This window comes from Artibeus jamaicensis, unplaced genomic scaffold, assembly GCF_021234435.1.
Source record: "Artibeus jamaicensis isolate MK-2021 breed Jamaican fruit bat unplaced genomic scaffold, CSHL_Jam_final scaffold_916, whole genome shotgun sequence".
In the NCBI taxonomy this organism is placed as follows: domain Eukaryota; kingdom Metazoa; phylum Chordata; class Mammalia; order Chiroptera; family Phyllostomidae; genus Artibeus; species Artibeus jamaicensis.
In genome coordinates this window covers 26,765,026-26,837,114 of record NW_026522059.1, presented here as the reverse complement: position 1 = coordinate 26,837,114, position 72,089 = coordinate 26,765,026, and positions in this window count along the sequence as shown.

Here is a 72,089-nt window from a genome sequence, read left to right as displayed (position 1 = left end):
TATAAAAGGATTCATAAAACCCGTACTTTTTAAAGCATCCATCTGGGGTCAAATCATGGTTTGCTTTGAATGAGTGGATATGGGGGAAATTACTGGGTTAAATGAGGTAGAAGAATTGTGCGCAGAGATTAGAGCTGCACCGAAAGCCCACTTGCGTTTGATGTGCAGGCATGAGGATTGGAGGAAATGGCACATAGGCTGCCTCCCTGACTGGAGAGAGTGTGAGGAGTCAGCCTTGGTGATCCACTACCTGAGGGCGAGTAGCAGCCATTCATGACTGGGGGTAGGCACGGTGACAGACAGCTCATACTGAGTGTCCTCTCCTCTTGGCAGGTCAACATCTCTGCTGCTTCCTGCCTCATCTGCCCTTCAGCCTATACCTATTCTTCTACTCAGAAGTCAGAAAGTGTGTTTTGCTGCCATGGAACCTACATTTGGGAAGATTAGTGGAAGAAACACTACTCAGGGAAGTCAGGGATCAGCAGTTAATAAGACGTCCTACCTTTTAGATCCAACAGTCCCATGGATCCAAGGTCCAGTCTACCCCAGCCCACCCAGTTTCATACCAATTTAATAGGAGGCCTTTCCCCTCTATGTTTTCCTGTATGACAGACCTTCCTATTATTTGGTAGATGGACGTGTTATTAGTTAGCGATGGATGCGTTACAACTTCCAGAGCCCACACCAATATCTTCACCTAGGTATCACCAATTTCAATGCTTACAGAAGGCAGGCAAGTGCTATAAGTGAGTACAGGTCCAGCAGGATCTAGGGGAACTACAGGAAAAAAAAAAGAAAATATGAGTCCAGTGTTGCCAGACTTCTCAATTTTTTTTAAAGAAAGTTTAGGAATCTGAATTTTTATGTGATCTCCTAATTTTCAAATGTTAGGTAATGAATTAAAAAATTAAATAACTCTCATAAGTCAAATTAAAACATACACACACACAGACACAATGTGGATCCTCCATGAAAGCCATTTTATTATGTCTGCGTTGACTCAGAAGGCATTAGACTGTATGGTAGAAGACATCTCGGCACACCAAACTGCTGTCAGTGGTTACATTTGGGAACAGAAGTGGGAGTATGTGGGGACTTTTACATTTTTCTCAGCATACTTTTGTTTTGTTTGAATTTTTGGTGATGAGAATACATTTATGTATTCCTTATGTAGATATTTTTTAAAAATCAACAGTCTGAAAAATACAAGAGACTGGATTTACAAGTTGGAAGACACTGACCTTCAAGAATGACTAAAGACTTATATTTAACATGGGAGATTGATTGCATAAAAAACAGAAACCAAAAGGAAAAAGGAAACTTGGAGGAAACAGGGGGAAAGTAAGAGAGCAGAAACAAATAAAAAACACTACTAGTTTGTAAAATAAAAACAGGATCCTAAAAAAATGAGAGAGCGAGAAAGAACTCTTAGAGATTAAAAGTGCAGTCGTGGAATAACTCAGCAAAAAGGTTAGAAGATCAAATTGATGAAATCTCATAGAAAATAGGATATAAAAGATGCGAATTTGGAAAGTAGGAGAGAAACACTATGAAGTTAAGAGGATTGATTCAGGAGTTTCACATTCAGCTTATAACATGTCCAGAAAGAATGAATGGCGGAAGCCGAGGAAAGAAAATTATCATAAAAATAATATGAGAAATCCCATGAAGTGACGAAACAAAATAAATAAGAATCATGAAATAGAACCTCATATCAAGACACATTATTATGAAATTTCAGTACCCCAGGAATCAGGAGAAGATTCCAGAGAGATTTCCTGAGTGAATAAGCCCCAAGAAAGGATCAGGGAGAGGATGACATCTGACTTTTCAACTGCAACACTAGATACTGCAAGGAAATGGAACATTTGGGAAAAATATATCCGGGCTTGTATATTTAGCCTAACTTACACCAAGTGTGAATGTGTAATGAAGACATTTTTAGACATGTGGGGTCTCAATTTTTTTCTATGTACTCTTTCTTAAAAATCTGCTAGGGGCTGTATTTTACTAAAATGAGTAAACAAATCTAGGATACTATAACGGCAAATTGAATACCAGGCCCTCAGAGGGATGATAGCAGGAAATTTTCTGTCACAGGATGACTCAGTTCTAACTGCCTCCCTGCATGACAGCACTTAGGATTCTGGAAAATTTTATTGGCGCAATTTAGTCACTTGCTAATCCCCTATCATAGGATTAGCTGGACACCAGAACCAAGTGGGAGAAGTGGGGAGTGAAAGTGATGCCACGCAAAGAAACCAAGCAAAGCCCCACCTATGTGGCTGTCCACAATACTTGTAAAAATAGTAACAGTAAAAATAGCTGCTGTTTGTGGAGGCTTGTATGGGCCAGGAACCATGTTCAGTGTTTTATCTCATCTCCCTGTCACCAGCTGGGTGAGGTTGATAGGTGAGGAAACTGTGGTTGAAAAGAGGCTGAGAGACTTCCAACACTGCTATGAAATGGTATAATCAGGATGCAAACTTGGATGTGTCCATCCCACCCAGCCTCTACTTTATTTGGAGGCATTATTGCCCTCCAGATAAGAATAAATGTTCTCCTTAGTGTAACTCGGCTTCTGTGCCCTGTGCCCTGTGCCCTTGTTACTTGCTCTCATAGGTAGCTTGTTACTTGCTCTCATAGGTAGCACCTTGTGTTTAAAGCATCTCATTCTTTTTGCCCCAGGGGCAAAGCGCTCTCATTCATCGTCTCTTCACAGCCATCTTTGGGCGAGGTCCTCTGAGCTGAGCTGAGTGGCTCTATCAGGGACCCATCTCTTGCTACAAGCACAGGCCTCCCTCAGACCCAGAACCAACGCTTGGGTCCTCTTGTGCCCCTCTTCTCTCTTTCTTTCGATGAGGCCCCTCTCCTTTGGACATGCTGCATGGGAGACTGAGGGGTAGCCTATGTCCCAGGGCTGTTTGCCACCACACTCTCTAGGTTAGTAACTGCCCCTTGGATAATGTTTACACATGTCTGTGAAAACATTCCTTGCCCTTCCACCTGCCCTGTGGCCCCTCAAGCCTGACTGGATGGCTATACTAGAACTGGGAGCCCCATTGAATCCTCTGGCACCTGCCCTGTACTGCTTCATCCCTAGTTCCTCCAGCCCCAGGCAGCCTATTAGTAAGAGTCTACCTGGCCAGCAGTGTACTGACTGCTCTTTGGCTACCCAAGCCAGGAATGTCTTATCCTTCCAGCTCCCTCCCTTTATGATTCAGAAATGTTCAAAATTCTACTGTTCCCTAGGCTGGGCAGCTCCTGTTGGGTGTGGTCTGGAGCTCGCCTACAGTTGTAGAAACACCATGATTGAATTTAAACACTAAAATTACATGTTCGGCATTGTAAGAGTGCTGCTCTTCCACATGTGATGTCTTCAGGACTGAGTGACTCACTTGTCCTCCTCGCTTGGACAGGCTGCGTTGGACACGCAGGCTGCCTGCTCTGTATCTCCGAGGGGCACAAAAGTTCTCCCTGAGCAGTCATGAAGGGCACTTGCAGCTGGGGTGGCCACAGCTTGTGAGGACATTTGTGTAGCGCGGGAAGCCCACAGTTTTCTAGGAGGAAACTTCCTCCTAGGCGAGTTAGGGGAGAGGACCACTGGCAGTGCTCATGGGCCACGGAGAAACTCTTCTCCCCACCTGCACCCATGAAGGAGCACAGAAACGGCAACCAGGGGTCACTGGGGGCTGGGCACTGTTGGTCACACGCTGGCCTCTCCGAACCATCACCTGCCCCACTCCACCTTTGTGGGGAGGGCAAGTCTGCTGATCCTATTTAAAATGTAACCTAAGTCCAGGATTCTGGGGCCCTCTTCCCCCATCCTGGCCCCTCTACTGCCTGTAGAGCACTTAAACTTGTGACCCACTATATAATATACTTACTATGCTTTTTGTTGTTTTCTGCCTGTCTGTACCAGATTTTAACTCCACAAGGGCAGGCAGGGCTTCTGGTCTGTTTCGTCCAGGATGTATTCCAGGCATCCCTAAGTGTGGGCCTATAGTAGGTGCTCAATAAATGTTTGTTAAGCGAATGATTCACCCCTAAATGCCTGTGATGGTTTTCAAACATACCCACTAATTCTGTGATACTGCTCCCTACAAAAGTGGAGCTAATTCCCTCCCCACTGAGTGACAGATGCCTTTCTGACACATAGAATGTGGCTTTGACAAAAATAACAGCTTTCACCTGGCTCCGTCATAGACCAGTCACTCTGGGGGAAGTCAGTGACTGGTTGTGAGGACATTCAAGTAGCCCAGCAGGCCCTGTGGGAAGAAAGTGAGGTCTCCGCCATCAACAGCACCAGCCCCGCTAGCCATGTGAGTGAGCAGGCCCTCTGAGTGATGGCAGTCCTACCTGACATTGTGACAGTGACGTCATGAGAGACACCAGTCCAAAGTTGCCCAGCTAAGGCATGTCTGAATTCCTGACGCATAGCTATTGTGAGCATAATAGATAGCAATGATTGTATAGTATCCCCTATGTTTTGTGGGTAATCTGCTATGCAGTGATAAAGAACTAATACAATTTCAAGGTCACCTAGCACATTTGTAATGTGACTTGCTTTATAAAGACTCAATACGCCCCCAACTTTGTAAGAAAGCAATGCTGTACACAGACAGGCACAGCTGCTGATATGTAAATAGAGGTTGTGTAGGTTTGGTGGCGAGAGAACAGGCGTGGGGACATGAAATATAAAAATTGTCAGATAGTCTTCATTCTGTCACTTATCATGGGAATATTATTTTGAGGCGTGAGTCCCTGGAAGAAGCATGTGTCAGCAGCAAAATGGCACAAAGACTTGAGCCCTGACCAGTAGCATGTGCTTGGTGAAACACTTGTCCGCTGATTCAAGGGCCCATTGTCGGTTTATTCACGGAGCTCGCACATAAGGAGGCACAGGGCCCGGGCCTGCTCAGCAGCTTGGAAGCTGGGCTGTGACAAAGGCTGCGGCTGTTGCTGTCTTCACTCGAATTCAGAGTGACCTTCAACCATATCCCCTGGGGGAGAAGCAGCCAGACTAGTACGCGTTGAGGATGTTACTCACCCCCCTCAGTGTGTAGAAGATAGGAAATAGCCACGTGGAGAGACGTGCGGTCTCCCAAATCTCCATCGTGCGCTCAGATGCAGCTGCCCTCGCTCTGCAGCACGTGTCTGTTTAGTGCCTTGAGTGGAGCCAGATGAGCAGCTCCAGGGCTCCTGCCCTTCTGCCCTCCGACTTGACCCGACAGAGGCGTTGGTCCTTGGAGCCCACTCCTGCTCCCGGAGTGCCTGCCCGTGCGCAGCTCACGGGGGTGCAGTCGCAGTCCGTCTGGGTGACCAAGCCCCCACTGCAGGAAACCGGGCCCTTACGAGAATGATTGGATTGGCTTTTGACAAAATGACCAAAGTTCCCCTCAGACTGAAATCCTCTCACCCAGGAGTTTCACTGGATTATTTGGAGAAAAACAGAGGGCTTTTGTCACTGGCCATTCAGGATGCTCTTTCTAATCTGTCATGTTTAACAGATGGAAGAAAAGTTGGACGAAAGGGGTAATTTATGAGTTTGGGGCAGGGAAGTCAGGGCTTTCTGGAGACCTCGCTTGCTTGTAGTAATAATAATAACAGTAGGCAATGTTCACTGAGCATTTACTATCTGCCCATGCTAAGCACTTCAGGTCTATTTATGTTTAAGATCCATGACTCTGCTATGAAGTAGGTACTATTTTTAGCCTCACTGAACTGTGAGGAAACTGAGGTTCAGTAATTTGCTCAGCGTTACCTAGCTGCAGCAGGGTCTCTCTCCAGGTTCTGCCTGCCCAGGAACTGGTGTCTCAGAGGTAGAGTGTGGACCCTTTCCTGCACACTGGTGGATTCTGGCTGGCTGTCTGTTTTCATGGTTGGTGAGTGTGGTGTGTCTCAGGCCTGCTACATCCAGACAATACCCAGCGTCAAGGAAGGAGGAGGTGGAAAAATCCTGAAGGAGCCCCAGCCCTGAGCCACCCGTCTGGGCCCCCATGGAAGTTCAAGTTCATACTCCTGGTTATAACAAAAAGGCCAGATCCTGCCCTTTGCTTTAAAAAGTAGAGAGGTGAATACTATGTTTTTGAGTTATTTTCCTCCAAATGATTAATATTTTGGGAAAAGTATTAATTCTCAAAGGAGAAAACTCCTTTTCCTGTAGTGTTCTGGAGCCTACGGAACACTGAATTACCAAAACTGTTGGCAAAAGAGGTCTCTTGTACTAACATGCTAACGTGCTGATGTAATTTGGGATGACGCAACTTTCCCATTTTGCAGGATCCCATAGATGGACCAAGAGAAGAGGCAAATATTCCAGTGTGCAATCTTCAGGTCCTCCCTGCTCTGCTCAGAACTCACACGGGTTGCTGCAGGCTCAGCCGTCTGGGTCATTTAAATAGACACGTCAATACTCCCATATCAGAGGAGTGAGCCAGGAGGGTCTCCCTCAGCACCACATCCACATACTAGTGATAACAATGATGTTTGTCCGAATAACAGTGACCATTTATTGACTGCTCGGGCCCAGGCCCTGTGTTAGGCACCTGCATCTATTTCCTTTAATCCTCTCGGTTCTCCCTCGGAGTTTTATTGTGCTCACTATGCAGATAAGAGGAACCAAAGGGCAGTGAACTCAAGTAACTTGTTTAAGATTACAGAGAGTAAGGAGTTTCAGGCACAGATTTGCAAACTTTTCCCAAAATCTATGTGCTTTGCAGACAGTCTCATTGCCTTAGGTCATGATGGGCACAGAAGATCCCAGATAACTGGGGGTCTTTATACTTCGAGAGAGAATTGAGAACAAGTTCCGTAAATATAATGTTATAAAGTTAGGTTGATCAAAGAAACACACACGTATGTGATCTGTTTACTCAGAAGGAGAGCTATCCTTGAAAAGAGTCATCTTGGAAGATTATAACTTCTTTCAAACATTACCTATAATGCTTGCGATTCCTTTTTGGATAAGTGAGTTCACAACTAGTTTACATGCACCCCCACTGAGAGAGTGGCTTGGCCCTGGTACTAAGGGTGTCAAAGGTGCCAGAGTTGTTGTTGCCTAACAGAAGGTGGAAGGAGGAAGAGAGTCCCTTCCTCTTCTTCCTGCCTTTGGTCTTTCAGCGGTGCCTCCCGATAGCAGATTCTCACTGGAAATCAGCTGGCGAGAGAATCTGGAAAACATAATTTTCAGATTCCAAGCCCACACAGCTTTACAAATCAAAGTATAGAATAAACTGAGAAACAATAAAAAATGACAAGCACACATTAGTCAATTCCTTTAATACTCCGCAGCACCATGAGTAAGTAGAAAAGCCAGCGTTTGAACAAGAGCCCTGCACCAGAGTCCTTACTCTTGCGGTCAGTTTAAACACTTTAACTTAGTTTACTTTTATACTCTGCCCTCGACGTTTTTCTCTTAGCATTTATTTAGCACCAGCTATGTGCTGAGTCCTATGCTAAATGCTTAGGCCATTCTTATCTTATTTAATTTTTTAAAAAAACATTTTACTTATTTATTTTTAGAGAGAGGGAAAGGGATAAGTAGAGAAATGTCACCGTGTGAAAGAAACATCAATCAGTTGCCCCTAGCATGTCCCCAGTGGGGACCTGCCCCACAACCCAGGCGTGTGCTCTGACCAGGAATCAAACTGGGGAGTTTTCAGTTTGTGAGACAATGCCCAAACCACTGAGCCACACCAGTCAGGGCCTCCTATTTAATTTTTGAAATGGTGCAGGTAGTGTGGGTGCAAAGTTGTACAGTAAACAATTGAATAAGAAAACTAAATAAGAATAAAAATTTTTCTTGAGTGGCAAATGTGTGTGTGTGTACACACACACACACTTGTTTATTTATTTATTTATTTATATTTATAAAGATTACATACATAATGGCAGGTTATGTATATAATTATATATTATTTATGGATATATATATTGATTATGCAGAACACTCAGGTGAAAAATACCATTATTAAAAGAAAATAAGAATGTTGTACTAATCATTCAGCATGTCATTCTAATCAAATTCAATGCACTTCAGAGCTTAATTGTTAAACGTATATGTATGCTCAGCAGTAAGCTACAAATAATAGAGGATACAATATAAATTCTGTTCTCAAAACTAGTTCTGAAATTAAGACAGTTACCCAGAACGGCACACATATAATGATAACAGAAAGGTTAAAAAATGTTATGGGCAGTTGCTGTGAGCTGGCGTTGCCAGGTAAAGTTTTGGAAAGAAGAAGACACCTGAAGGGACAGTGAAGGTGTGGAGGACTAGATGGAACTAGTCTAGGACTAGATTCTATGTTCGGGAAGAACATGAGTAAAGGCTCAGAGGTGGAGCATGAATCTGCATTTTGAATAACTGCCAAGAGACTGTCGGTACTGGTAAGAGAAGTAACATTAAGTCTGCTAGTGGGGCTGAGTCCAAGCTGTACTTCCCCATGTCCATTCTCTATAGCATTAGAAGTTTAGTGGGGCACTTGGCCAGCCTCCCTTGCAGCTAGACATGACAGTGTAACTAGATTCTGGCTAATGGGATATCAGCAAAAGAGATGTGTGAAATTTTCAGGTCATGTTTCTGAAATGAAGTGGGTTTGTCCACCACTGCTCCTCTTTCTCTTTTCCTGCAGGCTGGAGTGTGGATGTAGTGTTGAGCCACTTTGGACTATGTGAACAAAGTCAACATCCTAGGGTTACCAGATAAACAATCTGGGAGGAGCCTAGATTCCCAACACTGACAAACTGCCGACCCAGCCCGGAGTGCTTACCCTGAGTAATAAGTGAGAGGGAGGATTCCATCTGAGAGGCGCTGGGGAGTCATTTGCTCTCAGGCATCCACAGCACTGATTGGAGATTCTGGCATTTGTTCCATCTGAATTAGAAATGGTTCCTCCAAATGCAACCTTGCCTTAGCCTCCAATTTGTGTAATTGCTATGAGGAGTATCTTTCACAAAGACCTTTTAGAGAACAGGTACAGAGGGGGAGGAGCGATTTTCTTTCCATATGTCAGACAGCGACACTCACGGTTTTGGCCAACCCTCTTCTGAAGGAATATGAAGTTCACCGCAAACCCAGAGAGCTGGTGAGATCTTACAGTTGGTGTGGGGGAGGTATTAAAAAACACTAATATTTCTGGAATGGAGCTTTCATTGAATGTAAAAATGATACCATGATTTAGAACAAATTGCCTGTGAAACCAAATACATCTTCGTAGATGACCTGATCTGGCTTTTCAGTTGGCTCTTTTCAAAATAATCCCCATGAAAGAACGAGCCCTTGCATTGGCTTTGGACCTGCAGCCTCTTTCTCTCTGCGGGTACAAAAATACACAAAAATCCTACAACCAGAGTTGGAGAGAAGAAGGTAGAAGTTCTGGTTTTTAGATCCTGGATTCTTTTATGTTGGAGGGTTAAGTGTCATTTTTTTTTAGTGTAATTGAGGTGAAATTCACACAACAGAACAGAACCATTTTAAAGTGAGCAATTCAATGGCATTTAGTATATTCACTGTGGTGTGCAACTATCTACTTCCAAAACATTTTCATCCCCCCAAAGGAAAGCCCCTTACTCATTAAGCAGTTATTCCTCCTCCTCCCACCACTCCCCAGCTACTGACAACCACCAGTCTGCTTTTCGTCTCTATGCACTTACCTATTTGGGTATTTCATGTAAATGGAATCATACAGTATGTGACCTTGGTATCTGGCTTCTTTCACTTAGCTTAATGTTTTTGAGGTTCCTCCAGGTTGTAGCGTGTATCACTACTCCATTCTTTGTTATGGCTCAGTGACATTCCATTTTATGTAAGCACCACGATTGGTTATCCATTCATCTGTCGATGCATGTTGGGTCATTTCTACATTTTCTCTATTGTGAAGAGTGCTGCTATGAACATATGCATGTAAGTATTTGAGTACCAAGTGCCATTTTTAGGACAGGTACCAAGTCCTAAAACCTAGGACTCCGAGGAAAATGCATCTGAAATTCCCAGTTCTTACTCTTCTTCAGTGTGTGGGAGGGGCGGGCCATGACACACAAGTCCAGTTTTTATGGTCCCCTGGAGTTGTTGAACAAACAATGCTTCTGAGCATGAAAGAGAGTGGCAGACTCACGGACCTGACCCCCTCCCTGCTGCAGACCCCTATTTCCTTGAAAATCCAGGCAGGCCCACTGTTGAGTCAGTCCAAATCCCATTTCCTCTCTCTGTGGTAGACCATCCGCCAGGTTGTTCTCTTTAGTGCTCTTCTTCTCAATGGGCTCAAGGTCAAGTGTCCTCCCACATTCTGAAAGAGGCCTTCCTGGCTATATCGGACACACAAAGCTTCCCAGGTCAGGCCATTAGGGACCCCAGGCCTCTGGATGGGAGACAGAAGACAACTAGGAAAGGCAACTAGTTCTGTAAAAATAATACTAATAGCTGCTAATTATTGCATATTCACTGGGACCCAGATACTGTCTTATTTAATCCACTCAACAGCCCCATTTTATAGATAGAAAAACTGAGGCCAGAGAATTGTAAATACTTTCTTAAATTTACTCAGTTAGTAAATGGTAAGGTCTGGGATCATACTCAGGCAGGGGGACTATAACTCCCCCAAGGACTTACTGCTAGGTGGGCCAGGGGAGAAAGTTTTAGCTGGTAATATGCTGGGGACCAGGTGAGTGACATGAGCAGGGATCCAGGAGAAAGAGCGCAGTCTGGACCAAAGCAGCAGCAAGCTGGAGCAGAGGGGCAGGCAAGGCCCGAAAGGGCTCAGGAAGGGGTGGTTCCAGCACAGAGCACCACACGCGGCACAGCTCACCACGAGATGGTTTATTGTTCCTAAGGAACGGCCTGGGTCCAATAAAACCTGTGATAGTCAGCTGTGAAGCCAGGTCTTTCCCAAGGTGTGTCGATCATCCTTGCATAATCGGCACCTAACACAATGCCTGGCAGGTGACTGGCGCTCACTAAAAGCCTGCTGAGGGGGTGAATGAATGCACCTGTGTATATCATCACACTTGCTCTACAGCTAGGACATTGTGCTGGCCTTCCGCAGGCTGTGCCATCGTGCTTATTTTGTCGCCTGCATCCTCAGTGCCTTGACAACTTCTAAGGGCCACCAATAGGGTTTGTTACTTTCCTAGGCCTGCTGTAACAAGTTTACACAACCCTGATGGCTTAATACAACAGAAATTAATTCTCTCCCAGTTCCGGAGGCTGGAGGTTTGGAATCGGTGTCCTTGCCTCCTCTAGCTTCTGGTGGTTCTAGGTGCACCTTGGCCAGTGACCGGGGAGCTCCAGTCTCTGCCTCCATGGTCACACGGCCTTCTCCTCTGTCTCCAGTGTCCCTCTGTCTTTCTCTTACAAGGAAACTTCTTACTGGGTTTAGGGCCCACCTAGACCCTGAGAATGATGTCATCTTAAGACCTAAATTGAATTATATCCCTTTCCCACAGAAAGTCATATGCACAGGTTCTAGGGATTGAAGGTGTGGGCATTACTTGTGGGGGCACCATTTAATCTATGCCCAGGACCCGAAGCCCCAAAGAGAGACAAAGTGGAACCACTGGTTTCAGAAGGGGCTGCCTTTCTCTGTCACTGTCATCTCACAATGGGCTGCTGCCTGGTCCCCACACTGTCCCCTTCAACCACAGGTAAACTGTAACCCTGTGAGGGAGAGTCACAGGGCACCCCAGGAATCAAGAGATGGTTCCCCTGGGGGCTCACTGGGTCCTCACAAGGCTATTTTAGCTAAACAAGGCTGTGATGAGCTATGTTTGCTCATCTTGGGAGCTCATTAGAAATTCTTTAGAAAGCCTGAAGTTGGGACAGGTAGCAAGAGAGATTAGTTAGAAGGGCGGGGGAGTCATAGGGCTGGGCATGGTTTTCTCTACCCTGCCCTGTTTGGCCCCTCTGAAGCCACACTTCCCCTTCCCTTCTTGCTGCACTAGCCTGTTCTTTAGCAGAGTCTTCAGTACCTGGACGGCCGGCCCACTGGCTTCCGGGACCCAGGCTATGGTCTTGGGAATGTGTGATGGTTAATTTTATGTGTCAGCTTGGCTGGGGTGCCTGGATATTTGGTCAAACGTTATTCTGGATGTTTCTGTGAGGATGTTTTCAGACTTTGTGTAGAGCAGATTGCTCTGCATAATGTGGGCGGGCCTCCTCCAATCAGTTGAAGGTCTAAATAGAACAAAAGCCTGACCTGCCCTAGGGAACTGAATTCTGTAATAGATGGCCTTTGGATTTGAACTGCAACATTAGCTCGTTCTTAGGTCTCCAGCCTGCTGGCCCATTCTGCAGATTTTGGACTTGTCAAGCTTCCCATAATCACATAGTGATTATATGATTAACTCCAAACTCACAATTTAGTGAACCAATTCATTAAAATAAGTATCTATCTATCTATCTATCTATCTATCATTTATCTATTTTTCTACATACACACACATTGTATTCATTCTGTTTTTCTGGAGAATCCTGACTAGTACAGAATTCTCCACCTTCCCAACTAGACAATCGGTTTTTGCAAGGGTGGGTGCAGGGTCTTCTGTAAGCTCTGTGCTCAGCCTCATGCTGCTTCCCTCTCTCTATGGTCTCCATCTGGACCCCACAGTTTCTAGCTTAGAGAAAACCTGGCTTTTAACATGCATAAGAAATTCATACTGGGTCTGTAATATAGTTCTCTTTGTTTCAAACCGCAGATCACAATTTTAGCCCAGCCAGGAGCCACCCCTCCCCCCACCCACTAGCACAATAGGATTCCTGGAGGTGGAACATCTGAATATGAGAAATGGCAGCAACACAATAATGGTGTGGCCCAGTTGGGTGTCCAGAGGGGCCAGGCAGCTGAGTCCCTCTGAGGTGGGCACCAATGCAAGAGAATAGAGACCGCAGCTTGCATGATGACTAATCAGGTTTTTCCAATAAGCAAGTCAGGTCCATGTGGGTAAAGACCTACCAGGCAGGATCTGAAAGCAAACACCATGTAACCAGAAAGAAGCCGTGGAGGGGGTGGTGGTGGCGAAAAACCAGTAGGAGTGAGCCTGACAAATTTCACTGGGGAAAAGGTTTCAGCTGTCTTTTAGCCCTGTTTTTGCACTTGATAAAAGACACGTTAGGCTTCTCACAGGGAAGCACCATTTGGTGCACAAAACCCTATGCCCAGTACTTGGACAGTCCAGTACAGGAAGTGGGAGAAAGTGTCCTTCTGGCCTGCAGGCTGCCCAGGAGTTCTCTATGACCCCGGAGGGACACAGCAGCATCCTGGAGGGTTACAGGGAGAGAGACACATTCTATCCGAGGCTGATAAAGCACACTCAGACTTCAGAAATTTAGGGAAAAAATGTGAAAGATGTTGAAATTCAGTGGTTGTTTGGGTGAGCTCAACCATCTGCCTTTGTCTTTCATGAAGCTATTTACAGCCCCTTAGAGGTAGGTGTCTGCTTGTAGGAAACTCACTGTAATAATCCCTGGCCTGAGGAGTGCAGATGCGCCCACTGGAATGCAACTGATGATCACTCAGTGGTTATTGAACAGGCTCACATCCATTTGTCAATTCATTTTAGCATTCCTCACCCTGCTGCAAACCCTGGGACTTGGAGTTCTGTCTTACAATACCTGCTGGTTCTCTTGGTAATTAAGAGTTAAACAGAATCTTTGCCCTGTGATCATCTTGAGTCATGATTTTTATCTTTTTTATTTGAAAAGAAATATTATTCTTTAACAGAGTTCAACCTCTCTCAACCCTCTCCCAAATGAGATGCAATCACCTCATTAATTTCCTCTACAACAAATCAGTCCTTTGCCATGTATTAAGATTATACCATAGAGGTTTAAGAGATATACAGAATGGAACAAAAACTTACAAACAAGTAGAAACATTTTCAAAATTTCCTTCCCTCCATTTTTTTCTATTTACAGGTTTATTGAGATTATGCTAAATTTAAAAATCAAATTAAGAAGATCAGCATTCTCTCTTTTTTACCTATTTTTCTTTTATTTACTCATTGTTGTTCAGTTACAGTTGTGAGCATACTCTTCATACAAGAAAGGAAAATGACACTGAGTCACCTTTCAGAAAATACAGTATGTTTTTCCATTTGCTCATGTGTTCTGCTGTGTTCTGGAATGTGTTGTTTTATTGAGGTATAACTGACATACAACATGTTAGTTTCAGGCATTTAACATCCTGATCCAAATACTTGTATACATTGCAAAATGATTGCAAACTTTCAGTTAACATCTATCACTACACATAGTTACAAATTATTTTTTCCTGTGATGAGAACCTTTGAGATTTACTCTCTTAGCATCTATCAAATATGCATTACAATCTTATTAACTATAGTCACCAGGCTGTACTCCTCCCCACCTGTGTCAAGGTGCAATATTTAGAAGGGCCAGACATGTGCATATAGACTTGTCCTTTCCCCTTCTTTCTAGCTCAGAGGTTCTCAACTTTGAGGGACATAGGAAGTACTGCACAGAGTTTTGTGCCTGCGACTGTGAGTACCAGTCATCCAAGAGGTTTAAAAGCCTTACTGTATTTTAAGGAACACCAATGGTAACATTGACAGTATGAAGATATTTGTCTTTTTTGACTCTTATAACTCTGAAACTACCAGACCACCTCATTCTCCCTATAAAAGGTGACTGCACCATAATTGCATTCAAGGTCAAGGTACCTGGTCTTATGCTGTCAGTTGCTTTTACTTCATGTTGCATTTCCCTGGGAAGGCAGGTCTATGGCCCTAATTTAAAAAAAAATATATATATATATATATATATGGCCTTGGCTTGTGTAGCTCAGTGGATTGAGTGCAGGCTTGTGAACCAAAGGATTGCAGTTCGATTCCCAGTCAGGGCACATGCCTGAGTTGCAGGCCAGTTCCCAGCAGGAGACCCATAAGAGGCAACCATACATTGATATTTCTCTCCCTCTCTCCTTTCCTTCCCCTCTAAAGATAAATAAATAAAATCTTAAAAAATAAAACAAAAAAGTATATTTTTGAGGTGAAATTCACATAAAATTAACATAACATTATTCATTGTTGTTCAGTTACAGTTACATAACATAATTTTATGTTATTCACATAACATAAAATTAACCATTGTAAAACGTACAATCCAGTGCCATTGAACACATTTACACTTTTATGAAATTCCAAAACATTTCATCAACCCAAAAAGAACCCTGAATTCATTAAGCAGTCACTTTCCATTCCCCTCTCCTGGCAACCACCAATCTTTTTGCATTTATGCTTTTACTGTTCTGACTATTTCATATAAATGAAACCATAGCATATGACCCAGCAATCCCACTCCTAAGTATATACTGAAAAGAACTGGAGACAGGTCCACAAACAGATACGCGCACACAAATGTTCGTAGTGGCCGTTAACTGTTGTCTTCCCTGGGCACTCTCTGTCTGCTTCTTGGTGGTCCTGCAGGTAAGGTTTTCATCAGTTGATCTGGACGGGCAAAAGCCAAAACCAGGATGGGGATAGAGGAGAGACAGGAGCAGTGCCCAGTTACCCCCATTACCCTTGAGCATGACAACCCAGTGTGATGGGTGGGTGCTACCCACTGAGGGGTGCGGGACAATGATGAATCAAACGTGCCCAGAAAGGAGAGGCCCGGCAGGTGCCCCAGGCACCATCAGGTGATTCACCAAATTCCCAGGAAGCTGGGAGTGCCCGCCCTGGAAGCCGCAGAATTGGGACTAGTCTGAGACCCTCCTCCTCGTCCCTCTTCCTCAAAGATGAGCTGTTGCCTTGAATCTTGTCTAAGGGAGCTGGGTTTCCAGCCTCAGGGAGGGCTGTGCAGGGGAACCTGCCTCAGGGTAGGGCATGGTTCTTTCTTATGGTCCCCATAGCTGCTGCCAGGAGCTCAGCCCTGTTCTACCCCTGCTCTTGGCTCATTAATTTTAAGCATTTGAGTCTAGCCCTCTGTGGGCCCAGGGCTCGGTGGGCACTGCGTTCCAGTGTTTTCTCCCCTGCTCTCTCTTCCAGCAATTATTTATTATGAAGTGCACTCATTATCCTTACAATGGTTTGGAGAATAAACCTTAATTTGAGTTGTTATTTCCATGGCTTTGCCTACTAGCGCTTGTACCTGTACCAGCCCCGCTAGGCCACTAGGCCGAGAAGCCAACACGTCTTTAAATCACCAGAGGCTCTGGGCACCTCTTCATCTGGGTTCCTACTGGTCTGGCCAGAGGCAGTTTTCATGAGCACATTTTAATGGGTCACCAGGGTTTTCTGTGGGGACAGCTGTCTCTGTAACAGGCAAAATGGGATTCTCTTATGAGGAAAGCTGGCCTGCAGGAAAATGATCGGGCTTAAATCCCAAAATGCAGCAGGGGAACAGTTTGTGTCCTTTGTTGAAAGCAAATGCAAATGAGGCCACTGTCCTTTTCAGGTGAGGAACGGCAGTGGAAAGCTGGGAAGTAGACGGCCCCGGGTTCATGTCCCGACTCTGCCAGTGTCTTTTGGGCAAGTCCTCTAATGTCCCTGAATCTCGGTGTGGAGGAGGGTGACAGAACTAGAGCTATTGGATGGTTGAACAAAATAATTGACTGAAGTGCCTGACACACAGTAGGTGCTCAAAGATGGTAGCATTAGTATGCATTTTAGTACTCCAGTGTGAGCTAACCTAAAAGGATGAAACAATTTGGGGACATTTTAGTCTTAGAACCTATGACATATGCGATGTTAGATCTCATAGCACTCTCCAGCCCTCAACATCGCAGTGGTCTGGGATTCTCGCCTACAATACCGGCCCCTCCACTCATTCAGATATGTAGTTTATTTATTCATTATGAGGGTTTAGCCAAGTTAAAGCAACACTTTTAGGTCTGTAATTCCTGGGGTTGGGGCAGGGGCCAGAGGGGCCAGAGGGAGGGGAGGGCAAGATAGGAGGAGAGTGGGGAGAGATCAGTCTGTTTTATCCATGTTGCATTCAAAGGTTTTTGGCTCCATGTGAGTTATCCAGATGTGTTTCTGACTGTCAGTCACTCAACAAATGTTAGCTGAGCCCCAGTTCTGTGACTGGCTGATACTCTAGTCCTTTGCACACAGGTTCCTACCTCCTTTCTGCCTACTGTCTTTGGAAGGTCGCCCTAACAGAATACACTGTTTTCTCCGTAAGAAGAGGAAGGGGCATGTGAAACAGCTGGGGGATGGTGTGAGTGAAGGGGGCATCTGAGAGGAGGAAGACAGACATGTTCAGAAAAGAGATGGGGGAATAGAGAGGGTTGCTATTTATTTAGCAGAACTGCCTCCTGCCACAAGCACTCCTCTGTCCCTGCTGCCGCGCTGCTGAAAATCGCCCGGGTGGTAGCTCTGCCATCAGGCCAGGAACCCCAAGGGATGAGAAATCGCAGTCTTGTGTGTGTGCACATGCACGCGTGTGTTGCAACGTTACTCTGCCCTCTGCTAGAAGAAATGCTTCCGCTCAGCCCATCTGCATGCAGACTTCCTTTCTGCAAACATCGGGCTCCAGGGACTGCAGCGGCGTGACCCTGCCATGAAGAGACCACAGCCAGAGACACCAGGGGTAGGATCCGGGAGGCACCGGGCAAAGGAAAAGATAAATACAGGCAAGGGGGAGTTGGTGCCTTCCTGCCTGGCTTGTTTATTATTACAGCTTAAGAAGCAGGAATGTGCAAACCCTTCTTTATGGCAGAAACTGTGACTGCCCAATTCCCCCTCCTCTTTTCCTTTCTCTTCAGCATTCCTCTCCCTCAATTTCCCAACAACCCGAGACAAATTCCAACTGCCAGCAGTGCCCCTATATTCTCAGCATGCGAGAAAAGTGGTGCTAATACCCTCTGGGTGACTTGTTTAATTAAAGCTCAGGACATATGTTGGTTTCTGGTATATGTGGAGAAGTGGAAAGAAAATGAGGGGTCAAGTGAATTAGTTACCCACGACCAGATCTGTACGCTATTCTGATTTCCTGTTTTCTTTGTTAGCCAAAGAAAGGAGCAACATGGAGAATCATGGCTAGATTTTTGGTTTTGTTCAGTGGCTTACATGCAGGACAAAAGTTATGGGTTATGGTACACAATGGTAGGCAAAATGTATTACATATCCTTTTACATGTGGAATCCCTACTCGATTAAAATGGCAACTTAATTTATATTGCCTTTGTTGTTCTGCAATTTAATTAGACCTGCTGTCTCAATGCACCAGCCCCTGGAAAACAAGCTTCTGAGACTTTCAAAGTGAGTCCTGCTGTTACAACTGAAATTATCTTTATTGTATCAACCATTGGAAGGAAAGGAATTGGTGATTTAGTCAGATACAGTATTAATATTGTGATGTACTTAATATTATTCACCTATGTCTTCAAACAAACAATTCGGCTGTGCGAAACAAGACAGCATGCCCAGTGAAACACTCCTGATCCCAACCCCTGAAAAAAACCTGGAATCTGCCTGTTTTGAAGTGTCCGTGTATCCACTAGATCTGTTGTGATCGTTTTTTAAAAATCTCAAGGCATAACATTTTTAGTGATCTGATATGTTGCAGAGCTACACCATATAAACACACTTTTTAAAGTTTCCTTCACTTCCCCTCTCATTAAACTTAAGTAGAGTGATTACTATATGCAGGTCTTGCTGTTGGAGCAGGAGACCCAAAGTGACGTCAGTCTGGGTGACTCACTTCCCCTCTTCTTTAGCCAGTCGGCCTCCTGGTAACACCCAGCACCTTGATATTCAATCAAGGATGGAAAAAATGGCCCTTGGATACTCAAGGGATTCATTTAGCAACCCGTCAACCTCCTTGGTTGGTCCAGCAAAAGCCCGGCAGGCTTCTTCCTGTTTAGCCCAGTTTGGGTCACATAGCCACACTGTACCAGGCTCTGTGGCTGAAGGTAGCGGCTCTGCTTGGACAGCCTGGTTAAATATCGACTCCTATAGGTGAGGAATCAGTTTCTCACAAACACGTGGTTACTCAAAAAGAGAGTTCCCCCAAAACAAGATTGGTAAGACGTCCAGGGAAAAAGGGCAGTAGATGGCCACTCTACAGCTCGAACCTCCTTTGTGGGCACCAGACCTGCATTATCTAATTGTTTACTCAACATCCCCACCTGGATGTCTCACAGGCACCTCCTAGTTACCATACGGACAGCTCACTGTTCCGTAGCATGCCTGTAAAAGGACTCATCCTTTCCGACATACTTGCATCTTTCCCGATGTGCCTCCTGTTGGCAAAGCCTATCACAATTTACCCATCAGCCAAGCCTGACCCTGAGCATTGATTGCAGACCCCAGTCCTCCTCACTTCCACGGTCCATCTGCCTGGTCTCTGTCCCCATTCTCTAGCCTTACTACCACCTTTTTGCTTCTGGATATTATCATCGTCAGATCCAGACGACTGCAGCGGTCTCCTAACTGGCTTTCCTGTTTCTAAGCTTTCCTCTCTCTGATCTAGGTAGATTGCTCCAGAACTAAAATATGGCCGTGTCACTTGGCTGTTCAAAACCATTCCATGACTCCCTAGTGCTCTTAGGATAAAGTGCAAGCTTTTAAGACTTGGCATATAATGCTATATCTTTTATACAAAGCCCCCTCACCTGGCTCGCTGACTGCTTCTCTGGATCTCACAGCCTCCGCACTGCACTGATAGTACTGAGATGTCTGTTAGCTTGACTCTCTCTCTAATCTGGAGCTCTCTAAGAACCAGGATATCCTAGTTTGGCTCACTCAATACCCAGTATAAACATTCTGTAGTTTGCCTTCTTGTTTGAGCTGGAAAACCAAGAGTTGCATTTAGAAAACTTCCTTGCAGCTGGGATGTAGGAATGTGATATAAGTCCCATCAAGCAGATACACCTGTGTGAGACTTCAGACAGACCTGAACAATGAGGCTTGGATCTTCTGGCAAGCTGGCTGGTGATAGCTGGTTCCTCTGTGGTGGGTACAGTTGAGTTTCTTGGGGTCCAGCCCCTAGCACAGGGTGTTAAGGTCATGGTGTTTTCACGGGAACATTGCCTGGGTGTGGTTGATCATTTTTCTTAGTTTGCATAGTTTCCAGCTGCATTGCTGCTGTCCATACGTAGGAGACCCTGAGCCTGGCTCTGGCGCTTCCCAAGATCCTGTGAGCTACCAGTGTTCTAATAATAAAACCGTCTGCATAAACCAGAGTGGATGCTGTTGTCTGTAAGAAAGCTCCCGATCAATATAGATGTTAATGAAGATGCATTACACATCTTTGTGTCCGCAGTGCCCAGCACAATGCCTGGCCCCTGAGAGATGCCACACGCGTTACTAAATGAATGCTTGAGTGGATACATTTTCTCTGCTGTTAGAGTGCCCACTGTACCATAAGGGAGGCACACATGAGAAAAAGTATTTCAAGGCAATGGGTTTTAATAGTGTTAGAGAGTTATATAGTAATAGGGTATACACAGGTTATGAAAATACAGAGACAAAAGCATTAAGGGCATCCCAGGGAAGGTAACATTTGAGATGGGCCTTGACAAATGAGTAGCATTTCACTAGCCAGACACGGAGATAAAGGTCATTCTAGGCAGGAGAATGGCGTATGCAAAAGTGGGAACGTATGAGATGGTAGAATGTACTCAGGGAATGTGGGTGGTTGTACAGGATATGACCCTCTGCTTTAGGAGATAAAGATGGAGAGGGAGGAAATGCTGGGGTCTGAAAAGCAACAAAAATTAGGAAAGTAAATGTTTCTGGTGCATTGAGTGTGGTGGGTAGGGTAATATATGGGTGTAATAATTTATAGTTTTAATTTGAACATTTCACCTAACATGTCACATGGCGTGCTTGTTGAGTGTGATATTGTTATGTTTCAGAATTACATGCTTATGATGTTGTAATAAAAAAGAGGGGGCTTTATTTGTGCTGGGCCCTGTACATTATTTCATTTAATCCTCATTGTTGTTATTATTTTCATTTTACAGGTGAAGCAATTTGCCCAAAGTCATAGAATTGCATGTAGCAGAACTCAGATTCCAACTGAGACCTTTGGGACTGACAGGCTGAAGTGTTTTGACTTTATCTGCAAATGAGCATCGATAGAGATTAGACAGTAATGTGATTAGACTGCTGTTGCCAAAGGATTAGGAAGAGGAGCTCGATTGGACAGAGTCAGTGTTTGGAGCCCAGAGGCGAGCTGGGAACAGCCAACAAATCCGGAGTAGTGGGAACGGAAGTGATCAAATGCATCTGAGAAATATTTTAGAGGCTCAACAGACAAAACCCGGAGACCGATGCCATGCTGTGGAGTGAGGGGCAACGTGAGCCACAGGCCAAGTGTGAGGCTGAGACGTGGGCTTGGGCACCTGGGTGAATGGTGGCACCATTCATGACAATAGAAAAAAGCAGGCAAAGAAACTGGTTTGGGGTTAATGAATGCTTATGGTTTTAGTTATGTTAAGCTTTGATTTCTCTGCAACAACAGCTTGGCTAGGTATCCATTTGCCCCAAATCTACAGTCCCTCTGACCCTGGAGCGAAGCCTGGTGCCCCGGGTGCTCTGGCAGCTGTTCAAGCATGACTGGGATCTGGCTCAGCATTACGCCGATGAGCACAGAGCCTGGCGTTGCTGCATATTTCAAATTACTAGGCGAGCAGTGGAGCTGCAGGGATGAAAGGCTGTGGCTGGAGACGGCAAGCACCGCGCCATTCAGTAATTCAGTGCAGAGCCTACCTATCTTGGTCGCAGGGTTACCAACACAAAGGGGCATTTTTAAAGTCAAACCCAATTTCCTTGCTAAGTCATGTCTGGGCCGCTGGGGAATTGCCGAAAGATGAGAAAACTCCAGGCCTCCTTAGAAACAGGTCCTGGGAGACTTGGGTACTGTGTGATGAAGCTGTCAGTCTGGTCTCAGCAGGGCAGACGTGTGACTCATTTGCATATGTCACTTCCTTCAGCATACCCCAGTCTGCAGCCCTCCCCCTTCCAAGTCCTGTGAACAAACAAAGCTGCCCGCGTAACCACCTAAAATCAGATTTCAGGCTTTTTATACGTGGGGGTCTGGCTTCATATCCCTTATATTTATGCTGTTCTGGACTCATCCAGCTGGACTAAAACTCTTCAAAGGGAGGGTTTTTTTGTTTGTTTTATCCTCCCCTGAAGACATGCTGATTGATTTTTAGAGAGAAGGGAAAGGACTGAGAGACAGAGGAAGAAAATCATTGATGTGAGAAACATCAGTGAGTTGCCTCTCTCACGTGTCTGACTGGTGATTGAACCCACAACCTAGGCATGTGTCCTGACTGGGAATTGGACTCATGACATTTAGGTTAATTGGAGGACTCTCCAATCAACTGAGCCACAAGGGCCAGGGCTAAAGGAGGTGTATTTTAGAGGAGGGCCCCAGGCATGGCCGCGTGTGGGCTGGACAGGGGAGATGCTGGAGTGCCGCTAACATTCTGCCACCAGCAGCCAACTTCCAAAGCTCTGGAAGGAATGGCTAAATCAGCTCTCTCAGCACACGGCTCCTCAGCCTGCCATGGAGGATGAACCCCGGGTGCAGCTACCTGTCTCCCTGATTCCCTCTGGCCTTGGTACTGTGCCTCCTTAATTAGCCCTGAAGCCCTGTCCTGCCTAGACTTGGGGATCAATTACTAAGCTGGAGAACTGTAAGGAGACCTCGATCAGGCATGCACGGCCCTGCCCAAAGTGTTACTTGTTGACTGGTTGGCTGCCTGGTTAGGGCTGGATTCGGGCCTTCATCTATTTTTTTTTTCTTTCTTTTTTTTTTTGAGTTGGACACTGGGCAAAGCTGCTGTCAGCAGGAGAGATCTGACCTGGGTGCTCACGGGCCCTGACCTAGCCTATCTGGTTTCCCCAAGGGCCACGTGACCCAAGTCTTGACTGGTTTATAACCTACCAGCAGAGCCAGCAGCTGGTAGAAACCGGGAATAACAACCATGTGTCTTTTCTTGTGGGCTGGCTCCGCCCCGTCCTGGGACGCCAGGCTTAGTAGACGGGACACAAGCTGGGTTTCAGCGCCTGCAGTCCCCCTCTGCTGGGTCTTTGTGCCATCCATCAGCCACACGGTGTGATCAAGGGCCCTGTCTGTGGCCAGTGCACCAGAGCGTTCTGCCCTGCCGGCCAGTGACTCCTGCTTTAAAGACAGCTCTGCAATCCCTCACTCCCAGCATGAGGTTCAATATAAAAACAATACTGACCCTTAAAACACAAAACTTATGTGAATGTCGAAATTAAATTGACTTTACCTGGGATGTTTAGACAAGCAAAATTTTGGCTCAGTTATCACTGAAGCTGAACATTTTTTAGTTTGGCAAGAGGCCCCTCTGGGCTGGGTCTCTAAGCTCATGTTTAGGCTGCCTATTGGGCAGTCCTGCTCTGTGCCTGGGGCTGAGCCTCTGTGGCTAGACCTCCTGATGCCATCTGCCTGGCGGGCCTGCCCCATGACACCTGCATCCTGTCACCCTGCAGGAGGGGACTGCTCAGACCTTGCTGTTGGGAACCACCCTGCCTGGTTTCAGAAGCTGTAACCCCACCATGGCTAAGGCTGAGAAAGAGACCTTGGACTGTAAACCACTAAGGAGACAAAGCTTATCTCCCTGGCAGGAGCACTGCTTCTGCTCCTTTTACTTCATCCATAACTGGCCCCCAATTTTTGGTCGGCTAGCCAGTGACGGGTAAGATTATCCAAAGGGGAACAACCTAAGACAGGCATGATTATGTGGAGGCCCCAGGAAGGACTTGGGGGCTATGAAGAAAGGGGGTGATGGACCGTTGCCCCTCGGCTTTGACATAGCCTGAGTCCTCATTCTGTCTGAGAGAAGTCTCTAATCTCTTGGCTGCCTTCCCCTGCCTGACTTAGCCTGAACCAATGACTTAAACCTAAAACAATGCTGGTGGTGTGTGTCACCCTGTGCTGGAACGGGCGGGTTCCCTAGGGTGATCAGACCTAAGGAAGAATATATAAACTCCTGTGAAAACTGCTTTATTTAGAATGCTCTCAATTAAATGATAAGGGTACAAGCTAGAACTGAGTTTGTTCCTCAAAGTTCTATGGCTCTTTAGTTGTCTGACCCTGACTAAAAATAGGCCCTCAGAGTTCTTTGTATGTTTGGTTCTCAGTGCCTGACAATGATTAATAAGCTTTATCTGTATTCCTGTGCAAAACAAACCCAATAAAAGCTCATTGAGGAAAAGGCTCTTGGCCCTTCTCCTTTGAGAGATGGGCCACCTTTCCTCCACAAGCAGATTATGTCTTGGTAGACTTATTCTAATCCATGGCAGCTGGGGGTGGTGGTGAGCTGAGGGCAGAGCCCCACACACACACCTTGCCTATCAGGCTGTATCCAGCTCTTACTTTCCCCCTGGCGCTGGCTCCCTGAGTTGGAGGAACTTGAGAGCCCCATCCCAAGAGTGACATACATTCGAATGTGCTCTTGTGCTTGGACCCCTAACACTTCCCTAACCGCACTGTCCCTGCCAATTGTGTTCGTTCTTCTCACTCTGAAGGGGATAATTTACAGATAGTAAAATTCACTCTTTTTAGATGCATCTCTACATGTTTTGACAAATGTATGCAATTATATACATATACATATACATATACATATACATATACATATACATATACATATACATATAGTTACCACCACAATCAAGATGAACGTATAGGGCAGATCACCTTGAAAAGTTACTGCCAGGACCTTGATTTTTGACATACATCCTAAGCTCTGGCAAATGGAAAACCTAGACTTGCCTTTGAATCTCAAGGGCATTTCTCTGCTTTCCACTGCCATGCTCCACCTGAAGTAGCACATGCCAGAGAACTGAGTGGGTGAAGCTTGGGGCCAGTTAGAAAATTCAGAAGTAGGACTTTGAGTTAATCTCCTCACATGTAAGTCCCCCTGGGTAGCTAAAGACAGAGCCACAAGGAGTGTTGGTGAATCAGTGAATGAACCAATGAATGGAACAACCTGAGAGTTATTTTTTTCCAGGTACCAGGGATCACCGAAGAGACTAGAGTGCTATGCAGCTGGTCCTCTGTCTTTCTGTAGCCACAGCCCTGTGCCTTTGGTCTCCCAGCTGCTGGGGAAGATGGGGGCGACCTCAGACCAGAGGCAAAGTACATGTGCTGCATCCCTACCTCCAACACTGCTCAGTGCAGTCTCGCAGATTTCTCCTGAAATGTGAAAGCGTCTTCTGGGCTCATCTCTGCTCTGACCTGCTAGTATTCACCCAACGAAACTGCAGCTCAATGCTTGCCTTCCCGTGAGAAAAAAAGAAAAAATTCACTTAGACCACTAATTCTCAAAGTGTCAACAAAGGACCCTTTCAAACTTAGTTAATTATAAAACTTAACCTTCCCAGGAAAAGAGATCAATGCCCCTGTCTTCACTTTTCTGCAGCTCAAGGATCTGCGTCAGCAACTACAGCTTCCAGAACAGCACATGTGCTCAGGGGGAAAAAGCATTACAATTGATCAGTACTGATGTCTGTATGGGGGAAGGGCAGGGAGAAGGAGAGAGGAGACCGAGCTCAGCGTATCTACCACCCTGACCTATACTTGTGAGGCTACCGTGTTACTTCTCTACGACATTGGAGAAACAGGCCTTTCTCTGGCAGAAAATCTCCCATTCTTCTAGGAGGCCCAGTGGCCGATGCCATCTCCTCTAGCTGACACAGAAGGGCTCTGTCTGGATGTGACCATGTAGTGGCATTCTTTCTATTACTGGGTTGAGCAAACACGATGACAGCAAGGGAGTTGGCTCGTACTCCCCCGGCCCTCTGCACTGGAGACAAATCAATACGGATGTCTGAACTGGCCTTCGTTTCTCTTTGAAGGTCCTGGCCGCAAGTCCAGGGGTGCTTTCATTATTAGTGCCCAGATGGAGGCATGCGCCATGTGAGAGAACGAGCCAGACGGGTCCTAGCACCTCACTGCTTCTTCTGATGAAAGAAAACAGGCAGCCCAGCCTTGGGAATGCTGCTGCAATGGGGGAGAGAACGGTCCCAAGTCATACCCATTTGTCTGTTGCAAGTGCTGACCCTTCTGGGGTGGGCTGTCCATCGACAGTTTGTTGATTTCTTGCTTCTTCCAACTGGTCACAATAAAAAAAAAATGAGGACAATAATCTCTGGGCTTTAAAGGGGAATTAACTGAAGTATGCAGCAGGGCTCTTTCCCCTGCTCTGTCCGGGGTGGGCAGGTCTTTACAGTGCCCAGTGGAAGCAAAGACTCTGAACAAAAAGGTGTGTCTTTATCCAGTAGGACTCCTGGGGATCCTTGTGGTGGGGGTTGAGGGGGGACAAATTTGGGAAACAACAGCCAAAAGCACACTGCTGAGGGCGAAGCTCTGATGATCTCCCGCCCTCAGTCACTGCAATCAAAGCAGCCTCGCTGTGTCCGATTGTATAAATATTGGATAAGGCTGCTTGGAAGACTGGAGATGCTTAAAGGATTTGGGGGTGGGGGAAGAGTTCAAGGCAGAAGATGGTATCAGAAAATGCTGACCCTCAGCTAAGAGCCAATACAGAAGTCAGCAACGGCAGAGTGAGAATGGATTCTATCAGGCATGGCTTCTATTCTTGGCTCAGAATTTGCACGTGCATTGCCTTTGCGGTGTAAGTTGTGCAGAAATTTGACTGTCAGTTCAGAACAATCAGAAGGAAGAGGGCACTCATCTTTCAGTTTGACTTCCCAGTTTCCTGTTTTATTTGGAAGTCTAGCATGTAACTTTGAAGCTCCTTCTGCACTGCAGGAGGGCACTCTATCCCTTCCTGGGACACATGCTTTTGGGGGTCTCCCATGGGTGGGCCATTCTCCAAGGGATCCCAGTGAGCTGGGCACAGTCCCAATGCCCACTTCCATCAAAGTGCACATGCTACTGGCTAGTGTCAGTGTCCACCTCCGGCACTAGGCTACTGCCACTGCAGGGCTCGGTGCCTCACTCACAACTGCATGACTCAGCAGTGTCTAATACAAAGTAGAGCCCCCCAAACATTTACTAAGTAGAACTGGGGAGTCACAGAATGAGCCATGTGGAACAGCTGCTTCTAGGGCATTGTCCCCCTGCCCCCACCCCCTGTGACCAGAAGGCGTCTCTGAGTTCTTGTGACTTCTCCTGGCCGATTGCTGGTTCTGCCAGGAGATCGACTAGGGATGCTCCTTTTGCAAAAGCTGAACCTCGGGTTTTATCATCTGGCCCTTTCCTCTCCTAGCAGTACCCACCAATTGCTCAGTCTGTCCACCCTGGAGCGTAACATATCCAGGAGGCCGATTTAAGAAACATGAAACTCTCCTTTCATAGCGTGGTGAATGTGGGTACACAGTGTGGTGTGTTTTCTACTGTGTGGTTTAGGGTTAAAGCATTTCAGGAGTCTCTTCCCAGCCTTTTCCGTTTCTCTCACCCTCTCTGGCTGCTCAAAGTCCAGATTCCAGGGGCTTTCTGTTTTTGTAAATATTTTCCCTTACTTACTTTCTTGCCAAGGATCGAGATATCTTTTATGGTCTCTCTCCTTTGCGGGTTCATGGGAAAGCAGGCAGTTTTAGGTCAGGGTTCCTAGGTTTTCAGTTGTAATGTCTCCTCATAATCCACCAAAAGGTGCTGTAGCAGCACCCTGGGCCCCTGGCACTCACACTGCGTGTCCTTCCCAGTTCTGCTCTCTGTCCTCCGGTCCCTTCGGAAAGCACAGCTCACCGAATGCGGCACCCAGACCTCACGCCCCGCCAGGTTTCACCTCTCCGGGTCCCGCCCTCCACAACCCTGCGCCGCAGTAGCTTCCTCATTCAGCCACACCCTCCCCCTGCCTGACCTCACTCTGCCTGACCTCACTCTGCCTCTCAGAGTCTCCCACTATGCGCCTGCCCGTGGACTCACACTCCTTCACAGTCTTTTGCCCAGCTTGGGTCTCCCCTCAATTCCCCCTTTTGCCTTATGATTTAGGCAACGAGTCTCACAGTTTTAAATGGTCACTGTCCTTTGCCCCTATGTGGTGTTTGTAATGAAAAAATGTCACAGGTCTCGAAAAGTTTAGCAGGAATTTGCCAGGAGGATGAAGAGAAAAATTTCATTCCAGGAAGAGGAAACAGCCAGTACAAAGGACCCAAAGAAGCAAATCCCGTGAAAGAGGGACAGCCAGAAACCTGGTGTGACGGGGGTGGGGGAGGGGGGGAGGGGGGGTGGGGGTGGGGAGGAGTGCAGGCGAGGGGATGAAAGACCTTGAAAGGAATTTCCTGGGAAATCATCAACACATCTTTGCGCAAATGAGTTATTGATTAGCTCTGTGTTTATGTTCATTGTTCCTCATGGTACAGACATGGGGCTAGTGCCCTTGATAAATAAAAAGCTTGGAATTGATAACAAAGCTGATTGGAAAAATTAATAAGAAACTGACTTTTAAAAATAGCCAAAAACTCCATTGAAGAAGGTATAAGAGATATAGTCAAGAAAAGGAAATACAAATGTCTCTCACACATATAAAAGACATTTGACCTCACTCCAATAAGATTAATGCAAATTAATTCTCTACTGGGATCCCATGTTCACCTATTATGTTGGCAAGACCCCCAGAATTTGGTAACACGTTCCTTTGGCACTCTCAAAGTCGCTGGTGGACGTGAAAATCGACCTAACTGGGCTGGAGGGCAATTCGGCAACATCTACCCGACCTGCAAATGCTTCTTTGACCGCTGCTTCTCGGGTTTTACCACAGAGGTAGAGTGCACGCGTGTGGAACACTATAGGTTCGGGGTTATTAATATAATAGTAGAAGGTAGAAGCAGTGAGGTGTCCGTCACAGGGAACCGTTAACCAGCGGCTGGTCTAACTGTGTGAGGAGTGCCGACAACCGTGGGAGAGAGTGGGGCAGCTCTCTGCGCCCACAGGCAGAGTCCGGGGGCATCCGACGTGGCCATTAAATGATGAAGCAACAGGTAGGCCAGTGGATATAGTTGAGAATAGGAGAATGAGAATATATATTTGCATTTTTTTGCAGAAGCCTAAAGAAATAAGTGATGACTACGGAATGGCTGCTTAGGTGGAGGCGGGAGAATTGCCGGAACCAGCCCGGTGCAAGGGTCGATGTGAGGAGACGCTTCGCTGGGAGCTTTCATCTCCAGTTTTTAAATTTGTTTATTGTATTTTTCCCATTACCATTTAACTCCCTTACACCCCCTTCCCTTTGCCATAGCCACACTGTTGTCCACATGCATGAGTCCTTTTTCCTTTTTGTCTGATCTTACATTTTTTGAATTTTGAATCCAAATTACACTATGAACCCTATTCAAAGCATTTTACTAAAAAAAAAATTAGTTTCCTTTTTCCTAGTCTTTTGTTCCGAATGGTCTGTCTATGGCCCGGCTGTCCAGAGGACCCCAGAACCCGGGGTTGTGTCTTACACCCTCTCAAGGGTGAGTGTTAAAAGTGTTGCACCCCACATCCATCAGTGTCTTTAGAGCACAGCTGCACCCTGTCACCCAACTGTCACTGCAGCTTCCCGAGGTTGGGAATACCTCCTCGTCCTCCTGGGGGCTCTGATTCCAGTTCCTGCGTTTTCCCTCCTGCTTTTTCCCACTCAGATTGTCACTCTCAGGTGGTATTGCTATTTAATAAAGCCAATGTCTGCCCTTTATTTTCGTTTCTTTCTCCCTCAGGCATTCCCTCCCTAAGACGACCTTGCTGAGAGGTTCTTGAGAACGGGTCGGGTCCCTCTTGGTGCTTTGTGATTGCTTTCCCAGACTGACTTTGTGCATATCAAATGTAGTTACCCAATTTGAACACCTTGTAAAAACATTTAAAATCACTCGGTGAAAATCCTTCAAACGAGGAGCAGCTGTGCTGGAGGAAGAGCCAGCCGGTTGCTCACCACTTTCTCAGAACCGTGCTGAAGCACAGTGTTCGAGAATTCTAGGAGGTGAAGGGCAAAATTAACCCACACTTGTCCCGTGGCTGGCTATGACGGCCCGAGAGCACGGCCCTCTCCTCGTCCAGCTGGTTCGCCACTTTGCCCTCAGTGGGGGGTGCAGACAGCAGTTCTTCTGGGTGAGCATTGGGTTCAGCCTTCCTTTCTGTGACTTCATAGCCCTGTGGCTGTGGCACCTGTCACTCAGGTCTAAGCTAACTTGCCCCCCCACAGACCTGCAAACAGATGTTGAATGAAAGACTGACAAGTTCAAGTTCAACCAGGTTGGCTCACTCCTCTGCTCTTCTTCTCTAAAGCTGACCTTGTTTAGAGTTCTGTCTCTCGTACAGCTTGTTTCCTTCCCGGGATTAGAAAGGTCTAGATCTTTGACTCCACATGTGCTCTCCTGACCAGTTATAAACTCCTGGAGTGCAGGGGCCACCTGTTTTTCATCTTTGCTCTCTCCACAGTTGCTAACACACAGCTGGCCCTCCGTGAAGGCTTGTTGGAGAAACAAATAAATGAGTGGTCTGGTGGGTCTCTCGTGCTTGCTGTGTGTTTAGATCAGCTCCACCACACAGAAATTTCTGTGATAATGGAGATATATATCTGTGCTGTCTAGTCATGTAGCCACTGTCCAGAAATGTGGCTACTGAGCACTTGAAATGTGTCTAGTGTGATGGGGAACAAAATTTTTTAATTTGAATTAATTTCATTGAAATGGTCAGGTGTGGCTCATGGCTCCCATCTTGAATGGTGTGGATTTAGATGACTGTTTAGATGATTTAGATTGCGTTAGACAATTTAATCATTTGCATTAAACCAACTGTGTGGTCTCCTCCCGTTAACTTTTTGTGTTTGATACATTCCAGAAACTTTCAACAACAGTTTTGGAAGCGGTAAAAAAAGCACATTAGCACTTCCCATGGCACTTGACGTCATCACCACAGACAAATGGAGGACAGAAGGAGGAAGAGGGAATAGAAATTAGTTTCTCCTGTTTCCGAGAACGTCTTGGGTTCCCCAGGAGGGTGAGTGGTCAGCCTCTTGGGTTATGACTCACCTGAGAGCCACCCTCTGTGACTTCTCGGAGCCAGTAGGCAGGGCACAAAGTCAGGGTTGAGTCTGAGGGAAGAGTGCCACGTGGTGAGTCACCGAGCCATTTCTCACGGCAGGTGTTCTCTGGCCAGCCTGCTCCGCGGGCGCCCCACCCAGCCTGCCTTTTTACCTGCAGGGCTGACTGTGGCCCAAGGACAGGCGTGAGGTTCCGCCTTGTCCAGGAATGTCAGAGGGAGTGTGGAGTGACCGGGATTTGTAGCCAGAGACCCCACACGGAATTGGATCCAGAGGTGGGTTTTGTAATCAGGCTGCTCTGGCGGAGACTCCAGTCCTCTGTCTTCAGCGGCACCAGCAGCAACTTCAGCAACTTTCATGTCCAGCCAGGACCCTTTGTTCAGCACTGGGTTCCACCCATTGTCACAGTGGCTGGGAAGCCTGGGGCTCTTCGGGCACACCCAGGAGGGATAACTGAGGAGTGGGCACTTGAGTGTATGTATGTGTGTGTGTGTGTGTGTGTGTGTGCAATCCCCTAGGTGCCACTGTCCTCTAATGAATGGAACAGGACAGAATCTCCACCCCCAAGGTGAGTGGGGCCCGTATCTGCTGAACTAAGGCAGCTCCCTCTGCTTCCTGAGTTAGGACACGTCCACAGAGCGAGTTACGAACGTGCCCACGATGCCAGGTCACTGAGCCAAAGCTCCCAGAGCTACCAGCATCCTCTCTTTCATTCTCAGGGATGCAGGTAAAAGATACACACACCTAGGGCTCCCTAGTCCCAGGTCACATCTCCTCTGGGGTAGCCAAGCCTGCTTGCCACCACCTATATTGAAGATAAAAAGATTGAAGCTCTGGATCCCTGACACAGCAGAACTCCCAAGGTGCCGGAGGCCCAGGGTGGTGTCTGGGTGTGGCCTCTGGTTGCTGCGGAGCCATCTCTGGAGCCTAGAGTTGTTTCAACGAATCCAACACACCCTACAGGCCCAGCAGGCAGGGTGAGGGCGCCCAGGCTGTACGCGCCACGCTGGAGAAGTTCTGGTTACCAGTTGCACAGCAGTGCCTTGTTCCAGGACTCAGGTAAGTGTCAGGGTAACTTGTCACTCCACACTGATGCACCTCGCCCTTCCCGTACTTTGCCTCTTCTCCCAATGGCATCTTCAGGGCTGGGGCAAGTTTTGCTCCAGAAAACACCTGGTGCCTGGAGACCCCATCACTGCAGGGATCATGTGCTGACCGCATGGCTGTCCACTGTTAGCTTGTTATTTGGTCCTTTGCTTCTTAAAGTCCCATGCGGCTCTGTCTGAAGTCCTATGGTTTCCTTTACTGCCCTACTTTTTCAGAACTTCTCATCCCTGCAGATGGCGTGACTATTTCTGGGTCAAGTGTTACTGAAAAGACTGGGGTGAGTGGCCATTCCAGAGACACTTTTCAGGTTTCCTAGGGGAGGATTCTGCCTCATCCTGCTGTTTGTGGCTCTCTGCATTTCTTGGGATGCTTAAGGCTAATATCTCTGGAAACTGTTTCCTAAATTAAAAACACTTCTTTAAGGACAGGGGTGTTACCAGGGAGCATAGTCATTGGATTTTAGATTCTGAGCATTGGAAGAGGACCTAGAGATCACAGCCTCATTTTTAGGGTGAAGAAAAAAGTATCAGAGAGGTGAAGTAATTTGGCCAAAATCACTCAGCATGTAGACAGAGCTATTAGAACCTTGAACGGACAGTTGATCAAGACTCGATGTGGAAGCCAGTGCATTGAGGTTGACTTCAAAGGGACACAGGGACTTACTCTGGACTCCTCACTTAGGAGGAGGGGTATAGATTCAAAATTACTTTGGTTACTATTTTACCAGTCTCAGATACTCTAAATTTTATCATATATTAGTATCATATATCAGGATGAAAACCTGTTCTCTTTTACCACAAAATGTTTTGCTTTTGCTTTTCCCCTTCATTGCACCAGTGGATTTGAGTAATTTGGAATTCACCTGATTGACTGAACCAGGTCAGAGGGGAAGACCCACGTCAAGATCTTGCTGCCAAAAAGGCAAGTGAAGCCAGCCTGGAGCCATCTTCACCTCCAGGGCAGTGGCTGCTGCCATGCGTCAAAGATGTTGAGACCTCTTGGGAGGACGACCCCAAGGTTGAGCTGTGGACAGAGCTTGCTGTCCCCATTTTCCCTGATAACGTGTCTGTCAACTCTCAGGAGATGTGGACTGTCATGGGGTTGAGATGAGAATGGGGGGGCTGATGCCTTCTTAATGACTGACGTAAGCTTTGGCCAAATGAGCCCCTGGTGAGAGACACCCAAGGCCTTTCTGCCAGCCACTAGGATGCACACAAGATGAGTGAGGCTTCTGATTTTCTGTGGGCAGACGGGTGTCTCCCCTCCGTCTTACTCTGGACACACAGAGGGCAGAGCCTGTCAGAGTAGGGTCTGCTAAAGAGATCAGTGAATGTTTTCCACAAGAATCTTTAGAGAAGGTTTTTTCCTTGTCCTGCTAGAGGTCATTCCAGTTCTGTTTATGAAATAGTTGCTAGTTAAGAACCTGGCTGTTCTCCATCCTCTATGTGGGGCCAGTTTTGTGGTGGGAATCCTGTTTTTCTGGAAATGTCAGAGTTATAAACTGGTTCTTGGGCTGACGGCCCATGTAGCCTACCAATCTTGCACTGTGTTTTACACTATTTTGTAGTCTTCCCTCAACAAAACTTTGCATTTCTTCAGTCCAAATAATGCAGCTCATATTTTCTTTGACTCTGCCCTAGTGCGTGGTGTCCTGACCACAGTGTCCACACTAATGGGCGACTTGACTTGATTTGAGTTTTTAGAGGCTTAAATTAGGTAGAAACACACATTTATAGCAACCTATAAAGTATGCATTGCATATAGAGTAAAAATTTATAGTAAAAATATAGAGTTACTTATTTGACTTGGTGATTAGAAACAAATGTTTTTTACAAAAAAAAATTGTCTTGGTAAAAGACTTCCTTTCAAAAGTCTAGAAGTTGCCCTGGCTGGTATGGCTCACTCAGTGGATTGAGCGACAGCCCGTGAGCAGAAAAGTGGCTGCTGGTTTGATTCCCTATCAGGGCACATGCCTGAGTTGGGGGCCAGGTCCCCCAGTTAAGGGTGTGCAAGAGGCAGCTAATCAATGTTTCCATCACTAATCAATGTTTCTCTCCCTTTCTTTCCCCCTCCCTACCCCCCTCTCTAAAAAATAAAAGATGTTTTTAAAAATTCTAAAAGTTTTTAATAATGTCCTTTAAAATTAAAGAAAGGTGGTGGTCCGTGTTGCAGAGGGCGATGAGTTAGCTCAGAAGGTACACACTTCGCATTCACACGTGAAAAAACCCTCTGAAAACTCAGAACCAAAGAAAAGATGGCGAAGTGCCCCAGATACTGCGCACGGACACTGCGCACGTCCGGGGAGTCGGCGAGGACGCACTGGCACGGATGTCAGGGATTTGGGCAGATAAGGGAAAAGCACGTCTGCGTCTCCCTTCCCAGAACTAGCCAGCTATGGCTCGGTGGTGACCAGGAACCACCACACGGCTTCCTTGTCGAGGGGTTTGCACACACCCGAGGTGGACACACGGGCAAGGTCGCGCCCCCAGAGCTGCTTGCAGCCTGAGCGCAACCGGAAGTTAAAGGAAGCATCTGGCTCCTGTTCTCGGAGATGAGTCAAAGGCAGAGCCGTGCCCAACCGTTCCATTTTAATTTTTAACAACACGAGGGGCTTACACAGTCCTGTTACGCTGATGTGATCTACGGAATCCACAGCAGCCGCGGCAGAAGGTGGAGGATGGGGACTCAGATCCTGGAAAGTAGCACTTTTGGGAGATAATGAACACGAATAGCTACCATTTTTTAAGTGCAAATTGCTCAGCCCTGGAAGGTTCTGTGAGGGGAGGAGCCCAGGGAAGAAACTGAAAGGAGGAATTGTTCTGCTCTTGGGTGCTGGTAGCAGATTAAATATCAGCAATAACACGTGCACTTAAAATCATTCCTCTGGGCTGGAGAAATTTTAGCCCAAGGTCACTTATTTCCAGTTCTGAATACAATTATCTACGTTGTTGCCTTAAAATGTTCAGATGCATTTTTGAGCTGGACTTCAGCCACGCTGTCAGGCAGGCGTTTGGGGAAATGTTAGCTTTGGAAACTGCTCCCTCTGCCAGGGCCCTTGCTGCTAGCTCGGAGGAGTGAATCCACTTCCCCAGGCTCCGGTTGGCGCCTGGAGACCTCCGTTCTTGCCTCTCTGACTTGCTTTTGTCCTGGTTCCTGGTTGAAGCTCATAGAAGTCCCCTCAGCCTTTGTTTTTCTCTGAGCAAAAAACAGCAAACAAATGAAACTCAACCAAGCACTCATACACAGTTAGATGTTTGCATTTGGATGCTACTTTGAATTTAGTACTGTCCGTTACTTTAAAATGTGTCGTTGACTTTTGTTTTCAATTGTTGCAGCCAAATTTAACACAAGGAGATCTGATGTCAGAAAAACAGCCCTAGCTGGTTCAGCACAGAGTGGTGAGGTTGGGCGGAAGGTGGGCTCCTGCCCGTGATTCCCTGGCTCACTGCCTGTCTCATGGGATTAGACTCCCATTCTTTGTAGGGACTCAACAAGCAAATTGAGGGTGATGAAGCATGAGTACCCCGTAAACTCTTCTTCCTCTTCTTGACTGAGACAGGCCTAGATGCAGGAATCACTTTGTTGCCAAGTCAGGCAACCTGCACTTGCTGTGTGTTTCAAGCTGAGCTGAGCTGTGTAAGATCAAAAGAAGAAGGGACTTTGTTCATGCCCATAGGGACTCCGTACAGAGACATGGAGCCCCAGTGGCCCCAGATGCAGGCTGAGGAGGGTGCATTCAAATACCCGTGACTTTCTGGGGGCCTCTCGTGCCAGGCTCAGGCATCTGGTGGGCATCGGACATGAACTCCCTCCAAGAGTGGTATTGAGAATGTCCCCTTTGGGCTTAGGGAAGGAAATGAACTTCTACGATGCATATTTTTAATGCTAACAACTGACTCTTGGGGTTAGGGAAGCCCTGGTTTTGTAACATTTGCCAATTCCTGCGGTGTAAATACTCCTGACATGGCTAATTTCAAGCCACCATGTGCTGTCAACTTTGCCCAAGAGCCCTGCATTCCAACTGACCGTGTATTTAACAGTGGAACCCTTGAATAGATTTGTCTGGAGTATTTTGTCACTTGGGTTTTTTTTCCTTCTAAGTGAACTTTAGAGAAGTTTACAGTGTTTCCCAATCATGGTAAAAGAGCGTGTGGCTTAGGAGAAGTGGATGGGGAAAATTCTTGAATATTGACAATGCTCTTTAGTGAATAAAAGCCAGCTTCAGCTCTCCCCATTGGCACCAGCCCTACACCGTGTTACTGAGACTGACTTGAAGACATGGAGTGCTGACTGCGGAGCCAGGCACACATGGAGAGGCCTCCTGCCCTAGCACTTGGGAGGTGTGTGCCTCAGGCAGGTTCCCTAACCTCCTGAGCCTTAGTCTACTTCCAGAGATGCAAGGCTCTCTTTCCCTGCTCCACTTTGGGGAAATCACAGGGATGGCCACTTATCGTGTCATGTAGGTTCACATGTACACCCTGGACCAGTCTTTGTGGTCAGGTTGATGGAGGACCGTGACTGGCAGCCCCCACCCTACCTTCTGGTGTAAATTAGCATTCCCCAGAAGAAGAAGTGGGCGCCATTCTGAGCAAACACTACTCCAATGGCTACCTTGGGGGTCATGTGCTGCTCTTGCAGGATTGCTGTGAGCCTGGAATAAGGTAATAGAAAAAATGCAAAGGGCTTCCCTGCAATAGGTATTTGAAGTGTATTAGTTCTTGACTCATTCCTTCCTCCCTCCTATCCTTCCTTATACTTCCTGTTTTAGTCCCAGCAAACTGCCAGACAGACCATGGGCCTCAGATTGGGGTCCAGTTCATCCACCCAACCTGTTACAAACAGTCCTGCTTGCTTTGCCCCCTGTCCCTGCAGGACTAACAAGACTGGACCCACACAGACTGAAGGTGTGAGGAGCTGGCATTAGTGCATAACCACCAGCTTTTCCAGTATCTTCTTCTTCGACATTTTGGGTCACTGATTTATATCCTGGATCCTAGTCTTAAAGGACCCTGCTCTCAATCATTACAATCCATAACCCTTTACTCGTGAATTACGGTCACGTCTTCTGGAGCTGGGAAGTTGCAGAGGGCTCTGCCAGTGCCCTACGGCACCTCTCGGCTCTTCCCAGTCCTTGCACAGCACTCCAGCGTTCAGTGTGGTTCTTTGCTGTCTAGGGGCTTCCCTCACCCCTGGAGCACCCTCCCCTAGCTGTTGGCATGCCGAGAGCCTGCAGGGGAGCATCATGCAACTGATGGCTGAAGAGCCTCGGTGATGAATATGCTGACTCCTGCACCCTTCAGGTGAGCTGCCGCTGAGCTTCCCTGATGGGATGAAGCTCCATCACCTACACCGGCAGCTGGCTAGGTCGCAGACCCTTTATTAGCTGCCTTCCTTTTCTTGTCTCTCTTCGGCCACCGGTGCTCTATTTGCCTTTGAATCCTTGTTTCAGGGTCTCCACTTCCGGGGGAACCCAAACATTTATAGATTTCTAAACAGCCAAAATAATGTTTGTTGGAAAGTAGAATTCCATATTCTATTTTCTGACCTGGAGAGAGTGTGCACACATCAGTGGTTAGGAACAAGGGACAGAATACTTGACATGGAAATGATCCAGCAAAACCAGGGAGGCTTGGCTGCCACCCTGATAATACTTAATGGGAGAACACTGTGGGTTGGAGATGCTACTTGAGGCCCTTTGGGCCGAAGGAAGCAAGCATATAGCTTTCTGTCATGAGGTCAAGGTCATGTGAAGAGAGCTACCTATACAACTTGGGCCTGGGCCTCCTCGTGCTGTTGGTATCAGCTTCAGCAGGGCACCGGGAACACATTCTAACTCCATCTCACCAGATCCTTGAATAAAACCCATTTACAGCCTGAAGTAATTTTCATGGGGGCCAGGCTCCCTTTGCTGAGGAGAAATGGGTATTTCTTGGTGCAGTGGAAAAAGGGAGTTCCACTGGGCATGTCTTTTGTTAAACCCCTGTGGGTTGGATTTGTGCTACAAAGTGAAGGGATTTGGGAGGAATGTGACCCACCCCATGGAGCTCCCGGTTTGAGTGGAGAGACAGACAGGGCACCTGCTACCTGAAGAACAGAGCATCATGAAAAGCATCCTGGAATGTCTGGGCTGACGAAAGGCGGAGGGAGGGCCTGGAGGAGTGAGCAACTCCCACTCACGGGGGTGGAAGAGACATTCTTTTCTGTGTTTGATGAGTGGAAGTAGATCTTCTGGCAGAAGGTCAGACACACAGTAGGAGCTCCATAAACCTTGATTCACATCTGGGGCCCTCTCCGCATTGAGAATTCTAAGTACAAGAGCACAGAGAATGTCTAGTAGATGTTTGATGAGGTGTAGCTACAGTTATCTTCAAAATGAAAGGCAGAAAGCCAAGGGTCCATTTGTAGCCGAATTAAGGAACATTGGGAGGGTCTGGCTGGTATTATCTGGACTGCTTGTCCTTGTTGCCAGAAAACAATGTCTAGTGTCTTATTCTCCATCTTGCTTGGTACTTGTGGCCTTGGCCTCCAATCCTATATGGTAGGGGGAAGGGAGGGGAGGGAAGGGCAGTGAGGGAGTTTACCCGTCCAGGAAGGATCCTGAGCACGAGAGGCATTTTCAGTACCAGCTTCTGCAGCCTTTGTTGCCATGCTCATTACATTCTAGTTCCTTCCAGAAGGGACTGACTGTCCTTCCAGACAGAGAAGGCTCAGACACAAGACACATTGGCAAGGCCCCCCCTCCTAATTACGGGGAAAGTGTGTGTGGTGGTGCTTGGTGGGTGGGACCAGTTCCTTCATACGAGAGGGTGGGATGGAGATGGCAGGGAAAATGCAGATAGTTTGAGCCCGAGTCCAGAATCACCAGGTGAAGCCCTGCCAGGCAATGTGAGCCGCTTTATTAGGGGATCATCGGCAGCCTGCACCCTGGGGCTTCTCCCCAACCCTCCCACACAGCAGGAAAAAGGCAGTGTGTGTTTGCCTCCTGTCTGCTGAACATGGAGCTGTAGATGTGTGTGTGTGAGGGGAGGGTGCCGGGGAGGGCCTTTTGCTTCCCTAATAGGCAGTAGGGGGTGGGCAGCTGTTTGGGGATGAGAGGCAGAGTGGGAGGGTGCCTGAGCTAGACCATGGGAATTGTTAGCTGGTTTATCTAGACATTCACTTTGAGGAGCCCAGGGAAGCAATGATTTGTGAGCTCAGTGTGTGTGTGTGTGTGTGTGTGTGTGTGTGTGAGAGAGAGAGAAGTAGGTCATGAGAAAGCAACTTGGAGAAAATAGGCAACACTTATCTTTAGTAACTCTTATACTAATCAAAAGTAACTGAATTTGTTTCATAAATGTATTTATTGGTACAATCTGATTTACTTATAAATTGGATTGTTGGATTTTTGTTGTTGTTGTTGTTGTTGATGATTGGCTGATTTGTTTAAGAGATGTTGGGGAATGAAAACATTTGTTGGGACAGTCAGGCCTTCCCCCCTACTCTTCCCTGCCCCAAAAGAAAAAAACTGCTTCGCAAAAATATTTCTTTCCCCTCCCTCCCCATGCCACCCCACTGCCTCTCATAACTGCAATTACCTTCTCTCCTTCCCTTTTTCTCCTCCTTGCTAATTTATTCTGTTTAGTAATTTGTTCATTTATTCATTTATTCAATCAACCATTCAGTCACTTGGTCAGTCAAGATACATATTATAGGCACATATGTCTACCATTAGTATCTTTGGGTGGAAGCTAATAAAGGAGCAGAATCTGGTTTGTATTTAGTCTAAGGAAGAATTTTCTGACAGTTAATTTCACTCCTAAAAGGAGAGCAGCCTCCATCAGGGGACACGTGGGATCCTGGGAGCCAGCAGTGGCCAGCCAGCCGGGATGCTCTGGGAGTCTCCCTGCATCCCGCATCCTGCATCCTGCGTCCTGCGTCCTGCATCCTGCGTCCTGCGTCCTGCATCCTGCATCCTGCGTCCTGCGTCCTGCTGGGCTTGCAGAGCCCACGATTTCCTGGGCTCTAATGGAATTGAATAGACACCAGAGAAGGACCATAATCCCTAAACTGGATTTCCCCCCTCAACTCCCAAGTGGTCAGTTCCTACAAAGTAAATGCCCTGAGCTGGGCCTTCTCTGCTGCCTTCAATTACCTGGCGCCGTCCACGCGGAGAAAAGGTCAACGTGAACCCCAGGAGCACACAGACTGCAGAGAGGCTCCCCCTGTGATGCTGCTGCTGGTACTATGTCCACGAGTTCATACCATTCGACCCCCAGAAGGGGGAACCGAGTCCTCAGTCAGAACTAAAGATTACAACGGGAAATGAAAGACACGATAAAGAAGCACAAAACTGACGGGGTGATTTTGTAACTGGAGACTTGGCAGCCTGTGTAGATCCCACTGGGCAGAATGGAGCGCGGATTTCGCTTCGGGTCAATGCGATTTGCTCTAAGAGGCACGTTTTGCCCATTCCCACCCCCCACCCACGGGCTGCCCTTGGGGAGGCCCAGAGCTGGAGCTCCACAGGGTCCACGGGCATCCTCGGAACCTCGCGCCTGTGGCCCTGGCTCCACCAGGCCCAGCAGGCCCACGGATGACGCGGCCTGCTTACCACGCTCACCAGACACAGGAGGAGTCTGGCCTCCTGTCTCCACGGTTAACAAGGAGAAGAATAAATTCTGACTTTGCTAATCCTGGCGCGGATGGAGAAATTCGCCAAGGCGCCCACCCTGCTCCAGACTTCTGTTCACGGAATCGGTATCAACGGCCGCCCCTCCTCTCCTGTCCTCTCCCTGTCCCAGTGAGGGTCCCTAAAGCTGCGGTCAGTCAGGCGGACTTGGCAATGGGGTGTCTGTCGGGAAGCCTGTTCTTACAATGGAGACCTGCCCGATGCCAGTGATGAGGTAATTTCCTCTTAAACTTCAGGTAGCTGAGGAGGAAAAAGAACAACAAAACAGGGTCTGTTAACAAAGGTGTGCCCGTCTCTGGGCGTTTGCTGTTATTAAAGAGACCTCAAGCAAGCCTGCTTCTGGGCTGAAAGCAAACCTTTGTCAAGAATTTCATTTCAGAAGGTTCAAAAGACACCGGAGGGAGAGTGAGAACAAGAAGCAGGAAGGGGCGTGTGCAGAGAGGGGCAGAGATGAAGGGGGGCGGAGGCAGGACAGCCAGGTCCCGCAGAGGTGTCACAGGGGACGAAGGCAAACACTGGCCCCAGCGGTTTGATCACTGGGAAGATGTCTGTTCGGGTTGATGCAATGAAAGAGAAAAATTTCAGGATTTTTTTAAAAAGGATGTGCTTTTGCTTTTGCTCCTGCTGCTCTGCTCACCTGAAATGCCTTTTTCTGTCCATCTTTAACCCATCTATTCTAGAAGGCTTGGCTCTGATTCCCCCTCCTCCAGGAAGCCTTCTTTGGTACTTCCAGTTAGATGTATAATTGCTTTACTCCCTGCAGGTCAAAAGTAATTCTTTTCCATTACATCTTTTATTTTTAGTTATGGTAAAATACACACAAAATATGTTCCCATTTTAAACCTTTTTTAAGCGTACAGTTCAATATTGTTAAGTGTATTCACATTGTCTCCAGGATTTTTTTCTCTTGCAAAACTGAAACTCATACCCATTAAACAATGCCTGCCCATTTCCCCGTCCTCATTTATTGGCAATCACCATTCTACTTTCTTCTCGATAGATTTGACCACCTAGGTGCCTATTATAAGTGGAATCATACAGTTTATCTTTTTGTAATTGGCTTATTTCATTTAGAATAATGTCCTCAAGGTTCATTAACATTATAGCATGTGTCAGAATTTTCTTCCTTTTTAAGAAATAGTATTTTAATTTTTCTAATGGCATGTATAACAACATGCTGTCTTATTTTTAAGTGATGTGTGCACATCATATTTCCCCTGTAGAATTCCAGATTCTTTGAGGACAGAGTCTAAGAGTGTCTTTGTGGATTCCCACTGCGCCTGTTGGCCCAGGGCTTGGCAGAGGGTTTGTGCCAACTGCGTACTTGTTGGGAAGACCAAGGGACAATACTGTTTTCAGCGGGCTCTTCTAGCCCTCCCAGCCCTCCATAACAACACCCCGAAAAGTCTCGACAGCCGTTTAAACCAGTCCACGTCACCACGTTGAGGCCAGCAGAAAGAAGTCGGCATCAGCAGTTTGGGGCTCATCTTCTTACCCCAGAGCCTCGAATCAGTTCTGTATCTTCTGCTTCCATCTGGGAGTCGTGTCCTTTGGAACAGGGAAGTGGACTGGATTTTAAAGTAACAGAGCGCCAGATGGAAAAGGTAAGGAGAAAAGGAGATGGTTCACTAAGAATGGAAGCTCATATTTAGATGTCGATTTTCCATCTTGTTAAGTTTCTGGTTGTGTTATCACTTATAATACATATCTTCAGTAAAGGTGGGGTGGTAGTGGGGGGCAGCAGACTGTGGAGGTCTTGTTATTATTTTGAGTAAGCCTCTTTTCCAACCCTCTCCCCCAAGTGGGCATTATAGAAGATTTGCTTGTTTTGCAACTCAGAAACAATAAGGGAAGAAGCCTTGAAATTTGATTTGGGATCTTGGAGAACTAAATAAACCTCAAGCTTGTCTGTAATAGCTATTTTTGGAGTAACTTCAGTTAGCCTTGCCTTTCCCTTTGTTCTTCCAGTCATTTGTTTGTAAGAGGGGATCATGGAATGAACATGGCATTGAGGTGAGCAGTCCTGTTTTCTTTTGGTGGTGTGACCCGGGGTGTGCCAGTTCACCTCACTGAACCTCAGTTTCCTCATCTGTAAAATGGTGGAATTCCCCCTACCTCACTCACCAGGTTTTTCTGAGGATTCAGTAAGACCATGAATATTAAGTGCTCAGTCAGACAAATGGCAATTGAATAATGCATGTGAATTCTCTTCTCCTCCTGAGCTGTCCTGATATCCCTCTACTCAAGGCTGTGGCTGACTCGGTTCCATTTGGATCCATGACTCCGTATCAGGCACATTCACTGCACTGGCTTTGTCTCTTTCTCAGCAGCCCACAACCCCCATGGAAACTCCATGGCTCTTTATCTTTTGGGGACACCTGGACTCATTAAAAAATACCATTTTGCCCTAGCTGGTAGTTCAGTTGGTTGGAGCATTAGCCCAATGTACCAAGGTTATGTATGAATTTGATCTCTTGTTGGGGCACATGTGGGAAGCAACCAATGAATGCATGGGTAGGTGGAATAGCAGGTCAGTATCTCTCTTCCCTCCCCTTAAAAACAAACAGACAAACAAACACCCCTAGCATTTTGGTTTGGCGTGGAAAAGAACTCTTTTTAAACCTAACGGAATCTTGTTGGAAGACAGAATTTGCAAACCCACAAGAGAATTCATAGCAGAGCAAACCTCCATAGTTAGATTCACTTTCCAAATGATTTACCTCCAGCTGGGCAGAAGGCTCTGTGCCTGTGCGTGCTGTTGGAGCCAGTGGGGCCTGTCCTACAAAGGAGCCGTCACTGCTGTGACTCCTGTCAACTTTATCCAAGAAGCCTCATCCTAGGGGCCAGCCAATGAGTAAGTGTGCAGCCAGCCCAGAGCAAGCAGAAATATAAGAGCAGTTTCTGCAATAGTCTTAACAGAACTGGTACCCTCTCTGACCTGGATGCCAAAAACCAAATGCCTGTTTCTGATTTTAATAAGTACATGGAATATATTTGAGTTTCCTCACTGCTACTCATCAAAGTGCTATTGCATTTATCTTCTTGAGCACAAATAGCTGTCCTTTGTCACTTTCCCTCATCCAACTTTACCCCTTGGACTTTGGAGAAGGAAACAATGACTTCTGGCAAGGGGAGATCAGCATTGGCTCTATGGAAGTGGCATTTGAGTCTGGTCCCCAAAATGGGCAGGGTTGAAAATGTTAATATTTGGAAGCAGGCATTTCTGGCAGAAGGAGCCACAGCAGCGAAACACAGAAGTGGAAACTTATGGTGGCATTAATGGAGAATGATTTGGGGAATGAGATATACTAAAAGAATAATAAAATAGGTGACACTAGTTAACCACAGTGGTAGCACTCTTTAGGAAAACTCCCAATGATCTCTGCCTCCTGACCTTCACATTCTGTGTAACCCTCTCCTTGACTGCAGGCTGGAGTTACTGGCTCACCTCTGATGAACAGAATATATCAGAAGTCATGGGGTGCCCTTCTGAAATTAGACCATGAAAAGACTGTGGCTTCCTTCTTGGGCACACTGTCTTGTTCTCTCTTGGAGCGTGTGCTGTGAAGAAGCCAGCTGCCATGTCACAGGGGATCCCTGTGTAGAGAACCACGTGACGAGGGACTGGGGCCTGCCAGGAACTATGGAGTGAGCTTGGATGTGCCTCTTCCCCCAACAGCCGAGTCTGCGATGAGACCTCTTCACCAACTGTTTGGCTGTAATCTCTTGAGAGACCTTGGGGGGAAAACATCCAGCTAAGCTGTGCCCCGATTCTTCACCCACAGAAGCTGTGAGATAATGCTTGTTGTTCTGTCGCTAAGTCTGGGGGTAATCTGTTATGCAGCGACAGATAAGTGATACAAGCACTTATTCCAGTGTTCCAGACACTGTCATACATATTTCATGTATTTATGTCATTTCATCAACAATCTTAGGTGGGTACTGTTATCCCAATTTTTTTTGGTGGGGAAAACTTAGGTTCAGACATCTGCCCAATATCTGTCACACATCCAGTAAGTGGAGGAGCTAAGCTTCAAACCCAGCTGTCTTCGTCCTGGGCATGTGCACTCAACTTGGACACTATATATTTCACTAGGAGTCCCTGTAAGTTACAGTTTGGTCCACTCTCATGGCCCCTCTGCCCTGCTCTATGTTTCTCAAGGTCTTCATGTCTCATCAGAGCCTGAAAGGAGACTTGGGAATTCCTCTGAAATTTTTTAAACAGAATTTCACTCTACACTCAGTTGCCTTATCTCCTTGCCACCCTTTCCCCTGGACACGACCCCTGGCCTTAGAAGATAAGGCGTGGAGTACTACCCCCAGATGGGTAATGATAGTCTTTCTGTAACAACCCCAGGCTAGATAGAGCTTGTTTCCTTAGACACCACCTCCAATTTTGCAGGACCTAATAAATACAACTTGTCCATTCACTTAAATCACAAGGCTGGGAGAACCCAGATGGTCCTGTTCTCACACCAGGGGATGAAGAACTGTGCCCTGCGTGTCCCTCCCTAGTCTCTGATAAGAAAGTAGAAACTCTGCCCTGCCTTACACTGCCTCTCCCGTGGTTCAACTGGACACTGGTTTGTGCAGAGTGTTCCTGGGAGAGTTCTACCGGCCACTGCTCATTGGTCACGAGCGACAGTCTCTCCTTGGGTCTTCGCAGGGAGGCCAAGGGTGCAGACGTATGGACTGCCTCAAGGTCAGTCTGGAATGACCATGGTCACCTTCTGATGACAGTATTTACTGGCAACTCAGTGAGACCTTTGATACATTGCCTGAATCTCAAGAGGTCTGTAGACGAATGATTATCTTTGGCTAATATTAAAAATAAACAAACAAACTAACTAACTAGTTAAACAAACCTTCAGAGTTAGGAATAAGCTTTTATGACTGATAAGATGTTCTTCACTGTTGACCTACCATAATATTTTGTTGTAGTGTGTGTGTGTGTGTGTGTGTGTGTGTGTGTGTGTGTGTTTAAGCCCATAAGCTCAGAGGAAGCAACTGTCAGAAAGTAAGCTCCAACCAACTGGACCTCATACCTCAGTTCCTTGTTAACCTTGTTGCTGGGAATGAGCAGGGCCCTAAGATACAGATAGAACTTAGAGTAGGTAGGCGATGCAAAGTCCAAAGGCGACCTCCCCCTGTGGCCGAAGAACTGGGCTCTGGTCCCAGCTCCACCACCCGCTCTCTGGGTGATCCAGGAGGTTCGCCTCCTCTCTGTGAACCTGTTCCCTTGCACATTAAACCAGGAGGCTGGGGCAGGTCACCCCGAAAACCCTCCCGTCTTGACTGTGGTTTCGTGGGGCTTGGGGATTATTTCTATAACTGTGAGCAGAGCACCCTGCCCTACTTTGTGTTTTTTCCCTCTTCCCGCATGGGCTCCCCAGCCCTCCTGCCTCCTACTGAAGTGGCACTGAACCAGAGTTTCACATAGAGGGGGTTCGTGGGTCTGAGCCGAAACACTCTGGGTGCAGTACCTGCTGAGGGAAGGAGCAAACTCTTTTAGCTTCTCAGATCAGTCTTAACAAGCCAGGAGTTTCCTCAGAAGTGTAATGGACTGGTCTCTGAACATCCACAACAGCCCATTCCACACCCATTGGAAGGTGAGGGAAGTGGGGACGAACTGAGCCAGCTTTTTCCTTCTAGAACTGGGCACCAATGCTGAGACAACCCTGTGAGTAGGCTCCATTTTATAGGGATGGAGGTTAGGGTTGGAGGGCTCGAGCAAAAAGGAAAAAGGACTCATGGACACAGACAACAGTGTGGTGATTGTGAGGAGAGGGGTGGCTGGTGGTGGAAGAAGATATAAGGGGGATAAATGGTAATGGAGATTCAAACTTAAGTTCACCATAGAGAAGACGTTAATGAGTTAATGTCTATAGACATTATAAATAAACATTTATAGAGTGGAAGTGATCTCAGTAGATCATCTGAGTTGGCTCTGAGGCAGTTAAACAAGCAGAGCAGTAAAATGGTTTACTCAGCCATGCAGCTAGAGAATGCATTATGCATCAGGACACCTTTCTCTAGTAGGACTGACTCAGCCCTTTTAAAGTAAGTTCAAGGAAGTGTGAGTGGGTACTCTGCCTTCCCTCTGGTTTCTAGCAGGACTTCCTCTACTTTCCAAAGAATGTTCTTTGGCCTCTCTATCAGTGGCCCCGACTGCTTGGTATTAAAGGGTTGCATGTAAACACCCTTCCTTCTATCTTATCAAAGTCCCCAGGCTGGGTTTATCAGAGGTGACTCACTCCCTGGGGCCCTTTGCAACGACCCGACCCGGGCTGGGATTGCAGGGCTGAGAGGAGCTGCCTTCTCTTCCTCCTGCAAGGGTGACCTCTTAAACCCCCACTCTTCTCCTTGTGCACCCCCTGGAAGTGCAGCCTTTAGGGGCGCTTGTCCCCAGAAGCCTTTCCCCTGGCCTTTCCCAAGAGCCCTGCCCCTGTCAGTGTCCTTTAGGGGTGAGGATCCCAGGGAAATCAAACAGCTGGGGGCACACAGGAACAAGGGCTGGTGAGTGTGTGTGTGTGGTGGGGGGTGGGGGTTTGGAGTGGGGGAAGGAAGCAAAGCTCTGAAATGTGAGCCAGATGACAGTACCCCACCAGAGGCGGCTTGTTCAAGAAACGCTTCCTTTCATACCAGCTACTCCCACCTTCAAGAAATACATTTCTGAGAGTAAGATAAATGATCATTTGGTTCAAGGAGCCCAAAGCTCTTAATTTTCATAGTATTTTTACCATCATGATGGCCTCAGGGAAGATGGGGAACCATAGGGCAAGAGAAAGTCACAGTGATTCCTGCGTCCTGTGGGGCAAGGGTGGATCAGTGGCCGCAGCCACTTTCCTCCAGCAGGGCCAACAGATGTGCTCCTCCCTCCCCTCCTCCTTCCTTCCTTCTTCCCTCCCTCGCTCCCTTCCTTCCTTCTCCCTTCCCTTCCCTTCCCTTCCCTTCCCTTCCCTTCCCTTCCCTTCCCTTCCCTTCCCTTCCCTTCCCTTCCCTTCCCTTCCCTTCCCTTCCCTTCCCTTCCCTTCCCTTCCCTTCCTGTTGAGTGATGACCAACCCCCAGACACTGTGCAGGGTGCAGGGAAGCCATGGGAGCAGAGACCAAGGCCTGACCCTGCCCACTGCCCCTTTCAGTCCAGTGATAGGAGAGACTTCATACCAAGACATGGCAGCTGTGAGGGACACTGCAAAGGAGAAGTTCATGGGCTCTTAGGGGTGGAGTGACTTGTCTGAAAGGCCAAGACAGATGTTCGTGACCAAGTGATGTTCAGGTTGCTATGTGAAGGAGCAAAAGCCAGGGAGGGAGTGGGAACAGCCCAGGGTGCGGGAGATGCATATGCAGTGATGCTATGAGAAAACTGCAGGGAATGAAAAGATCCAGTGTGGCCCAGAGAAGAATATGAATGGGACTGAGTAGGAATCAGGACCAGAGGGAAGAAAGCCAATGCAGAGCATCAGAGCCATGTCCACTGCTTCCAGGGTCTTGTCTTTATGCTCAGAGAGATGGGAAACCTATGAAGGAAGGGGTTGGAGCAGAGAGTGACATTCAGGGAACACTGGAGAAATATTGGGGCACCCAGCCCAGTGAAAGCAATGGGCCCAGAGGCCCCTCTGCCCTCTCTGTCAAGCAGTGTCAATGGGAGACCTTCAGGCTCAGCTAGGACGTGGTGGACCTGGAGGCAGGGATGCAGCAGAAGGCGGGAGAGTGGGCCTTCAGCATCACCTCCTCCACCCTGTCCAAGTGAAGCCCAGGTCCCTCAGATCTGCCTTCTCTGAATGCTGCTCCCCACCCCCTACTCTCTGAACACTCCAGAGGGAGGCTTCTGTGTGCCGCCTCTGCCCTGGTTACACCCCAGGTGCTGTGAGTCACCCACCTGCATGGTGAGTCCCGGGAAGGGGTGAGAGTGAGTGCTGAGGAGGTGGGAGAGGCAGGTGGGCACCTGGCAGGCACCCAGCTTGGGGGGCTGCACCTCCCCTACTGGCCCCTCCCCAAAAGAGCCTCTTCAGAGAAATCCTTTGGCCCCATCCCCTGCAGGAGGCCTCTTCCCAGATTTCCTCTCCCTTTCTCCTCTTCCCCACTCTCCCTCTCCCCCACTCTCCCTCTCCCTCAGCTCGCTGTCAGCAGACTGCCACCATCACCATGGCTACGCTTGCTCCTTCTTGCAGCTCCACAAGCAGCAGGAGTGAGAGCAGGGGGAGGGCAGCTGTCTTCCTGTTGAACTGGGTTCTTTTAGAATCAGCTCATGGCTGCACACCGCAGATTCAAGGCCTAGCTGCTTACCTGGAGAGCTCATCTCAAACACAAGACGAGAACAACTAAATAAAACAAATACAAAAGGGACTTATTTGCACCATGAAAAGATGCAATGTGGCTTCCCTTTTAAGCACTGATGTGTAACTGTGTTGGACATGACTGGTTACCCAAGATTTAAGGCCCACCCACTGGGGCACTTGAGGTAGACTTGTTAGGCTTAGGTCGTTAGATTTGGGGCTAGACAGACCAGGATTGAAATCCTTACTTTGCCACTTATCAAAGGCATGGGCTGTAACAAGTTATGGAAACTTGCTGGGCTTTGATTCCCTCATCTGTAAAACAGGGATAATAAAACCCACCTTGTAGGTTGCGGTGAGAATTAAAGATAACTTACACAAAATTTTGGCACATAGTAGGTGCTAAAACGGTTGTTGTTGTTTTGCTCTTGTCATCATTACAGAGTTCTGAGCTCTTTGAGATGCTCCACATGTATTCATTGATTTGAGGATAGAACAAAAAGGCAGTTTTTCCCAGCACTGACAAAGGCTGCCAGGACCTCGAATTTCAAGATGGCGGTTAGAGCAATTTCCACTTCCTCCTCAAAAGTTCCTTGCGTTCTGGGAGACACATGAACCTGAGCTGCAGTATATGAAGATAGTGGAAAGGTAAAGCATTAGCAGACAGGAGGAAAGTCTGAGTGCCTGGGGGCAGGGAAGGCACACTGAAGAGAAGCAAGCTGCGATGGCCCATAGAACCCTGGCAAGCCTCAAGAACTGGGGCACCAAGTGCTGCGGAAACAGAACACAGAAAGGACTGCGTAGAGGTGTTTATAAGAGGCAGATAGACTTGCATGTCCCAGCCCCTACTCCTCCTGCAGGAGACAGAAAGTTTATTTTCCAGAAAAACTGAACCAGCGAGACTTCGTGCTAGCGATATTAGGTTCAGTGGGGAAAGGTGAAATCTTGCACACTGAGTGACTCCTTCTACCTGCCCCTCTCCCCACCTGGCCTCGGAACAACAGGGACAGGAGATTGAGAGATTCTTTTCAGGCAGCAGCTGCCCCACTTGGGAAGAAAGACACGCACACACTGACAGTTGGAGGAGGCTCCCGGTAAAAAAGCCCATTGTCCCTGTGGCCACCCAAATGTAAACTCCATCCGTGTGCACAGAACTTCCAATCAGCTCATCAGGGCCTCATCCTTAAAGATGAGGGATGGTCAAGGATCACCGTGGAGGAAAGCATCCAACATGGCAGAGAATAAAATAATCACACAGGGAAACAAAAGAACCCATGGAGGAAGCAGAGATAATAAATGAGCAGCAGAAACTGAAAATAAACTATTTTGATATATTTAGAAGCACAAGAGAAGGCACTGTATCCACAGGATGTGATGAAAAAGGAACAAGCAGAGCAAGACAGAGTTCCTGGAAATAAAAAATATGAAGTGAAAATCTCAGAAGTTCTGTAGCAGTGTTAGAAGATAGTTAAGGAAATTTCCCTGAAAGCAAACAAAGAGAAAGACAATAGGAGGGGAAAATAAGGAAATTAGAGGAGTAATTTAGAAGGTTCAACACTTAATGAGTAGTTTTAGAAAGAGAGAACAGAGAAAAATGATGGTAGTGAAAGTATTGAAGATGCCCCAGAATGGAAGGACACCAGTCTTCATTGAAATGCCCAGCACAAGAGTTGAAAATGGACTAAGACACTACATTGTGATACTGTAGAACTCTAGGGATAGCGGTCTTAAGAATTTTCAAAGAGAAAATGAAAGCATTTACATATAAAGCATTGAGAATCACAGGGCGCTGGACTTCTCCATAGCAACACTGGAAGTGAAAAGATGTTGGAAAAATGCTTTCACTATTCCAAGAAAAAAATTATTTTAAGCCTAAATTTCTATTTCCAGTCAAACTGTCAATAAGTAGGAGGGTAAGATAAAGACATTTTAAACAAGCAAAATGCAAAACAGCTTTACATTTGACACAGCCTTTCTTGGGAAACCATAGGAGAATGCTCCACCATGATGAGGGATTGAGCGAGAATGAGAGAGACTTGCGATCTGACAAAAGAGAGGGCCAAAGAACATTTCTAGGACGCTGGTGAAGGGAAGTCCCTGGATGACGGCTGTGGGGTGGGGCTGAGCACCAGCTAGTCCAGGTTAGAGCAGAGTGTGGAGGACTGGAGGAAGACTTCTCTAGGAAACTCAGACTACCAACAGGTTGGAGGGGTAAAAAAAAGTGTATAAAGTGTCCGTTTGCAGAGTTGTTGGGAGGAGGGAAAGACTAGATGTTTAGAGAAAACAAAGGAAATGCAAACTATGAAAGAATAATCAATTCCAGGAAGAAAAAAATATTGTGAAAAAGAAATGTAATCTTAGTTCATTCCTTGGCTCAGTCGTGAACAATGCTTATTTTACATGATCATAATAATAAAAACACTGCGTGGATCTAACCCAAAACTGACAAACAATTATGTTGGAAGGATAAAAAGTACATAAAGGGGAGGAGTGAGCATTATATTCTAAAAGATTCTAAAATATTCACTTACTATAGTGAAAAATATTTAAAATAAGTGACTAAAGAGCTGTGTATGCCTATTATTTAAAACATGTGAATGAAATACAAAGAAGGAAGTTATGAATGTTGGAAGTGGTTGCTTCTGGGGCGCAAAAGGAAGATGCACCCTGGCTGGCGTGGCTCAGTGGATTGAGTGCGGGCCTGCGATTCAAAGGGTCGTCGGTTTGATTCCAAGTGTAGGGCACGTGCCTTGGTCGCAGGCCAGGTCCCCAGTAGGGGGAACATGACAGGCAACCGCACATTGATGCTTCTCTCCCTCTCTCCCTCCTTTCTTCTCTCAAAATAGATAAATATTTTTTAAAAGAAAGGAAGATGAGGTAGGAAAGAATTCAGGAAATTTTAACAGGTGATATACTTTGACAAAATAGAAATAAAAATTAAACTCCAATAAAGAAAAAAAAGGCTGGGCCTGCATTAGTCACACATGGCTTTCCCAGCCCCAACACACCCCCAGTGCTCTTCATAGCCCTCAGTCACAATCAGCAAAAAAAAAAAAAAAAAAAAAAATCGGCAGATGCATGCAGAACATTTCTGGAGAATTTCTGGAACTGGGGCTAACATTCTTCCTAATGGAAAAACATCAACAGTAACAGGTTTCAAGGGCTACCACAGGTTTTTCAAGGTTCCCTAGAAAGTTAGGCACCATGTTATTCCTTCTTTTCAAGGAAAATACCAAAAACTCAGAGAGGTTCATTGGAAGTCTTTGTAAGTGGAAGAGGCAGGACCTAAAGCCAAATCCTCTGTGGTAGGTTAATATTTCCGAAGATGGACTAATGTCTCATGCTCCTCTTCCACTGCTCCACCAAAATATGGAGTCTATTTATCCTTGAATCTGGGCAGGTCTCGTGCCAGCTTTGACCAACATAACACCATGTGAGTGATGCCGGCTGACTTCTAAGGTGATGAGAAGACATGCAGTTTTGTGAGATTTTCCCTCTGGGACACCCCCCCCACCTTGGAAAAAAGCTGCCATCCTGGGGGAAGCCTCAACCATGTGTTGAAGTCATCATCCCAACTTCGCCAGCTTTACCTGCCAACCACGTGAGTGAGCTGCCGTTTCGGACAGCCAGCCCCGGTGAGCCTTCAACCGACTCAGTCACTGTCTCACTACAGCCACATGGGAGACCCCGAGTGGAACCACACTGCTGCTATGTCAGTCCACACCCTGGGAGTGGGAGTAATAAGATTGTGATTGGAAATCATCAGGTTTTGGAGGGATCTGTTATATGGCAGCCGGTAACAAACATCGTCTGACGTCAAGGTCCATATCCTTTCCTCCAAACCACCCTGTAAGTGTTTCTCAGCAAAGACTTTATTGGAACTTGGGTGAGAACGTTTTTCATTTTGTAGGGCTTCCCTGCATACTACAGCACACTTAGCATCCCTCGCCCTTGCCCATGAATCTGACACCAGTCCCCCTGTGCCATGGTGATAACTGGAAACACCCTCACATTTTCCCAAATGACTCCTAAGAGAAACATCCCCAGGGGCGCTCTCCAGGTAGACGAAGTCACCCTGAGATGCTTTAAAACTGAATTCCACAAGGATAAACAGAAATTCCACAGGGATAAACAGAAAAGACAGGTCAGAGCTGTTCATGGGAAAGACTAGAGAGGGAGAGCAAGTGGGGAGTAGTTACTGCAGTCCAACTGCAAAGGGACTCTGCAGACGCCCCCCACCCGGCCGACATCTACGTTGCTGGTTGAGACCCTTTTGGCCCTGGACTCCCTAAGCCTGGCAGCCTGTGGGGGGTAACTGTGCCCACAGAGGGAAAGGGTATGGGGATGACGGAACCTCAGAGTACTGATCTGGGAGATCACCTAGTCCAGCCCTCTCACCTTACCACCTACTGAAGCCAGAGGTGTGCCAGGACTACCCCCCAGGACCCCCCACCCCGACCCTTTCCACCACTCAAACAAGGAAACGGTTGGGATTGAGCTTATTTAGGTGGTACAATGGACAGATTCACCTTTGGTGTGCAGAATACCAAAGTCCAAGTTGCCCTAACATGATTGCTGGTTGTATTTAGTTTGCCAGGGCTGCTGTAACAAAGTACCACAAACTGAGTGACTTAAACAACAGAAACTGATTTTCTCGCTGTTCTGGGTGATTCTTTCCGAGGGCTGCAAGAGAGAACCTGTGCCCTGTTCTCTAGCTTTTGCTGCTTGCTGGCAATTTTTTTGCAGTCCTCTGTCTCGATCGCCACATAGCATTCTCCCCGTGTGTCTCTGCGTCTAAATTTCCCCTTTTTACTAGGACACTGGTAGTACTGCATTATGGCCCACCTTACCTCAGTGTATCCTCATCCCAACTTACACCCACAAAGACTCTATTTCCAAATACCGTCACATTCTGAGCTACTGGAGGTTAGGACTTCAACACGGGAATTCCCGGAGGACACAGCCCAACCCATAAAAAAGTGTCCCATGAACTCACATGCTTTCTGTTTCCCATGTGAAGTTTCACCTTGGATTTTCTAAATTTGCATCTTGTTCTGACTTTTTGGCTTAAAACTGTACAATTCTATGGATTCGCTTGAAAATTTTTATTAACCAGATGAACATGGGGATCCGTCCTGTTTCCTGAGGCAGCACATTGCGACCTGAGATCTGCTTCGGTAACTACATATAGTCTGGCGGGTTCTCTAATCGGCTTCTGTGGACACACAGCTGTGACTAGGTGTGAGGCCTATTTTGCCTTCGAAGGATCCCAAAGATTATTAGCAGGGTGAAAACACCTGGGAAATGCAGCCAGCTGGGAAATGAGGGGCCTTCCAGCATTAGAAACACAAGGTAATTTTGACAGCAATGAGTTGTGAGAGAATATGGAAAAGGTCTAATGCCATTGGAAATCTAGGGGGAAGTATTGTGTCATTTATTCTTACATTCTTTCAGCCTATTCTTACTGAATACCCAGTATGAGGCTGGTGCTGTAAAATTTAAAATCTAGTGCAGAAGAAAAGTAAATATACAGTAGTTTCTGACTGCGATAAATAACATGATGGGAACGGTGTACAAGAAACAATAAGGATATCAACTTTTAAAGGTGGTCTGGGAGCCCTTACTAATGACGTAGTACTTAAGTTGAGACATGAAGGATTCAGACAAAGACGTTCCAGGTGGTGGGAATAGCTTGTGCAAAGGCCCCGAGTTGGTGATGAACTAGGTGTGTCTAAGGAACAGAAAAGAAGCATATGTATAGGAAAGAGATGAGGCTGGAGAGCAGCCTGGGGGGCAGACCAGGCAGGGCTCTGTGGGCCATGCCAGGAGCTCAAATTACAATGCAAAGCCACTGAGTTTTAAGCAATACAGCAACGTGATTTGATTTCTGGGTTTTTTGTTGTTGTTATTGTTCTTTTAAATCATGCTCCTTGCCCACCAGATTGGCAGAGATTTGATTTCAAAACACACAGTGTCGTCAAAGGTGTGGGAAACAGACAAACTCATATTGTGGACAGAGTTATATGTTTGTACAAGCCTTGATGGGAGCAGTTCGGTAAAACTTATAAAGTCAAAAAGGCAATGGGAGGGAGGTGGGGAGCATTGCAGGGGTGGGCTGGGATGGGAGTAAAAGACGGAAAACTGTACTTGAACAACAATTAAAATGAATAAATTAAAAAATAAAAAAGGCAGCCCTGGCTGGTGTGGCTTAGTGGATTGAGCACTGGCCTGCGGACCAAAGGGTCGCTGGTTTGATTCCCAGTCAGGGCACATGCCTGGGTTGCGGGCCAGGTCCCCAGTAGGGGGTGCTCTAGAGGCAACCACACATTGATGTTTCTCTCCTTTGCTTTCTCTCTCCCTTCCCCTCTCTAAAAATAAATAAATAAAATCTTTAAAAAATAAAAAGGCACTACTTTGACCCAGCAATTTCAATTTTATTTTGATAACTTTAACCTACCCATATATGCTTCAAAAATCAATGTATACTAGGTTATTCATTGAGACCTCATATATGATTGCAAAAGACAGGAAAAGAGCTATCAGGGAGTGACTAAAGTCAACGGTATCGACAAGGAAGGGCTTGGATGAGTGAAGGTTGGACGACTGCAGGATGGAGGAGCTCTTTATGTCCCGACCTGGATTGGTCTCTGAGATACTCGGGTAACCCAGTTTTAAAAAGCCAGGTTCAGAGCCGTGTGTATAGTGTAGCTATCATTTGTGTAAGAAAAGGCTGTGCGTGTGTTTACGAGAGAGAGAGTTTGGGTTCTCGAGGAAGCAGAACCCAAAACGGAATTGGAAGTGCAAAAGATTTATTGGGAAGAACCGTTTTAGAGGAAGAAGGGGGAGAGAGCAGAATAAGGAAGAGCTCTCAGATCTCAGGTCCCTGCCTGCCTGCCGCCTGTGGAAGGAGGGGGATAAGGGCTGGGCCTCAGACTTCAAGGCCGCTCTGAGTCTATCTAGGCCGCAGAGCAAAGATTACACATTAAAAGAGTCTTGTCTCAGGCGCAGCTGGTCCTGCTCCAGGGCCCATGCTGGGCCCTGTCGTTGACAGGGAGCCACCTGCAAAAGCGTGGTCTTAGTGTGACGGCTGTGGTGCGTCCCCACGTGCAGCAGCTGGAGGCCGTCAGCTGACAGCACCCTAGCAGGAGGTTCTCTTAGATAGATGGGTCTCAGCTGTGCACCTCTGTGGCTGCCGCAATTAATTTGCATGGAATAGTCAGGAAGGATGTAGAGAAACTGAGAGACTGGTTATCCCTGGAGAGAGGGACCTGGCGGCCTGAGTGGAGCAGTGAGAGGCAGACTTTCACAGTATAATCACCAGTTGAATTTTGTCTTTTTCAAAAAATGTTTAAATATTTTATTTATTTATTTATATTTTTTATTTTATTTTATTTACTTTTTTAAAAGATTTTTTAACATTTTTATTTATTTATTTTTTAGAAAGACGGGAAGGGAAGGAGAGAGTCGGAGAGAAACATCAGTGTGTGGCTGCCTCTCCCGTGGCCTCCACTGGGAACTGGCCTCCAACCCAGGCTTGTGCCCTGACTGGGAATCGAACCGTGACCCTTTGGTTCACAGGCCCACGCTCAATCCACTGAGCTACACCAGTCAGGGCTTTTTTAACTTTTAATTCACTGGCATGTAGTGCATTCACAATGTCGTGCAACTACCACCTCTATCTGGTTCCCAAACATTTCCCCAAAAGGGGACCCTTTACCTCTTAGGAAGTTGTCTCCGTTCCTCCTTTCCCACCCGCCCCCGAGCCCCTGGCCACCACCCATCTGCTTCTCAGCTCTATGATTTACCTGTTCTGAATATTTCACGTAAATGGAATCGTGCAGTATGTGATCTCTGGTCTGGCTTCTTTTACTTAGCATAATGTTTTCAAGGTTCGTCCACGGTATAACATGTATCGGTACTTCCTTTTATGGCTGAAAAATATTCCGTTTCATGTATCTACCACATTTTGTTTACCCACGTATTCTCTGATGAACATTTGGGCTGTTCTCACCTTCTGGCTGTTGTAATTAGTGCTGCTATGAACCTGCATGCCTGAGTGTTTTTTTGAGTACCAGTTTTCAATTATTTGGGGCACATACCTAGGAGTAGAATTGCTGGTCATATGGTCATTTCATGTTTAAACTTTTAGGAAATGCTGAACCATTTTCCACAATGGCTACTCCATTTTACATTCCCATCAACAGCACACAAAGCTTCCAATTTCTTCATATCCTTGCCAACACTTGTTATTTTCCAATTTTTAAATAATACCCATCCAAATGGATGGGAGATGATGTCTCATTGTGATTTTGATTTCCCAGTGTCTAGTGACATAAAGCATGTTTTCTGTGCTTGTTGTTCATTTATGTGTCTTCTTCGAAGAAATGTTGATTCAGGTTCTTGGCCATGTTTTGGTTGGGCCCCCTATCTTTTTCGTTGCTCGTAGAGGTCTTTATATGATCTGGATCCTAGATCCAAATCGCCATTTGAATTTTAATTCGTGTAAGTTGATTGCCTCCTCAAAAGAGAAATAGAATTAAAACTGCAAGGGAACGAAATCCCCTTCGGCCGCTGTGTGGACAACACTGGGGCGAGTGGAAGCAGGAGGGCAGTGCAGAGCTGCCAGGGCGCCCAGGCTGGGTGGGTGGGGCCGTGGGGACAGGGAGAAGTGGGAGGGGCAAGTGGGAGAGGGGGACACTGGATGGGATATAGAGGGGCGTGAAGAGAAAAACAAGACTTGAGAGACAGCTAGCCAGGTTTCTTTCCTGAGTTCCTGGGTAGGGTGCCATTGACCTAGAGGAGGGGCAGACTTTGGATGGGGTGTGGAAGGCAGAGCTCTGAGGGTTTGGTTTTGGACACTCAAGTCTGAAGTGCCCGTGAGTCATCTAAGCCGAGGAGTTGCCTAGAAGTGACATCTGTGAGCCTGGAGTTTAGACTTTCTGCTTGATCCTTTGCCCTCAAAACACTGCCAATATCTGTGAAGGGCAACTGGCCATGTTCTGGTGACCAGAAGAGGCCAGAGCGCACCTGAAAGGGGAGAGGTGAGTGCGGAGGCCTGGCAGGGTTTCGGCCTGAGCATGGCGTGCCGTGGTGAAAAGATCTCTGGGTGCCAACATGACAGACAAGTCAGAGGGAGGTAGAAGAGAGCCAGCTAGAAAGTTGTGGCTGAGGTACAGGAGCTGAACAAACCTAGCGCGAGAGGAGTGGAGAAGAGGCTACAGCGCGATGCGGATAGAATGTGGGGGTGGGGAGGGGTGGAGGAGCCGAGAATAGCTCCCAACCTTCTGGCTTGAATGACTGCATGGGTGGTAGGGCCATTTCCCGAAAGCAAATGTAGGAGGAGGAAGGGGGAGGCAAATCCTTAATTAACTTAAGCTTGACTCTGTTCCCAGAGACAGGTCCAGGGTGGTGAGAGAGCTGTCTGTCCCCTCACTGGGGTGTACGTCACTCTTGTATGTACATCCCCAGCCCTGTGCTGGGGACTTCAGAAGGTTCTTCTTCTATCCCCACCAACTTGGACTCTTTCTCTCGCCTGACATCAGATCCATCACCAAAGCCAAAAAACCCTCCCATCGAACTATCTTGCACCTGTCCTCGCCTTTCTATTCTTATGGAGGCTGGCCGTTGGCTTACAAGAGACATCTTGCTGCAACAGAGGCTGCTGTGCAGAAAATGCTACAGCAAACTGCGTGTCAAACCTATCAATAACTATTATTAGGAGCTTTCCTCTTAGTAGCATGACGACAAGCCCTCTTCTCCTCTCACAGATGATGCTGCCTAAATCCAAGGTCAGAATTCAGAGGAAGTTCCTCTGGACCTTAGGACCTGGAAAAGTCCTGGGTCCAGAGGACCAATGGTCAGCCATTTCGAAGTGGCTGACCACCATTCACACGGCTGTCCACCTCCTGTTTTGCAGTTAATTGTGTACGGTCTGCACCAGCTTGGCCAGGAACCTAATGTCAGGAGCGCAAGTAGGAGAAGCAAGGTGTGTGTGTGTGTGTGTGTGTGTGTGTGTGTGTGTGTGTATACACACCCGTGCACTGTGTGGTTGGGTGAATTGTTCAGGAGGAGGAAAGAGTACCAACCAGTATGAGAGTCAGTGGTCAGGTAGACCAGTTCAAATCCTGGCCAGGCCTTTTATGAGTTGTATAATTATGGGAAGGTCATTTCACTTCTGTGAGTGCCAAGATCATGAGCTGTCAAATAATGTGTTTTACTAGATGCTTTGGGGTCTTCTTGGAAATACAGGCACAACAAACTTCCATAGTCTCAATGGCCCAGGGCTGTACTAAGACCACTGCTTACTGTTTGCTAGGTATTTTTTGTGTGTCTTTGACTAAGTTAGGCTGAGTATTTCTATTGTCTCTGGACGAAGGCTGCATTTTGGCAACCTGGGAGTTGAGGGGGAACCCTTTCCCTTCCGGGTCACCCTGTCTGGGTTCACTTACCTCCCTGATCAGGGAGCTAAAGTAAAGGATATGAAGGGTATTGTGTGAGTGTGTTGCACAAACATGTGTGAGTGTCTAGGGGGGTGTGGCAGTGGAGTGGGGAAGGACGGCAGGAAGGTCCCTGCCATGGTCTCTGGATGGCAGAGAATATGCAGAAAAGAGGGTGCCAACAGCCCCAGGTTGGGGAGATGGCCTCGTGCTTTTCTGACTGAGACGGCGGCACTGCGGCCATCTCTGCACTGGCCACATTGGGAAGCTGGGCTGGGGGCCTAAATTGTTTCTCCGAATCCCAGCAAGGTGGTCTGGAAGGTGAAGAGGAGAACGGAACAGGTTTGCCTCCTCATCTGTTTGACTCATGGTTATAATTTGTCAGCTGACAGGTATTTTTGTTTTTCAGTCAAATGAAGCTTTTGTTGAATTTTTGAGTGAAAAGCACAATATACTCCCATAATCAAAACCCTATGGGGGGGTGGGGATCTATCTTTATTGTATGAGCATTCATAAAGTCCTAAAAGCCAGAAAGTATTGTTTCAAGCACAAAATCTGAATAGACTCTCTCATTAGGCTGCTCGAAGGCATCGTATGAGAGAGAAGAGCTGCTTTTCTTCTCTGCCGTCCACCCACTGAGGGCACAGCGCTGCAGCAGGGAGAACCTGCAAGGCGTGGATGAGCTTGGGGTCTTCCACGCTCTTCCAGGGCACAGTCTCGTCTTTATCTTTGACCTCCTGGAGTGACCAGTGCTGCGTGGGGCACATCCTGGCCCCTCAGAAGGTGCTGGCAAAGGAATCACTCAGAAAAGTCCGGCTGGATGATAAGTGTGCGTGTCTGGGCCCACAGCAGGCTTTGGGGGCAGCTGTGACTTTGACCAGTCACCAGTGAGCTTTCTGACTCTTGGGCTGTATCCATCGGGGTCAACTACAAGCTTGTTGGCCTTGGACTTCTCAGAATTGAAGCTCATGCCCTTAGACAACAGGTAAGAACAATTATCCACTGAGCCTGCAGCCACCCACCTCAGCCCCTAAGGCTTCTGTTGCCCTCTCAGCTCCCTCGACCTCCATTGTTGGTCGAGAGAGCTGCAATGGAGGTGGCTGCCATTGCAGTCACCACCCCCCCGCCACCTTCTGAGGGACCAGGATGTGCCCCACGCAGCACTGGTCACTCCAGGAGGTCAAAGATAACGACGAGACTGTGCCCTGGAAGAGCATTTCAGTATTCTCAGTGCTGGTCCTTCCAACACCCTATTCTTTTTCTCCTTGATCTCCTGTCCCTCACAGACCCTAGACCTGCCCATTATAACTTCTCATTTCTTCCAGAACCCCAATTCCCACCATTCCTCGACTGGATCAGGATGTAAAACCCTAGCCCATGTCAGGTGTCCCTCACCAACCTCTTCTCTATTTTCTCCTCATCCACCTTCAGTTCCACGGTCTGTCATGGGGGTAAGTCCCTCACATATACACAAACCCACTCCCCTTTTGTTGCTTGTGATGCTCACAAAACTGCAGCCCCGGTAGAATTTGGTCTTCTGTCAACGCCATACCTGTCCCACTCCCCACCTGGAAAGCCCACCCCCGCAGCTGAACAGGGATGGGCAAAAAGATTCTGAGCAGGCTGGTTGGTGCTGTTTTAAACGTAAGTCGACCCTCTGTGATGGTTTTGCCCTGGTCCGCGCAGGCCCCTGATCCCTAGGTGACTGTGTTTTCGCCCCCGCCCTCCAATTTCCGACATCTCCATCCTCACCCTCCCTGGTGACATTGCTTCTGCTTTCACTCAGGAAGTAGTGAAAATAGAAGAGAAGTTTAAGGGATTCTGGTTATTATACGGGTATTAGTTTGCTAGCACTGCCATAACAAAGTACCACAGATTGGGTGGCTTAGCAACAGAAATCCATTTTTTTGGTGGGATGGAGGCTGAAAGTGCAAGACCCAGGAGTCGGCCGGTTTGGTTTCCCCTGAGGCCTTTCTCCTTGGCTTGCAGGTGGCTGCCTTCACCGTGTTCTCACGTGGCCTTTCCTCTGTGTGTGCCCATTCCTGGTGTTTCTTCCACCTCCTGTAAGGACATGAGTTGTACTGGATCAGGGCCCACTCGTGGGGCAGCCAGCCCACCCCCTTCCCCAGCGCACACACAGGCTTGGGCTCCTCCCTGGTGGCTGAGCACCACTAGTAAAGGCTTGAGGGGCAAAGCAAACCCTCCCTGGCCCCCTACAGTAGTGTCTCTGTTTACTTTTAAACAGATTTTATTTTTCCATCAGGTCCCTAAATGCCAGCAAGACACAAACAAACGATGGGGCTCCAAGCAGGTCAGATGGTTTGTGATAAGACGGGTTCCTTGCATTTGGTGGAAAGCACCGCAGCCATCCTGTCTTCCCTCAGGCTCTTCCCGAGGCAGGCCTGAGAGGTGCCGACTGGGTTCTCCCCCTCTCCACTGCGTGTCAGCCCTCCTGGCTTCCAGCCCCTGTCCCATGGCCCTGTCTAGGACGGCCAAGCCCCAGCGTTAGACCCAAAGGGGAAAAGAGCTTTGGGGTAACTTCAAAAGCCCATTGATAACTGCTTTATGTACCTAAGTCAAATGGAACCCAGCACTCTTAAATTGAGGAGGGCAATTGAGGAGTCTGGAGAAGAAAACGATTTCCTTGTTCTCTTTTGTATTTTTCCAAATGTCTCCTGGTTTTCTACTCCCTTGTGGTGTTTAGGGGTGGGGAGAGGGGGGAAGAGAGAGAGAATATTTCCCATAATTTTAAGGAGGAAAGGAGTCTCCGGCATTTGCTTATTTGTTTCTCAAACCTATAAACTCGCTCTGCTCCTTACTCAAGTCACCTCGGGGCCCTGGCGCAGAGACTAATGGTCCATTAAAACACGGAGAAGCAGCAGCGATGACAGGCATATATGAAAATAAAGGGGACACGAGCCGTTAAAGAATTTTTTCTCTGTGGCCTGAGGCCACTTCCTAGGCAGGTCTCAAAGAATCAATCACTTCTGCTTTTCTGAAGAGAAAGGGATTCCAGACTTTTCTTATTAAGTCATTCCTCATTATGAGGAAGGCGTCTCTCTTCATCTGAAAAAATCTTTCCAGCTAAGACTTCAGCATCCATGTAAATTTGCTTTGTACGGTTTTCTGTCTCCTAGGCTAGCCTTTCCTAGTTAGATTTTTATATTTTTTCTACTTTTATCATCATAATCCTTTTTTTGGCTTTTTTTTTTGGTTCCCTCTCCTTTTCTCTCTCTTTTCTAATCCCATAGTCACAGTACTGTGGTACCCTTGCACAGTGGAGGTTTCAGTTAATAAAGGTTGCATCACTTGATCTGCAGTAACAACTCATATTACTGAGCATTTGCCATATGCCAGCTCTGGGCCAAGCTCCTACAAGGCATTACTCTGCTGAATCCTTGAAGTTTCCATGTGAGATGGTTTGGAGGGCCAGGACCAGCACAAGGCAAGTGGGATGCTTTGGGCAAGTGCAGGGTCAGGGCCTGAGAGACTCGCACTGCACCTGGCCCTCGCCATTACTATGACCACGATCTCCACTTTAACAGGTAAGCAAACTAGGCTTACAGAGCGTAGGTCACTTGACCGAGGTAGCAGTGCTATAGAATGGACAGAATTCAAACACAGGTCTAGCTAACTCCAGATCTCAAGCTCTTAAGAATTATAATTAATATGTACCCAGAGCATTCAAGTAGCTTGCGAGGCACCATGAAGAGTGAGCCCAGCATCTTCAGACATGTGTTTAAAGTCTCTAACACAAATGCTAGAGTTCTAAGCAAACAAAACAAGAAATACAGAAAACCTAAGCCCAATGAAGGCAGAAAGCAGAAGAAAATTTCAAACCAAAGTTTATATTCCTGAAGAGTTATAAGAAGATATTGCATCTATAAAACAAGCACAGGATGCAAAAAGAAACATTCAGAGAATTTAAAAAACATGTGTAAAAATTAAGAAGTGTTTTTTTTTAATAGAAATGAATATTTCAATAGAAGAGTTGAACAGTAAAGTTGAAGTACCCTAAGAAATAGAATAAGACAAAGAGATGAAGAATAGGAAAGAAAAGATAAAACCAACCCTGGCTGGTATGGCTCAGTGGGTTGAGTGCTGGCTTGCAAACTGAAGGGTTGCTGGTTCAATTCCCAGTCAGGGCACATGCCTGGGCTGTGGGCCAGGTCCCCAGTGGGGGGCCTCCAAGAGGCAAGCACACATTGATATTTCTCTTCCTCCCCTCCTTTCCCTTCTCCCTAAAAATAAATAAAATCTTTTAAAAAGATTAAAAAGGAAAAGATAAAACCAGAGAACCAATCCAAGCAGTCCAACATCAAGCTTATAGGAGTTATAGAAAGAAAGAACAGCAAAAACTGGAAAGAAAATAAAGTATTGTGAAATTTGAGAACACTAGGGGTAAAGAGATAAAAACTTCCATAGGCAGATAAAAAAGATCAGATATTGGAATAGCATTCAAATTTCTCTTAACACATTTGTTAACCAGAAGACAACGGAGCAATGCTTTCACTATTTTGAAGAAAATGACATCCACACAGCCAATGAAACGTGAGGATAAACTAAAGACATTTTTCAGATGGGAAAAATCTCAACAAATTCACTACTGACGGACTCTTTCTCGAGAATCTCTTAAAGAATGTGTTTCAACAAATAAGGGAGTCAGCCAACAAAAAGCAACACAGGAAACAACTAATCTAACACAGAGGCACAGGGAAGGGAAGCCTCAGGACAATATGGAGCAGTCGGTCCAGCGAGCTCTCTGTGCAGCATGGAGTACAGGACGGAGGACACCACCACCTGCACTCACGCACAACAAGGACAAACGATCCGCTAGCTTACTCCAAGTGATCAGTGGGAGACCCCGAAAAATCTGAACAAACACAACCAAGTGGTCAACTCCAGGGGAAACAAAACATTGTACATGAAAGAAAATATAATGATCAATTCTGAGGCTTAGCTATAAATAAATATTTAACAATATCTCCTGAGGCACATCATCATAAATTCTGAGAATTAATCCAAAACAGGTAAGATACCATCCTGGAGAATAATTGTGAATGTGTGCTGTGTATAAAATGTAAAAACTGAATCTTCCTCTGCCATAGTAGGATGTTAATACATGTCTAAAATAGAAAAAAAAAAGAGAGAAATATATCACTTAAAACTATGAAGAAAACTACCAGAAAATGTCTAAAAGAGTTGAAAGTGCTTGCAACAGGAGGTACAAGGGAACTTCTGCTTTTTATTATAAGCCTCGTAGCTCCTTCTGATGTTTAAGAAACGTGTATTTATTACCCCGATCAAAATTAATATGAAAAGGTCATTTCAACATTAGCTTAGTCACTTGCCTTTCTTTAACCACATAAAACCAGAACCTGCAGTGGGAAAACCCCACCTCTTTGGGCCCTTTTGCTCTTTGAGCAGAACGCACTGTCTTGCTCCTTTGTCTCCTCTAATGGGACAGAACAGAGCAGCAGTCCTGACCACCCCAGAAAGCAAGCACATCATCCTCAACCCGATATTTGACTTGGACTTTAATTTTACAGTTATATTTGACTGCACTGAGATCATAAGTTAAATTGGGAAAAGCCAGCTCCTGACAAATTGAAAAGGACTTCCCCTCCTGCAAGGCCGCCCCCTACAGGGGAAGCTCTGCTGCACTGTATCTCTGAGGGGGAGGCAGCGCCGGCCCCCTCACTGATTTTGAGGGCCCCCTCATTTGGGTGCCACACCTTGCCTGAACCTGGCTGCCTCTCAGTCACTAACTCTGTGTTTATTAAGCTTTCTAGGATGGCCTTAGCCCTCTGGGAAAAGAAAATACCAGAAAGAAGTCTTTGCCTTGAAGGAACTTAAAATCCATTTGAGAGAGGGGGCCATGGACAAACAGGCATCATGAGCAAAGCAGCATTAACAGAGCAACTGTAGGTGCAGGAAGACAGCTGGGAGCATCCTGAGCAGGGCCGGCCCCGGGGAAAGTGGGCGTGGCCAAATCAGGCTCCAGGGAGGAGGTGGGACTTGGCCTGTGTGCTCGGAAGTCATGGTCTGCTTAAAACTCTCTCTTCTGGACTCCCCTGACTTGGCGCCTCTCCCCCCAGAGTTCATCACGCCTTCCCCAGGGCTGGTGCTGCATTTTGGATGGGCTCCTAGCACCTCAGTCATCCTGAGACATGACAGTTGTAACAATTTGTTTACTCCACTAAACTCTGGGTTCTGAGAGAGAGCTCCAGGGCTGTGTCATTTTGGCAGCTCCAAACCCCAGCTCAGCCCAAGGGCTCAAGAATGTCAGCTGAATGAAAGAGTGAGTATTGTTTACTGCCAGGAGGAAAATGACGACCACGGGACAGTTTGTGACAGGCCTCTCCTTCTTCCCACCTGGCAGGTTTGTATCTGCACGTGGAGACGTGGGAAGGCTGGTGGGACAGCAGGTCAGAAAGCCAGACCAGACAGGGAGTTCTCCCTGAGGTCGTCTGAGGGCAGAGGCTGACCTCTGGCTGTGCCTGGTGTGTGGAGGACTTCCTGAGACTCCACGGCCTTCTCTCCTCTGTCCTGGGACTTCATGCCCACCCTGTGAAGGCCCTGGAAGTTCAAGGTCCTCTCTGGAGTTCCCGTAAACACAGAGCAAAGCAGCAGCCAGGTGGCCTTGGTGGGGAGAGGCTCTGTGGGGGGCCAGCATTGAGTGACCTCCTCTGACCTGCGGGTCTGGGGTGGCCTGAGCCCATGTGGGGAGCCCGAGGGTGGCAGGAAGGAGAGGCAAAAGACGCTGGTGGGACACATGGGGCCTGGCTGCTCCCAGGCCACCCAGGATCCACCCCCAGGCTGTCCACCAGGTTGGTCAGGGAAAAGCTGGCACCAGTCTCACCGCACACCGTGGTGCTACCTCTGTCACGGTTCTTTAACTTCGGCCTCTTCATTTGTCAAGGGCCCTAATAACATCCCCCTCATGGGACCGTCAGGCCAAGCGAGGTAATGCACACGTTGCCAACGCAGGCCCAGCACGAGCACGCCTCAGTGACTCGAGGTGGTCACACTGTAGTGACGGCTGTCCCACCCCCTCCCTGCAGTACCAGCTCTCACATGAGGGAGGCGCAGAGCACAGCAGCGTCCTGAAAAATGACAGGAGTTCTAACCATGACTTGCAATTTTTATAATTCTGTTTTTCTCTTGACCCAATTAAAAAAAAAGGAGGCTTGTTATTCCTTTTCCTCTTGGGCCCAGGGGTTGTGCTAGTTTGCCCAGCTGGGTGTGGACTGTGTCACTCTGAAAGTGTGCAGGAGGGACTCTCTGAGTAGTCCTGGGAGGGAGTGCTATGCCAAGGTCAGGGCAAAAGTCAGCCTCCCAGGCCTCTGGCCTGGGCTCAGCCTCTTGGGGGAAGGAGGCGGGTGCAGGGAGGGAGGGAGGGGGCAGATCGGAACGGACAGCCCCCCTCCCCCGTGCAGCTTCCGGTGCCCTTCCTGCCTAACTCTGGCCATCCTGGAACCACCTGGGCCACTTTTAGAAATGGTCCCTCCTGTTATTTTCAACCTAATCTCGCAAGTCGGAGAAAGCCTTGGGAAGCTCTTGTCTCATGGACTCTGCACACGACCACACCCACGGTGCCAGCCCAGGCTCTCCCCAGGAAGACCCTTCCAGATCTTTCTGCCCTCGGTAGTGACAGGAATGTAATTCCGTAGCATCCTGTTACAAAAGCGTTTTTTTTAGTCCTCATCTCATTCGACACTAGCCCTGCCCTCGTGTCAATCCCACAGCTCCTCTCAGCCCAAGTGACCAACGGAGCCACGTCAGTGGGTGCCGTGGGCACAGAGAAGCCACAAAAGTCAGCAGCTTGGGCCCCAGCCCTGGCCTGGCTGGGCAGGGGTCTCAGATGTGTGCATATGCTACTGGTCACCTTTGCTAACATCTCGCACAGGTGCAGAGGACATAAGGGGGATAAATGGTAATGGAAAAAACCAATAAAAAATGGACTATTTAAAAAGCAACTCATTTCCTCTCTGGGAAGGGTGCTGCACCCTGTCTACCTACCACCCACCCTCCCCCCGAAGCAGGTGTTAACAGGGGACAGGAACCAGGCATTGGCAGGCAGGGGGGAGGGGACCATGGAGTCACAGAGCAGTCAGGGAGACTCAGATGTCCCCCTTCTTGTAGCTTCTCTTCTTCCCCCCACGTCTATGCACTGAGCAGACAGGCCTCAGCTGTGGCTCCCTGCTGGGAACTGCTTCCCCTGAGCTCTGGAGGAGAGATGGAGGGGAAAGGAACTCCATTCCGGGAACCAGGGAAGGTCAGAGGCCACTTCCTGAGGAAGGAAGAGGCCCACTGCCAAGAACTAGAATGAGGCCATGCCCCCGGCACGAGTGAGCAAAGGTGAGAGCGGGGCTCAGAGGTGAGCGGGGTGACCATGTGGGCTTTCAGGCTGCGTGCGCGGCCAGTCTTTACTCCTGGGACAATGGGAAGCTACTGAGGTAGCTGGCCTTGGGGTTGCCGTCGCCAGATTTATGGGCTGGGCTGGCTTCGGTTCTACTTAGAATCCCTTTATTCCTTCCACGAGAAGCTCCACCTGACACAGCATCATCGTAGGCCAGGCCGTGTGCTAAGTGTGATATTTGTATGACTCCCTCTTCCTCGGGGCCACACAGCTCATCAAGGAGGATGCCTGGACCCTAGTTTGTCCCAGGCCTGTTCCAGGTCTCCGTCTGGCCCTTTGCAGCAGAGCGAGGGGCTGTTTTTAGCTCCCTGGATGTTTGAGTAGGTGAGCCAGACTCGCCCCCTTTTGATGTCATATCTAATATACTCAGCATCAAAAGTTCTCAGAGACGGAAAGATCTCTGACGTTCACCTTTTCACATACTCTCACCTGCTGCTTGAACTCACTCTAAAAGCCACTACGGGGTGTCAGGAGGCCAGCAGAAAGCCTGTGGATGGAGAGACCTACCCCCAGATGGCAGACCTCCCTCCCTGTGTGGGGGCTGAGGCTGCTTGGCCAGCTGCCGTCTCGGGGCATGGTATCTGAAACAGGGGTCAGGAGGGGCTGAGCCCAGGATGTGCAAGCTCATCAGTTACTCCCACTTGGGAAAGCAGCGAGTGAGAGTGATTCAGTCGCTCATGAAGTCCAGAAACACTTGCTTCTGAACCCCATTAGGAATGAGGCAGGGCTCGTGAAGGGCGTCCCCGAACGACCACCGTTTGTTGAGAAACTATCGAGCACTTGACACTTGATAGACTTGTCCTTATCCTAATGACAAGCCATTTCACAGATGAGGAAACTGAGGCCAGAGTGGTTGTCTTGTCCCAGTCGCATGCCTCTTAAGTGGCACAGCTGGGCTCTGAGCCCGGAGCAGTCTGTGTTCCAGAGCCTGCACGGCTCACTGACAGACAGCACACCCCTCCAGTGGGTGCCGAGGGGCCTGAGCCTTCCCGGTGAGCAGGGACCTGAAAAGAGGCTTCGTCCCTGTTGTACAAATTAGTCTGCTCTAATAGTTCAGCAGCTCAGTCCCAACTGGATAAATATAGCCCAGCAACTGTTTGTTGAGGCAGCACCATGACTGCGATGTAATGGGCACCAAGAAGTGTTCCCTTTTCTGTTGATACCCGAGTCCAAACTGTATTCAGAGCCCTTGAGTCCTACAGAGCTAGGTAAGCCCTGCTAGTACCAGGGTGCAGGTCACCCAGGGCCCCACACTGCATGCGGTCACAGAATGACTTAAATGGGCTCTGACTTTCGAACTATGACCCAGAGTATCCAGTAGATGCTGGATGTTGCCAGAGATGTGGTGGAGACGCTGCCTGGCCATCTAGGTAGGGCAGCATCTTTGTCTTAACAAAACTAGTGTGTGTGTGTGTGTGTGTGTGTGTGTGTGCGCGCGTGCGTGTTGGACTGGGGGAGGGAAGGGGAGGCTGAGCATCCGGGAGGGTCTCCAGATGCCCCTCCCTAAATTCAACTGTTCCTATTTTGCTTTAATTTACTATATGTACATTGGAGGCCTTATGCTAAAAAACAGCTGGAAAACCATGGCTAGAAGGGAATGGTGAGCTAATGAAAAACTGTGAGCAGCAAAGTGAGGTAAGATTTGCATTTTAGGACTGTCGCTCTGCCTGCAGGGTGGAGGACAGGTTGGAGGGAAGCGAGAGTGCAGGTGCTAAGTCAGTCGGGAGGGGCTGCAGCACTGCTGGAGAGAAGGGCAGGGTAGCAGGGTACTCTGGAATAAAGTTGAGGGATTAGGTGGTTGTGGAGTATGCAAGATGAGAAAAGGGGGTTGTGCATAATTCATTGGTTCCGGTCTGGGAGGATAGTGGTGGGTGTCTCGGAGTTGGAGCACACCAGGCGGGGCAGTTTCTTAGGAAGGTGGGTGTGCCGGGGGCTGGGCGTGCGGTACGAATGCTCCCGGGACGTTCTAAGTGCAGACAGATGGTAGGTAAGCCGCCTTTTCAAGTCCAGTGGAGAGGTCTGGGCTTTAGATATAAACTTGGATTTTCAACATACAAATGTCATTGAAAGTTACATGAAGGGATGAAGGAACCCAAGGGGAAGTATAGCTAGAAAAGGAATGTTCCCTGGGAAACCCACCACTGAGTGGGGGCAGAGAAACTAGATCCAGGAAAAGAAACTTCACAGTGGCCATGTGTTAGTGGGAAGCTGGGTGTAAGAGTCTGAAGCTCGGGAGAAAGTACTAGATGCGGATTTGTGAGTCATCTGCACCTCGGATGTCATCAGAATGATGGGAGAGGATGGAAGGGAGAAGAGTGAGCCTCGGAAACGTCAGCTTGTCAGGAGAAAGGGAGGTGGAGAAGACCTGGAAGGAGACGGCGGGGAATCGGCCAGAACAGTATGACCATGAAGACAGAGTAGTTTCAGGAGCTGGATCAGTGCAGGTACTTTTGGCCACAAGTAATAGGGTAGCTGAATAAAATTGGCTTAGGAGCTTTAATTTGCTCACCGAGATCCAGATGTAGGCAGTTCCAGAGTTGGTTCAACGGCTCGGTAAGTCAGGCGTCTCTTGGGCTTTTCTTCACGTTTGCAAGATGGCTACAGCAGCTCCATATATCAATTTTTCACCAAATGTGGCTTTTTTTTTTAACCATGTCTCTCCTTCCCATTTATCAGAAAGTAAATCTTTCCCACAGTCTCTCCCAGTTAGACTCTCCCTCAGGTCCCATTACTCTGCTCTGGCAGGAAGGAGGCTGGCAAGGTAGATGACAAGCATGTCAGTCTCATAGTAGAAGCTGAGCTCTCACCGTAGGTGGGGCAGGGAAAGGCTGCCAGTCCAGAGGACCACTACAGGGTCTGCATCCACAGCCCACAGAGTGGAGAGGTTCCAGAAGCAGCGGGTGGTAAATAGTTTTCACTAAAGCATGTGGCTCAGAGCCATGAACACAGCGATTTAACAATAATGGGGTATGAGATGTTTACCGAAGCAGTTCTGGTAAATTGGGGGAGAAATAAAAAATGCAATTATAAGTGAACTGAGAAATGAATGGGGATAAGAAATGAATGGGAATAAGAGACAGTGTAGACCAATGGTTCTGAACTGGGGAACTTTTGTCCTCTAGGGGACCTTTGGCAAGGCTTGGAGACAATTTTGGTTGTCACAACTGGGAGTTGTCCACAACGATCCCAGCTGTCACTACTGGCATCTAGAATCTTTAGCCATCTTTGCAAATTAAAAGGAATGCATCTGTAGTGAGTGGCACAGGCTAGGGTTGCTGCTAAAAATTCCGCAGTGTAGTTATGGGCTGAATGCTGTGTCTGCCCAGACCTGTATGTTGAAGCCCTAACTCTTACTGTGATCGCAGTTGGAGATGGAGCCTTTGGGAAATGGTTAGGGTTAGATGAGGTCATGAGGGTAGGGCCCTGGCTTGATGGAATTAGTGTCATCATAAGAAGAGGCACAGGGGAGTTTGCAGTCTCTCTGAGCGCTCAGAGGAGAGGCCTGTGGGGACGCGGCAGCGACCGTCTGCATGCCCTCACTAGGAACCACACCCTTCCAGGTCTTGGTCTTCCAACCTCCATAACTGTGATACATCAATGCCTGTTGTTTAAGCCAATAGTATCTTGTTACGACAGCCCAAAAGAACTAAGATAAATGTACAGGATGGCCCCTATGACAAAGAATATCTAGTCCAAAATGTCACTGTGCTGAGGTTGAGAAAACCTGGTGTGGATTCGTCTTCTAAGAAGTCACATTGAATGGGGATGTAGAGTGGAAAATGCTCTGGCGAGAAAGGTGGGAAAAACTTTCCTGGGCAGGGGGAGCAGTGCAGAGGAAAGGGCTAGAAATCCTGAAGAGAAGGCTGGAGGCTGATGGAGGAGGATGCCGGGGAGCCGGGCAGGCTGGGCGGCAGCTGATCTGCGTGGAGGCCCCAGACAGGAAGAGCACCTGCAGCCTGCAGAGGAAAAAACACAGTCTGGGGGGAGGGACGGGTGGGGGCCAAGAACTAAGGGCTATTACCGCTCCAAGACCATGACTGTCTGGAGCAATGGGGGCAAGGCCGTCTGCTGAGTGTGAGAGAGGACAAGGAAGGGGCAAGGGACAGTTTAAAATGTTAACAGAACGAAGAGCAGTCAGGCCCCGTGTGGGAAAAGGACTGTGGAGCCTGCTGAGAGCCTGGCTGAGGTGTGAGGCCACAGTCCTCCTGGCTGCGTGACTTTCTCCAAAAGGCTCAGCGCCCAGGA